The 72,089-nt window shown below is 34.7% G+C and overlaps 2 protein-coding genes across 7 annotated transcripts; one reads left to right on the top strand and one right to left on the bottom strand.

The window, feature by feature from the left end:
- Positions 1-28,772: 28,772 nt before the first annotated feature.
- Positions 28,773-30,832, top strand: LOC101268073 (uncharacterized). Of its 2 annotated transcripts, none has more exons than XM_010319605.4 (2): positions 28,773-30,326; positions 30,421-30,832. In XM_010319605.4, exons 1-2 carry the CDS (start codon positions 29,966-29,968, stop codon positions 30,741-30,743), a joined length of 684 nt encoding a protein of 227 aa, XP_010317907.1. In that variant the 5' UTR covers positions 28,773-29,965; the 3' UTR covers positions 30,744-30,832. The 2 variants fall into 2 exon arrangements, with proteins under 2 accessions (XP_010317907.1, XP_004234822.1); XM_004234774.5 differs by having other exon boundaries at positions 30,415-30,832.
- A 493-nt stretch (positions 30,833-31,325) lies between these two features.
- LOC101267780 (protein EMSY-LIKE 3) lies at positions 31,326-49,551 on the bottom strand. 5 transcript variants are annotated; one of them, XM_069294936.1, is made up of 11 exons: positions 49,303-49,452; positions 48,702-48,778; positions 37,767-37,821; positions 37,269-37,471; positions 36,843-37,175; positions 36,556-36,744; positions 35,770-35,838; positions 32,882-33,100; positions 32,715-32,783; positions 32,578-32,641; positions 31,326-31,677 (listed from the first exon to the last, which is right to left on the bottom strand). In XM_069294936.1, the coding sequence occupies exons 4-11, from the start codon at positions 37,365-37,367 to the stop codon at positions 31,541-31,543; spliced, it is 1,179 nt and encodes a 392-aa protein (XP_069151037.1). In that variant the 5' UTR covers positions 37,368-37,471; positions 37,767-37,821; positions 48,702-48,778; positions 49,303-49,452; the 3' UTR covers positions 31,326-31,540. The 5 variants fall into 5 exon arrangements, with proteins under 5 accessions (XP_069151037.1, XP_025885656.1, XP_069151036.1 ...); XM_026029871.2 differs by lacking the exon at positions 37,767-37,821; XM_069294935.1 differs by lacking the exons at positions 48,702-48,778; positions 49,303-49,452 and adding an exon at positions 48,442-48,519 and having other exon boundaries at positions 32,556-32,641.
- Positions 49,552-72,089: the final 22,538 nt, after the last annotated feature.

The following is a 72,089-nucleotide window of genomic DNA, read 5'->3' as shown; positions in this document are numbered from 1 at the left end:
AAAGACAAGGGTAGTGGTCAAGCTCAAGCAAGTGGTTCAAATGAGGCTCAAAAGAAGAAGCGCTTCTATGCTCTCCGCTCTAGGGGTGAGGAAGAGACTTCTCCTGCTGTGGTGACTAGTATGTTGAAAGTCTTCCTTATTGATGTTTGTGCCTTACTTGATCTAGATGCTACTTTATCATTTGTTACACCTCTACTAGCCAAACAGTTTTATATTTTACTGGATATTTTGCATGAACCTTTTATAGTCTCTACTCCAATGGATGAGACGATTGTTGCAAAAAGGGTGTATGGAAATTGTCCTATAATGTTTCCCAATAGACTTTCTTATATTAATCTAGTAGAACTCTATATGTTTGTTTTAGATGTTAGATTGGGTATGGATTGGTTGCATGCTTGCTTTGCTTCTATTGATTGTAGGACAAGAGTAATACACTTTAACTTTCCAAATAAACCCGTTGTAGAGTGGAAGGGGGGAAGCTCTATTCCTAGAGGTCGTATCATCTGTTCTCTAAAAGCATGCAAAATGATCTCTAAAGGTTGTCTATACCATATTGTAAGAGTCCAAGATCTAGATTCCAAAATTCCTCCCATTGAGTCGGTCCCCATAGTGAGCGAATTTCCTGAGGCTTTTCCTAATGACCTTCCCAGTATTCCTCCCGAATGGGAAACTGATTTTAGTATTTATTTGCAACCGGATACAAATGGAATTTCAATTTCTCCTTATCGGATGGCTCCGTTGGAATTGAAAGAGTTGAAGGCACAACTCAAGGATTTACTACACAAAGGCTTTACAAGACCTAGTATTTCTCCCTGGGGTACTCCGATTTGTTTGTAAAGAAAATGAATGGGTATTTATGAATGTGTATTCATTACCGCCAACTCAATAAGGTCACAATCAAGAACAAGTATCCTGTCACTCGGATTGTCAACTTGTTTAATCAACTCCAAGTGGCAAGCTACTTTTCTAAGATTGAATTGAGGTCGGGGTACCACCAACTTAGGGTGAGAGGTGAGGATATACCAAAGACGGCATTCCGAACTAGATATGGTCATTATGAATTCTTAGTAATATCCTTTGGTCTCACTAATGCTCCGGTGGTGTTTATGGACCTAATGAATAGGGTGTTTTGAAAATACATAGATTTATTTATCATTATCTTCATTGACGACATCTTGGATATTCGAAAAATGAGGGTGATCACATGAACCATTTGAGGGTAGTGTTGCAAGTACTTAAAGAATATGATTTGTTTGCCAAGTATAGAAAATGTGAGTTTTTGTTGAGTTCGGTGACATTTCTTGGTCATATCATCTCTAGTGAGGGAGTTGAGATTGAACCAAAAAAATGGAGGTGGTGAAAAGTTGGCCCCGGCCTTTGACTCCAATCGATATTAGGAGTTTTTTCGGTTTATCGAGTTATTGTCGGAGGTTTGTGGAGGGTTTTGCATCCATTGCATCTCCCTTGAATACTTTAACCCAAAAATGTAAGAAATTTGAGTGGTCGGAAGCATGTGAGAGAAGTTTTCAAATGTTGAAAGACAGGCTTACTTCCGCTCTGGTGTTGACCTTATCGGAGGGTACAAAGGGTTTTGTTGTGTATTGTGATGCATCCTAAGTGGGTTTGGTGTGTGTGATTATTAAACATGGGAAAGTGATAGCCTATGCATCTAGTCGACTTAACGTACATGAGCGAGACTATCCAACTCATGACCTTGAGTAGGTGGTTGTTGTGTTTGCCTTGAAAATATGGAGGCATTACTTGTATGGTTTTCATGTTGATGTATTTACCAACCATAACAGTCTACAATATGTGTTTACCCAAAAGGAGTTGAATCTCCAACAAAAAGGTGGTAAGAATTGTTGAAAGATTATGACATGAGTATCCTCTATCACCCCGACAAGGCCAATATTGTTCTGGATGCCCTAAGTTGTATGACTATGGGTAGTGTATCTCACATAGAGGAAGGCAAGAAAAACATAGTGAAAGATGTCCATAGGTTGGCTAAGTTGGGTGTGAGGTTGGAAGATTGTTCAAATGGTGGTTTCATTGTTCAGAACACCTCCGAGTCATCATTAGTAGTTGAGGTGAAGTCCAAACAACACCTTGACAAATCATTGATGGAGTTCAAGAACCAGTCCTTGGCAAGCTTAATGAGGCATTCTCCCTAGGGGGGGATGGTATTTTAAGGTTGCACGGGAGATTACGTGTTCCCAAGGTAGATGGGTTGAGGGACCGAATCCTTGAAGAAGCCCATGGGTCCTGCTACTTTATTCATCCAGGTTCGACAAAAATGTACCATGACCTTAGGGAAGTATATTGGTAGGAATGTATGAAGAAGGACATAGCAGATTTTGTCGCTAAGTGTCCAAATTGCCAACAAGTAAAAGTCGAACATCAAAAGTCGGGTGGCTTACTACAAGAAATCCAAGTTCCTACTTAGAAGTGGGAAGACATCAATATGGATTTTGTAGCGGGTTTACCTCTGACTAAAAAGCAATATGACTCTATATGGGTGGTTGTGGATAGGTTGAACAAGTCCACTCACTTTATTCCCATCATGTCTACTTATTTGGTGGAAGATTATGTTAGGATCTTTATAGATGAGATTGTGTGTCGCCATGGAATTCGTTATCCGTCATATAGGATCACAGTGCATAATTCACATCTAGGTTTTGGAGGTCATTCCAAAAAGGGTTGGGTACTAAGGTGAAGTTGAGTACCGCTTTTCATCCCCAAACGGATGGTCAAGCGGAGCAAACTATTCAAACCCTTGAGGATATGCTTAGGTCTTGTATAATTGATTTCAAGGTGAATTGGGATAAACATTTGGCTTTGGTAGAGTTTGCATATAATAATAGTTTTCATTCATCCATTTGCATGGCTCCCTATGAAGCCTTGTATGGTAGGAGATGTAGGTCTCTTATTGGATGGTTTGAAGTGGGAGAGCCTTTGCTTCTTAGTCCCAATTTGGTTTATAAGACTTTGGAGAAAGTTCATATCATAAGGAATCGGTTGCAAACGTCCTATGGTCGGCAAAAGTCTTATGTCGATCATAGGAGAAGGGATTTGGAGTTTGAAGAAGGTGATCATGTGTATTTGAAAATTTTATATATGAAAGGGATGGTTAGATTTGGCAAGAAAGGGTAGTTGAGTCCTCATTATGTGGGTCCCAATGATATATTGCAAAGAGTTGGTATGTTTGCTTATGAATTGAAACTTCCTATTGAATTAACTTCAATAAATCTGGTTTTCCATGTTTACATGCTTAAAAAGTGTATTGGTGATCCCGAGTCTATTCTTCCTATTGAGGGTCTTGCTGTCAAGGATAACCTCTCAAATGAGAAAGTTCTAGTTCAAATTCTTGATAGGCAAGTCAAGAAGTTATGGAATAAAGAGGTTGCTTCCGTAAAGGTGTTATGGAAGAATCACCTAGTTGAGGGTGCTACAGGGAAGATCGAGGCCGACATGAAGTCTTGTTACCCTCATATATTTGATAACCAAAGTCAGTAGTTCTTAGTAATTATGAATATAATGACTAAAAATTGAAGTTGTTTTGATTTTAGTGAAGTGTTGCAAAATGAGCATTTTTTATTTTTGCTTTACATTGATTACAGTGAACTAAGCATTTGAACTTGAAATTTTGCTCTTTGACTTGTTTTGAGTTATGTCGTGCATTTTGATATAATGAGTCTTTATGAAATGATATTTAGCATGTTGATAAGTTAGACTTTGCCATATTGACTCAAGTAAATCATGTTTAGATTATGTTGTTTTTGTGAGAAGGATATTCCTCATAATGTAATGTTGAACCTAATATGTGGTAATTGAAGTTTTGAATTGACTTGTATAAGTAATATGATTGATATTGTTATGTATGGTTGTCGGTTCGGCTGCAAGTCTCGAGCCTATTCCTTCCTTTCAAGATGTTTAGTGTCATTCAGGGACGAATGTTCCTAAGGGGAGGATAATGTAACATTTCAAAAATCCAAGGCGAGTCTTAAAGATTAACATAGGTGCCATGAGGTCTAAACAATTTTTCATGACCTATTTTAATTAATATAGGTCATTTAGGAAGTTTAGGAACCAAAATGTCCATGACATTCGAAAACTAGTTCTAAGAGGTCTAGCATGCCTAAGACTATTTTACGAGCTCTTAGATGTCAAAAATCCATAAAAATTGGTGGAAGGGTAGTTAATAGGTGTTTAAGATGATTCCTGGTTGAAACGTTTGGGTACGACTCCACAAGGACCAACAAAGGGACCTTGAGGAGGACCTTAGCATGTAGGAGGCAACACTGGCTGGCAAGTATGCACCAACGTGACACGAAAGACAGCTCCTGTGTGAATCGAGGCGTCGATGCCCACCGTCGACCCACACTTAGACGTTCCACTAGTGGGGTTCGTCTGCACACTCTCTGAACTCATCGACGAACGTGCAACATGAAAGGGGGGCTGGTCCGTCGATTGAGCCATGGGGCGTCGATGGGGTTCAATCTATAGGGGTTTATTTTCCTGCATTTTTTAAGTTAAGTCCTAATTAATTAATAGGGTTTATTTAGGGATTAAAGAAAGATTAATTAACTAATTTAACTCCCCATATAAATAACTCAACCCTCATTAGATTAATCATAACTCACAAAACAAATCATCTTCCTTCTCTCTTCTTTCTCTCTCTAATTGGTAGACACCATTGAAGACTAGCTACGGAAAGGTTTTGGGGGCTGTAAATGGACGAATTCACCATCAAATTATAATTAAATGTTGAGGTATGAGATCTAATTCACCTTTGAGACCTCTTTCCTCAAAGGGTTCCTTAAAAATATTTTCAAAGGTTAGTTTTTCATGGGGGGTTCTTCTCGATCTGGAAAATTAGGTTATGAATTGAAATGTTTATGTTTTATATTGGATAATATGAATATATTAATATATATTCTAACTTGATTATAGTATATGTTGATGATTTGGTATAGGTTGTAGATGATGATCCTTAACCCTTAACCCTAGGTTGGATATTGACATGAATTAGGTTGAAATTGATTCAAGTGACTTGCTTATCGGTTGAATTGCTATTAATTGATGTTGTTAAATTATTTATGAAAAATTAGAGTGAAGTGTAGTATTTCATGCTAATTCTTGAGATGATGATCGAGGTTAGACAGTGAATTGACCTAAGTATCTTGTCATAAGCTATGATCTAGTATTGAATTGTGATGTGGTGATTCTCCTAGACTTAATATCATGTTGATTATTGAATTATGATGTTTTACATCTAAATTGGATTGAATTTAGGATTCATGGTATGATATTGATGATGAACTATGAAGGAGAATTGGTGAGTCTTCTGATCTCTATCCTTTACTTCCAAATGTGGTTAATTCTTATTGAGTCATGATGTTATATAGGAGTAATCCATGGATTAGGATTGATAGGGTGGTTTTATGTTGAATTAAAATGCCTTGACTATGTTGTGAGGTTGATTAAGGTGTATGTGTTATAAGAATGGTGATAACTATAAATGTTCATTATTATGATATGAAATGGTAATGTGCTAACCTCACTTATATGAATTGTAATGAAAGAGCTTATAGTCATGCAATTCTTATTGAGATATTGATGATGATGATGATGATTATACAAGTTTTAGTCCCTATGACCTAAAATAACCTATGATTGATAATTAAAGGCTTAAAGACATTTCAAAAAAGGACTCTAGATAAGCACCGAGTGAACTAGAGTGAGAGTGTCCCTTCCCACATTTGAAAGATAGGAGCACTAAAGTACTCTTGAGATTGGAGACTACATATGCATTTAGCATGAATTGGGTCCCAACTATATATCTTAGTTCTTGAACTATGTTTCCCCCATAGGAATACTAGCTAATGGATCTACGTAATTGCTATGTTCTATATTTTGGTAGTACCTTGGCAAGTAGTCCACCTTCCTTCTGTATAAGGTTTAATCACACCGAATTCCACACTATCTCATGTAGTCTATGTTGGTTAGAGAAAGATGTTCCCAAAAATTTAAAATTAATTAAAGGATTGAAGTCTAACTAGGATAACCTAAAGGGTCTAGCTTAGTCTAGGTAGGGGTATGGGACTCTACCTAAGCATTGCACTAGTTAGCCTTGAGGGTGTCTTAAGAGGATGTTCGTATATATGTCTATGTTTATAATGATATATGATATATATATGATAAACTTACACATTGTTGATACTATATGTTTATTAGTTCACTTATGAATACGTTTTGGTCTATTGTTAAAGTAAGATGAAATGTATATCTAAATGTCATGTTATGTGAAGTAGGGTGTTAGTCATGATTCTTGCCGGCTTACTTGATTGAGTAAGGTTATGGAGCTTTTCTTGGTCATTGAACTTGTTGACTTGATAGGGATACATGGGTAATTTTCTTGCTTTGTTTTAATGAAAGGTACTCTTATTCATGCTTATTGTTAAATATAACTTGATAACGGAGTTACTTGGGTATGTATCTACTTACATGTTATATATGGTTGACTTGACTAGACTTGATGTTGTAGTATTGTGATGAATATGCCTATGACTTAATAAATGTGAAATATTTATTGGTATGGATTTGTTATATATGCATGAAGGTTTTAAATGAATAATGCATACTTGTTAAAATGTCCTTTTTCTTAGAATATTTCATAAGTATATGTGCATATGGTCTCATACTTAGTACAAGTGGTGTATTAACACTATTTCTTCCTTGTTTGCCCAACATTTTAGGTTTCGGTCGTTGAAGGATCATTCAAGACGACTTGAAGAAGACTTGGATATTCTCTACCATCCAAGTGGGTAGGTCCTCACTTTTCAAGGGCGATGCAATGTCTAGCTTATGGGGTTGCTTTGTTTTCTAAGACTCTTATGTTCATTCGATTTTCATTTGAGTACAATTTTTTCAAGCCTATAATGGCTTCTTAACATTGATGTAGGGGTATACCTAAATTGCTTTGATCTTTTAGATGGTATGAGATGAGAAAATCTTTAGGACTATGTTCTATCTTATATATATGTGTGCAATAATAGGAGAAGTCTATGTAACCTTCCTATTCGAAGGGTCAATGTATACTCGATATGTATATTATGTGCATGTAGAGGTCTATGTAAACCACCAAGTAGAAGAAATAAAATATTTTTTAAATTCCTCTAAATTCAACTTATGAATGTGATGATGTAATCTAAAAGGCTAGTCTTTGTCGTCAAAGAGGACGACGACGCCGGTTACATCTAGGGGGTAAACCCTGATGTGATAAACCTGGTATCAGAGCATGAGGTTGAATTATCTTAGAGTCAATATCTCTTTCAACCACGTCTATATAAGTTCGCAACATGTGGGGATCACACGTGTGATGCACAAAATGTATCTGTGCAACATGGAATACACATGTGACACACACAAATTAGTATCTACCATCTTTCCACATGTGAATTGTCAAGATTACTTTTGATATTCAAGGCACGGGATGCGTACATGTGATGTACAAGAGCTGCTATGATATGGATTTAGATTAATGTGGTGGAAAAAACTTATTAAATTGAAATCAAAGAATAGATAAGGATAATTAAGTCATAATATCATTGATGTTATTATTTTTCTAAGGAGTGTAGAAAAGTAACAAACATGACAAGTAAAATGGACCAGAGAAATAATCAAATTGGTGGTGCGGGGATGGAATATCTAATCAATCTAAAATGTTGTTAAAAGTAAATGGAATGGTCAAGATTATAAGATTCGAGACATAGTTTTATAACATTATTAAATTTCTAATTTAATATTACAATACTCCAAAGTCCTCTACATCTATCTGTCAAAATCTCTCCATCAAACAAAGTGTTGTCTGTACATGACTGATTGAATTTGGTTTAAGAAAATATTATTTGACATTCTATTGAAAATGTAATTGTTTATATTTTATTTTTTTCTTTTTTTTTGTTTCGTTATTGGATATAGTAGGAGGAAGGTAACATAGGTTTTATTTTTATAATTTCAAGAATATATTTATTCTTTATAGAGAATAATTGCACTTTGTGTTCTTTAATCAATCATCATAATTCTTTGATTCAATTTTCACAAAGATATTTTTACATATCACAAATTTTAATTTCCTACACAAAGAATTTCATCATAAAGACTTTTTTTATGTTTCTTGAAAATAATTAAATTCTTAAACAATGCATATGATTTTCTAAACAAGCTACATAGTTAAATTGATAATCGTCATGATTGACTCTCTTAAATATATGTTTTTAAAAAAATATTTAGAAGAATATCATATATGATATTTAATAAGATTTTCATTACAATATTTTTTCCACTATATGCACTTAAGTTATAAATGATATGATTAAGATTATGCTCTTAGAGGGACAATTATCATATATATATATATATATATATATATGTATGTATGTATATTTATTTACTTATTTACATATATATATATATATATATATATATATGTAAATAAGTAAATAAATATACATACATACATATATATATATATATATATATATATACATGTATATATATTTATATATGTATCTATAAATATATATATATATATATACATGTATACACACACACACACACACACACACACACACACATATATATACACATGTGTGTGTGTGTGTGTGTTTGTGTGTGTGTATGTATGTGTAGATATATATAAAGAAAACCTTAGACCGACCTATGTGGTTCAGCCACAAACTATAATTTCTTTTTAAATTTATTTATTTCCAGAACTAGTTTTTTCCTTACATGAAAAATTGTGACTTTATGAAGAGTTGCGACTTTAATGAAGAGTTGTGACTTTTACAAAAATTTGTGAATTTTATGAAAGGTTATGACCTTTCCGAAAGGTTGTAACTTTTTCTAATAGTTGTAATATTTTTTATAATGCACAACAAATATTTGTGTACTAGCCCTTTGTTGTTTATAAATAGAGAGATTTCTTCTCATTTTAAAACAATGAATTCTAAACCTCTTCTTCTTCTTCACAACTAATTTTTTTTGTATTTTATTCCTATTGAGTGGCTCACTGACATTATTTCTTATATTACAGATCTTGATATGTTTTTTTATGGTCATTAGTTTATGCTTATGTTATAAAGGATAAATGATATGATTTAATAAATGTCATTTTCCTTCACAGTATTAATGTTTGTTACCACGTAATCTCGTATGTGAGATAATATAGTGTTTTAGTTTTAATAACTGAAACATTTAAAATATTATTTTATTAATTTTTTTATATTAAATTCTCGCACGAAGTGAGGATAATTTTACTAGTTAAAATTTAATTTAAGATCATCATGTATATCAAATTATTTTGCATTGACTACTGAAACTAAATTGTTATTTTCACACGATTAGACAGAGACTTGGAAAAAAGTTGATCTTCTTAAGTTAAGATATATTTCATGTCTTTCAATTCATTTAGTCTAATTTGACTTGGTACAGAATTTAAATAAATAAATTAAATCTTTTTGTATTATATTAAAGATATGTAAAAAAATATTATAGAATTTTGTTGTTTTAAACATTTCAGGTGAAAATTGAAATAAAAAAGATTGCTAAAATGGAAAGTGGTAATTCTTTTAATGGGAAAAAATAAAAACTAGGTCAAAAAAATTGAACTGGTGGGAGTATATATAGCTACTTAGTACCTTGAACATAGACTTCATTATTATTATCGCTGCCCAGTTGAAATAAATTTCTGAAATTAAAACTCTCGATCCACCATGGACATAACTTTGAAGACGCCGGAAAGAGAAATTGTCATTGCTCTTCCCGCCGCCAACACTTCTTTATCACGTTTGGCCTTTAAGGAGAATGAAACATCCATGCCGAATGAAAAACATCAACTTGTGGAGATTGTTTCTTCTACCTCTGCTGAGATTTCGGGCTATGGATTGGAGAAAAACCCAACACTAGGGCCATTTTCCCCACCCAACATACAACATCAAGCACAGAATCAAGAACCATCTGGTAAGAAACCCCTGTTCCAACATTTTAAAAGTTTAAAGGTTTTATGTATTTAAATTTAGTAGATAGAGTTACCTAGACTTGAGATGAATTAGGAATCTCGAGGTTTTAGATTCAAATCTCTTATATGTCTAAACATTGGATGAAAAAAAATACCTGATACTTGTGTTTAGGGGTGCTCATAGAAAATAAACAAAATTGAATCAAGTTTAGTTTAGTTTATTTTCGTTTTTATTTTTAATTTTAAAAATCAAATAATTAGATTGAAAAATCCATGAGATTATCCCTTCATTCTCATGCCAAAAGTGATTTAGATTCAAATGTTTTTGTGAAACTATATGAAGAAAAGTTAATGTTTTCATTTGAACTAAGATTTTACTCATATGTTTATGTTTCATTTAAGTTACTTTAGCCTGTAAAACTGCATACTGATTTAGCATGATTTCCTTCAAACCTTTATGACTTTCATGTATAAAAATCTGCATTATGTAAAAATTTTATATCCATACAGAATATTTCAAATATGACTTTTAATCTAGTCTTATATATGATACAGATAGATCTTTATTCTTATGAGAATTAATTTGTATGTAAGTTATTTTGGAATGACCATTTAGTACCTAGAGGATGAGGGTTTAGAAACATAAGTTACATAACAATGTCACTCTTGGTTTTGAGTATACGTCTTTGTCAAACTACTCTATGTGACCTGAAACACTCAGATTATTCAATCAACATAGATATGATATGATTATATACTCTTTTAAGGTTTAAGGAATCATTCCTGACTAGTTTAGCTATTGAATATCATGAGTTCACATGGTGCATTGCAATAGTAGAAAACTCCCTAATTTATTCACCTTTTGATGATGTGCTTTGATTTTTATTTGATTAATTTTAAGTATGTCGTTTACAATTATGATTATGCAAGATTTCTCCAATCGACTTATCTCAATATATGCTTTTGAAAGAACATCGTGAATGATAATTAGACATGAAAACCAACAATTTTCTCCTCAATTAAATCCTAGATCATACTTAAAATAAGATGCCTAGGTCAACTCACCGTCTAACCTAGATCATCTTCTCAAGACTAGCATGAAATACTACAATTCACTCCAATTAATACTTATTGTAACTACATCATTTAATAGTGATATAACCCATAAGAAATACAATTTAATCAATCACAACCTAATTTACATCAAGACCAAACATAGAGTTAAGGGTTAAAGATCATATTCTTCAATATTTACCAAACCATGACAATTAATCATAATCAAGGTCAATTATATGTTAATATATCCATTATATCCTGAATAAACTCTAAAAAAACTCAATTCACAACATCAATTTCGTAATTGGATAAAACCCACATGGAAACTCAACTTTTGAAATCCATTTTTAAGGAACTCTTTGAGGAAAGAGTCTAAAAGGTTAAAAAGATCTCATAGCTTAATGTCTGATGAAGAATTTATGGTGAATTCATCCCTTTTCCAGCCTTCAACCCCTTTCCTTGCAAGTCTTCAATGGTGAGTTCAAGTAGAGAGAGAAAGAAGAGAGGAGAAAGAGAGTGTATTTGTGGTTGTGTTTCGATTAATAAGGGTTGGGGGTATTTATATTGGGACTTAATAAAATTAATTAGACTCCCTTAAACCCCGAATTAACTTTTCAAACCTCTAACTGATTACATGAAACTAACTTAAATTGTGCTAAAAATTTGACCCTCACAGACGAGACCCTGAATGACGGGTTGTATCTGCGTCGCGGGCTAGCCTCCCCTCCATCCTTAACTCCGTAGGTAAAATCATAGACTGTGAAGGAGAGGATCTTCCTCCATTTGTCTAAGTAAGTTATGAAGGTGGCATCGACGCCCCGTCGATCCACACACTGGCCATCCCTTTTACCGTCAATGCACACTACCAGGCAGTGTTGCCTCAAACTGCAGGGGTCCTCCTAAAGGGCCCTTGCTTGGTCCTTGGGGAGTTTTACAAGGAATTTTCGACCATGAAACAATTTAAACACCTATTAGCTACCCTTTCACCACTTTTCATAAATTTCCGATTCCTAAAAGCTAGTCAAATAGGCTAAGGCACGCTATTACCTCTTTGAACCAACTTCTTGACGTCATGGACATTTTGGTTCTTAAACTTCCTAAATGACCTATATTCATTAAAATGGACTTAAAACGGTACTTAAACCTCATGACACCTATGTTAGGATTTACGACACGTCTTGTTCTTGACAATGTTACAAGTAGAATCGTGATTATTATCTTTTCTCTTTTATTCAACTCAATCTTGAGAGTTAGAAAGTCATAGTAGCATGTTGCACGAGCATTGTGTCTAGGAGTCTTGTTGAATTAAATTTCATTGATTCCTTGCATTGTGCATTAATGGAGTTATATTCATGTTGTAAACTGAATTTATATGGTTTCATCTGTCATATTTTCATTTTTTCATAATCAATTGCTTAAAAGATGCATTTTTTAATTTTGAGAATAGTTCAATGTAATGCCCGACAGCTTATTGCGAATTTTATGGAAAATTGACTAAATTGTGTTTTGGGGGAATAGGTTGTAATGTGTATAGAATTGATGTATTTGAGTATGATAATGAATGGATAAGGATTTCCTCCTAATTGAAATGAAAAATGTGAGTCTTATGGCATGATGAGTCGTAGATTTTGTTGTATTTTGAGTGTCAAAAGTATGTGAAATTGGTGTTTCTCATAAATTTTATATTGTGTATGGTGTTATATGGTCATGTTTTTTTAGTCTTGAGTTTTTTATCTCTTGATAGTGTCTAAAATGAAGCAAGTGTCATTCGAGGACGAATATTGTCCAAGTAGGGGAGAATGTAAAATCCCTAAACTAACTTGGATAAAATTAGAGCCTAACTCTTGTGTGTTGATGTTTTAAATAAATAAATTGGTTTATAATGGTATTATGAGTCAGCGTTTAAAGTTTCATGAATTTTGGAGATCAAACGTCCAAGAACGTCCATGACTTTCGAAAGATTTGCCTTGAAACGTCCTAGTGTGCCTTAGCATGTTTCGTCGAGTTTAACGTGTTCATTTTGGATGAAATTGATGTGAGAGGTCCTTAACAAGTGTATGAAGATATTTGATTTGGAAATCTCTGGGAAACTCTCCGCAAGGACCAACCAAGGGGTCCTTGAGGAGGACCCATCTTAATTGACATAACTGCCTAAGATAGTCTCTCCTACAGAGGGCAATCAAACGCCCAGTAGGCTGGTTGACGCCATGTAGGTGGTGGCGTCAATGAGAACTTAGCCTAGGGAGATGAATATCCTTAATTCAAATCTCTGAACCCATCAAGGGTCAGTTAGGACGGCCCGTCAAAGGACCTACACCCCGTTGATTAGCAGCCGTCAATTGGGTCTGCAACTGTTCGCATCTCACCGTTAAGTGTAGGGGTGAATTGGTAAATTCACCCAAGGTCCAAATAAATGCATGGGCGTTTTCCTAAGGTAATTTTGGGTATTATAAATAGTTTTATAAGTCTTAAATACCTAGATGAATTTATTATTCCAAATCAAAACCCAAAACCTCTAAGAAACTCTCTAGAACTCCATTGGATCCAAACTTAAAATAGAGCTTGGATTGAAGATTCTATGGTGATATATCCATCATGTATTCATAAAATTTGTGGTCTATCATCGATTGAGGTATGGTTTTCATCGTTGAAACTCTTTTCTTCAAGGAGCCAAGCTTCAAAGTGATTTTCTAAGGCTTTCTCAAAAGATAGATTTCTAACTTGTGATCTATCCATGTGTTCTTGCATAATACATTTTAAATCATTGAATGTTGATTTAATTGATGTTACTTTTATTATTTTGGCCTAAAACCTTTATGAACCCATGCAAAACATAAACTCCTAGATTTGACTATATTTTGGGTAAAGTGATCATGTCTCTATTCTATGGTTTTCTTGTGTAGTTTACATTGGGCTATTGAAATATGAAAGAAATACATTAGAATCATGTATAGGAGTATTTATTATATTTATAAATCTATATTTAATTTCTTTGAATTCATTGAGTATTCTGACGTTTGAATTGAATTGGTGATCATGGCCATGGGTAAGGGCCTTTAAGTATTGTGTTGGATGATTTGACAATAGATTGAAATAGTGAGGATGGATTGATGGTATGCTTCCCTAAATCTCTTCATATCATATTATATAATACTTGGGTTATGATTATTATTGGCATGGAACACTTATGGTAGTAATTTTTATGTGTTATACTTGTGAATTATGTGGCCTCGTTAGCATTACTTTTTGAATTATGAAACAATGTGGCCTCGTCGGCATTACTTTATCTATTATTTTATTGTCATGTTATAACTTAACTATTTTAGTAACATGAATATCTTGATGGTTTATGTGTTATGTGAAGTCAAAACATGATATCTTCTAGTTGATGATAGGCGTTACCAGTAGGCTATAGTGAAGTCTTTATTTCAATTACTTGATTATGATGTATGATGCTTGTTGATGACTCACATAAGACTTGTGATGGTAACATTGATGATTCTTTAGAAGTGAATAGGGTGACTTGCAAGTATGTCTAGTTATCTCTATGTGCTTTTGAATAAGATGTTATATGTGATAAGGTAAAGCGATATGTGTCTTGTTTATGTAAACCTATTTCCCTTACTTGATACATGAATGAATATGAACCCTTGAATTAGTAGGTTAGAACGCCCTTAGTCTTGAATGTACATGTATGAATGGATCATGACCTTGAATATAGTAAAGAGGGTCATTTATGTGGAACCTTTTAGATTAAAGGTTATGATATCCTTGAAGTCGAAAGTCGTAATGTATCCTTCTTGTGTGAATGATGGACTTAAGGTTGATTGGCTGGAAAGGCATGAGATCATCCTAAGAAAAATCATTGAGCTATACTCTTAACCATTTAAAGGCAACCCTAGGGGACCTCTTTGATAAGGTGTTGTGGTTTGGTTGTGAACTACACATGGAACCTTTTCGTATACTCATTTATCTATGAGAATAAGGGCTAGCACTGAGCAAGTACGCTTGGGAAGTTGCTCTAAAATAAGATGACATTAGAGAACAAAGAAACCCTTGGTATTCCTTAACCATGTGCCTACATTGGTTGTGTCCTAGTTCTACCATTGGCAAGTAGAACACCCTCCATCGGACTAGGTTCATGACTCCGGATTCCATGTATAGTTAACATGGTCTATGTAGGTTATTTTCTATCTCATAATATGTGATACGTACTAGTGTTTGACAAGTTCTAAGAAGTTTAGGTAGTGGTATGGGACGCTATCGAGACATTGCATGATTAGGCTTTTGAGATGTTAGTGTGTGAGTCCCTAGTTCTTACCCAAGACCATTGTTTGAGTGTCCTTATCTGTTGAATATTTTATAAATGTATTAATTAACTAAATGACTTAAGTAAAGGTGTGTTAATGGAAAAGGCATGTACTTAGAGTAGCTTTGAGGATTGCTTAGGTAGTCTTGGAGGGGATGTATGTGCGTTCTCTTCTTGTTTTACTTAGGTGAGTCTTAGAGTAATTCTAAGTAATGAGTTTGTAATAATCTTGTCCTAAGTAGTCGTAAGGATCACTTAGGTAAGCTTGAAGAGGTTGTATCATTAGATTCCCTTATTCATGTACTGTAATAGACTAGTTTCTATATTCGATTGAATGAGTCGTGTGCCAAGTATTCATGTGTATCAGATGGTGACTTTAGACTTGGTGATACTCCTTATGTTTTAATGAAATATGTTTGAAGTTCTATTTCTTGTTAAAAGTTTTGATTCCGCACTAACTTTCATACATGTATGTAATGAATGATGCGAACGGGCTGGCACAAGACCTCTGAGAGGTCAAGTAACTTCTACAAGGTCAAGTAACTTCTACGGTGTACTTGTGAGTCATTACATTAATCTTGTTCATTCATTTATTCTTCCATCCATGAATCCCCCGTAGTTTCCCTTCAATTGTGAATCCAAAGAACAGAGGGGGTTGTGATTGCATTGTGGGTAAGGCTTGATTGTGATCACAATATAGTGGGTAGAATTCAATGATGTTTACATGATAATTATATATTGTTCTTATGTAGTTTTCATGGTGAAATATAGTAATTGAATTTGAAGGTGATCATGGTGATCTTAGGCCATTTAGATACTAGATGAAGGTTTTGTGTTGATTCTTCTTAAAATGATTGTATTCTATGTTAATTGATCATGATTTAATCACCTAGGTATGAATTGAACTAGACCTGATTGATTACGATTGGTCTTGGTTTAATTGAACCGTAAAGAATGAGTTGTGGCTATATTCACCAAGTACTGAAGAATGTGAGAGAAAAAATAAGGCTAGAAGATCCTATAATCTACCTATGAATGAAGATAGAATGAATTGATGAATAATGAAACTTAGGATGGTTGTCTTGGCTGTAGATTTAGGATAATTGAATGAAAGTGATAGAACTCACTTGAGCATGGAGAGATTGTCAAGTACATCCCTCCATGAGAGAAAAGGTTGACCAAGGCTTGACAAGAAAACCTTGGAGTATATACTTTGCTCCAAGGGGATATCCAAAGTGAGAAAGATAGTCTAGCAAGGGTACGGACTCCAAGTATAAAAGAGAGATACACCTAGTAGTTGTGATGACTATCCCATTAGGTATCATGAGGTGGGAGTCCTTCACGCAATAGAGTCAATGTATCCTAGTAGAGATATCCATATCCTATGAACTTAGATGTGCTTGAGAAGCATCTCGTAGTGTTCAAAGCAATGAATGAACCTAGACATTACCAAGGGATATTTCGTAGTGTTCATAGTGTGTGAATGAATTTAGACATGCCCAAGGCTCTATATCATAGTGTTCATGATTATTAAGGGGATCAAGACATACCTCAAAAAGTATCTTATAAGATCCATATGATTAAGAAACTTAGACATACTTAAAGAAGTATCTCATAATGTTCAAAAGATGAAGATATGGGCTAGGCTCCAAAGTAATAATTAATAAAGAAAGGATCAAAATGTAGTACGTTGTATGAATGGTGTTATGGGGCATCATGAGTGCATTGCACAAGGTGTAACCTAGGGTCATTAATGAATAAGAGATTGAAGATAGGATTGGACTAGAGTTTCTTTTCCTAGTATAGTAGACTAAATATAAGGGAATCTTAATAGATAAAGTTAAGTAATGATGAGGCTATGGACGGTGAACATGTTAAGGATGGTTTTGAAGATAGGCTTAGTATGTAGGGTAGTATGGGCTGCCTTATGTACATTGCACAAACATATTTTGAGATGACCATAAGAGAATAGTACTCTTTAGTATGAAGAAGATAGGTCTTAATTATGGTAGTGGATTATGCTCAAGAATGGACAAAGAGAGGTACTTAGATTTGGTATAGTATGTGATGCTACCTTAGCCTTACACAAGTATACTTGGAGGTAGAATGTGGTGCAGTTCACTTGAATAAGAAGGAAAAGTAAGTAAGTAAGTAAGTAAGAACTCATATGTGTGTTATGGTGATTTATTATGTTATGATATTCATGATATGCTTATGTCTTTATCTCATATAATTATGTCTATTATTGGCTAACCCCTTGAGATATCTTATGTTTGGTATGATAGTTTCCATACTTAGTACATATCTTACTAACGCATATTGCCTACATGTTGTCCATGCAAGGTCTTGAGGAGATTGAGTTGCTTGAAGAGTAGAGTTCCAAGATTTCCAAGAAGAGAAGAAGTGGTGAGTCCTCAGCTTCAAGGACGAACCTTTATGTTCCTTTATGTCTTTCTTATACTTTAGACTTTATGTGGGATGCCTCCCAAGATGTTTCATTCATGTCAAAGTTATATGGTTTTTGAGACAATGTTATTAGAGATTCTTCTGCTTTTATGAAGTACCTTTGGTCAAAGAAATTTTAAATTCCCTCCATTAATGCATGATGTTATATAATGAAGTCAAGTGGTTTGCACAAGACCTCTGAGAGTTCGAGTACGCCGTGTTTACGACCCAAGGGTTTCCCTAACTTTTAGGGTGTATTTGCAGGTCGTGACGGGTTAGTTCTGGCACCATTTCTTGGAAAGTTGTGTTTTTCTATCTTTTTGAATTCGAGGTGTTACAAACCATGAGCGGGAGGAGAGGAAGCATCGAACCCTACATATGAGACAATGTAGGCACAAGTATATGTTCGTACATTGAATGCACTAAGTATGGAAAAATGCATAAAAACATGATTATAAGAGAGAATAAGAAAAACATGATATGCATGACTAAGTTAAAACATATTGGAAAACCTTCAAGGAAGAATCATAAATATGAACACGGTAAACACTTCTTACATCATAATAAAACTTCATAAAACCTTGAAAGTAACTTAGTTCATTTTTGTGGGACATTTAATGTTAACCAACATAGACAGTGTGATATATAACATGGAATTCAGCATCTTGAATCTACACCAAAAAGAGATGTCACGAATCCCAAGTTAAGGACCATGAATTTCTAGATTAGGTGGATCCACTAGATATGTCTTTCCAAAACAAATTATACGGGGACACATAGTTAAGGACAACGAGATAGCTACTAGGCGCCCGACCTCTACCAATGGGAAAGCCTTCCTCTCAACATCTTCCGGTGCTAAGTAAACGAAATTAGTCATAGTCATATTAATATTATCATACTTGAAAAGAGATAATTCAAACTACCAATATAATCCACCATAGATTTTACAACCTAAAAGTACCTTGTAGAAGGAGGGAGCCCCCATAGGTCTGAACAATTGCGTACTTGACCTTTCGGAAGTCTTGTACAAGCCTTAGATATCATTCATTACATAAGACATGAAAAGTGTGGAATAAAAATTTTTCACGAATAAATTAATAACGAAAATATATTTCATAAAAGATAAGGATTTGATCTCGTCTACACAAGCCAACTTAAAGACATGATATAAATATCTTAAGGACACGGCCGTTTACATTAAATGAAAAATACATAATAAGTCTTTAGAATAGAAATTAAGAAATACGGCTATGCCTCGAATAAATGAGGACATACTTAGTCTTGAAAGAATCTTTCCCAAGCTTGTCTTCTAGTCTTAAAACGCCTCCAACCTATACTTATTAAGTATAGAAAAGTATGAGGTTAGTACAAGACAATGTACTAAGTATGACATATGCAAAAACATGAAAAAAGAGACATTTTAGTTAAATAAGCTTTCATGCCGAATCGATAAAACCTTAGTTTTAACATACTTCCTTAACATTATATCATAAGTTATGTAACTTCATTTACAACACATGATAGAACCCACCAAAACTTCCCTTTCAGAAGGTCTACTTAGTGCAATGGATTGATAGCGTCCCATACCACCACCTATCCTAAGTCGTACGTTCTTTTAGGATACTTAGTTCATACATTTCATATAAAACACACCAAGACTCCCCTTTCGAAAGGTCTACTTAGTGCAATGGTTAGATAGCGTCACATACCACAACCTACCCTAAGTGGTACGTTCTTTTAGGAGACTTAGTTCTTTCATTCTTTTGTGGGGGATTATCTTTAACCGACATAGACCATGAGATCTAGACATGAAATCTCGATACTAACCTTATTGGATGAAGGTTCCCCACTTGCCTAGGGTGGGGTCTTTCTCTTAGCTTTTACATGGATTCTTCCAATAGCTACACCTATGTGGGCGCATAGTTAATGGATAAGGAGATTGCTACTAAGTAATTTACTCTCTACTAACAAGGAGTACTCATCTAAAGAGGTACATTGGGTACGAAATCTCTACTCACAATGTGCAGCCACCCTTTCTTCATATCCTCATGGTGCTTAGCATAACTCCCCCATGGAGTCTTAAACTTCATTACTAAAAGTCAATGATAAGTTTTGGATATCCCATATCAACTCACGATGGTTATACATCCTCTAACCTACATTGAAATCTCTTGGTAGGTAGTGAGGTTGCTATTAAGCACTTCATCTCAACTCACAATGAGTGCTAACCCTAAAACTCTCCTTTTTCATTCACAATCTTTAACTTCAATCATTCATTCATTCATTCAATGTGTAAGTGTGTGTGCATGTGAGCACACCTTTCATATAAATCATTACTTTCATAACATTGAATTATAGGCATGTTTACATCTTCATTCATCATTTCAGACACACTAGCATGCTCAACATCTACACTTACTTCATTTAGGCATAATCTAAGCAAGACATACAATTTAAGCTTCATAACACATATCAACAAGAACAATCTTCATTATCACTTCATTTCACAAATTAGGACTTCAAATTCATACTCACAATACATACTAAATATATCCAAATACATCAAGTAAACACCGCCACCAAAAAGATGGACCATACAACTCAAGAGCAATTTATGATAAGAATTATACAATATAAGTAACTCACAAATTAAACCAAGTCAGCCCCACCTACAACCAATTTCACAATATTTCATCATAATAACGCCCTTAGGGAATTATCTAAATCATAATAACAACATAAGGAAACCAAAGTTCATACCCAACAAAAAATGTTCATTAAACCCATTTCTTAAGCTAAAAGTTGGAAATATGCAAAAACGTGAGTTCATTAAGGTTTTGAAAGTAAAATCATCGATTAATACTAGAATAAACACATTTGAATTATTAAAACACTTTTACAAAAGACCCATGCTTGGAATCAAAACTAGAGGAAGATAGAATTTGAAAACCCTTTTTTGAATTCTTTTAGAAATGACTCCTTGAATAGAAGAGGGTTCAAGAATAGATACCAAACATCAATGAGAATTAAAACCACTAATTTTTATGAATAAACACGTCCAACCAGCCCTCTTAGTTCTTCCTCGAGTAATAGCTCCAATTGTGACTTGAGAGAGTTTTTCTTAAGAGTGAGAGTTTGAATATTTGAATTGAGGGGTCTTGTCTAGGTCGAGGACTTAATACTAATATAATATAAATTTAAAACCCTAAAAATATCATCCTAGGGTCATAAAATACTTGGGGTGAATTTACACAAAACACCTCAAGCTGTCATGCGTGTCCCACAGCTTTTGCAGGACACCATCGACGGATGCAACCAACGGACCGTCTGTCCATCAACGGTCTGTTGACGGGGTTTATTGGGTTGATACTTATCTTCATTTGGGGCCTGGATAGACTAAATTTCAGGTCAAAATGACGGGTCAAGTCGACAGGCCGTTGGTTGAACCAGTGGCGTTGGTGGACACTGCCAAGACAGTCTTGGGTCCTTGTCTTGGGCCCTTCTCTAGGTCCCCTTGTGGGTCCTAGGTGGGGTCTTACCCGATTGTTAAACCCCTAAAAATATTCTTCTAGGTATTATGAACATCCTACATCAATTTTTATTAAAACGAACATGTAAAACTCACTCAAACACATCAAGACAAATGAACACTTTCTAAGGCACACCTTTCGAACGTCATGGATGTTCTTAGTCGTTTGACCTCCAAACTTAAGCAAACTTCACACTCTATCTAAGGACACTAATACAAATCATTTTTTACAAAATTAACTCAAGTAAGCAATCACGAAGCTCTAGTTCACCTTAGTTCGTTTTAGGGTGTTACAGTAGAGTAGCTCGTATAAGCCATGATTCACGCATATCTCAAAATTCCTTTCACTAATCGTGATTTTGTAATTATGTGAGAAAACCATTCACAATTTTATGATGCTTATCTTATATCCAACCTTAGATCATAAATATTTCCTCATAAAAACATATATAAATTTCATAATTCATATAGATAACTTCATGAACTTCTTCATAAATTCATAGTCAACATCATGAATAATGCATGAGTCTTTTAGATATCAATTGGAAATCATGTATTTTAATCAAAATATGCATAAGTAGATTGAAATTGAAAAATTAAATCTACATCAATTAAGACCCATGTAGATTACGTCAAACCTTAAGTTATTTAGGTGAAATTGAATTGGAAACTTAGAAATATTTTGGGACCCAATTGATTAATGGAATCCATTGGTGAAGTCACACATACTTTGAATATCAAATCCCAAAATTCATAGAGGTATAAGGAGACTTCAATCTTGAACCCTAGATTTTCTTCCTTGAAGCTTGAGAGGATTTGAAGGGGATGAATGTGAATGTAATTTGGGAATCTAAGAGAATAAGAAGGTTTGGGTAGATTTAGGGATTGAAAGTTAGATACGGGCTTGGAATTGGGATAAAAACTACATAGGATAGGTAATAAATATATAGAATGAACACCTAAATACCCCTAATAAATAATTGTCAGAGTGATATATGGTTCGTACCTAGTATCTGAAATATTTTACGGCCCGTACTAATCAATTGTAGAACCAAATTCAAAAACCCAAAAATTTAATCATTTTCATGAGACCTTTTTTACAGTATGTATTTCCATCTATGGTCCATATAACTCTTCGATAGAACCCAATTTCAAGAACAAAATTTTACTAAGTCTAGATCCTTTCTACGAGACCCTTTCTACGACCCATCAAACTCTTGTTATAGACTGAGGTCTCATGTCAACTTCTCTGAATTAATCTATGGATCAACCGTATGATCAGTAGAACTTCCTAAAATGTGCCATGTTCACTCGTAGGTAAAACTTCAAAAGCTTGAAATTCACAAAACAAAACTCTAGTTCTACTGTTTCCTTCCTATGGCCCGTAGGACTTCCGATGGTCCATAGGTGATACGCAAATTACACATCCCTAACGAAGTATAAGTGGTTATTTTTAAAATAAAAAACCGAACAAAGGTTATGGTCGATCCCACGATAAATGAGTTCTAGACTTAGGCTAATTAATTAGTTGATAATTGTACTTTTAGTTTGGTTATTTTCGCAAAAAGAGTGGCTTTTTGTACAACAAAAATTTTAATTGATTAATTTCAGTAACAAGTAACCAAGTAGGATTGAATATTTTGTAGAATGAATAGAAGATAAAACTAGGGTATATGTGTTCCCAACAAGTCCTTAACGCAATAAACATTGTAGTAGTAACATGCAAAGTTGGTAATTAGGTATCTCCTAAGTAGATTGTCACCCAAGAAGGGAATTTCACCACACAACTTGGTCGGTCTACGGGTGTATCTTTTAATAATCCTTACCCTTAATCTCATATTAACTTTCACATTGGGGGTTCGAGCTATTAGATGTCGGTTGTGGTATCCAAATCTCTATTGTTTAATCTATTTTCTCATTTGTTACTTCCTTGGACGTTCAAGTAGGAATAAGGCTGGTCCTAACTCCGCCACCATTAAAAATAAATTAAAATGAAGAGATTAATGATACATGCATAAATATAATTCAAGAATTATTGCTTATTAGGTATACTTTGTTAGTTACTCGTGATTCTTACAACTCTACTTGTGGGTTTAGATACTCATGCTTGAATTATCACAATTCATAATAAAATTGCTAAAATAAATCATGAAATTACCATTAGAGTAGATGAATTCAGGAATCTTGAATAGATGAACCAAAAAGGTATTATAAATAGATGCTTTAAAAATTAAAATGGAAAAATTATTTACCAAAATAATTTACAAAACCAAAAACAAAAAGTGTTCAACTGTCTAACATCCAAAAATGAGAATAAATCAACTATTTATAAACATCTAGTCCTATATTAAACTAGGAAAAGGAAACATAGAAAAGTGGGCTTCGACAAACAAGTCTATGGTTCGTGGTCTAAGTCTCGTAGACCAAGCCAACTTATTCAAAATATATTTGGAATCATCATATGGACATGATCGACGACTCATAAACCTTTGCATGGTCCAGCCTTGCAATGCATCATTCAATGTACTGGACTAATTTTTCTGACTCTTTCTACGACTCAGACCTATGGCTTGTAGATCATTCTACGGCTCATAGTTTGTTTCTGTTGCCCCATAACCATTATCTTCAACCTTCATCTACAAGTCAATTTTATGGCTTGTAGAATGGAATGTGGCTCATAGGTTGACCTGTAGGTCTTCAAAAACTAGTTGATATATTAAGTTCCATCCTCGGATTATTGCAACCTACTTTCTTGTAACCATAGATAAAACTACCATCCGATCTACTAACAAATGATTAAGACGAAAGAAAAACTCCAAATTCAAAAGCATTATAAGTACCTTAAATTTGTGGTAAATTAGTAGGTCAGTCTCACAGACCACCGCCTTAGTGCCCAAAACTGCATTTTCCTTCCCAATTAAACTTTATATTTTCCCAGGTGTTTCAATGAAGGGGTATGAAAAAGATAGGCCAGCAATAATCAGAACATATGGATGTGGTAGACGAATATTGGATGAATGTGTATAAATATGTTCAAAATAAAAAGGAAAAAAAAGTTAAAAGAGAGAAAAGAAGGTGAGTCGCATCCGAAATATAAGGGGTAAAAAGACGAGAAAAGGTTGGCTACGGAAAGAAAAGGAGAGCTAGTTGAAGATGATATCAAAGAGTGAATGGTCACTACTCCCAAATGTATCCCTCCTTCGCCCCAAGCTTATGCTACAAGCTAAAAAAGTCCAATAGTTATCCTAGTCTCATTTTTCTGTAAAATTGGCGTATAATAATAAGTGCAAGTTTATGGGTTGTGCACTCATGGTTTGAATATTATTCTGAGAGTGAGTGTTTTGTATTGTCCTCGTAAACAAACCTAATTCAGGTGTGAGTGATAGGGATTTCTTTGTGGCGCACTATTGATTTCTAATGTTTAAAAATATCACAAATGTTGTATGCCGATAGGCATGTGCATTTCTCGATAAAGTGTTGCTTGATAACTATTTTCATTGTTGTATTTCATGTGATTGTAAATATAGTTTTCTGTGCTACTTGAGGACTAGCAAATATTCTAAGTTAAGGGTGTTAATGTAACGACATAAGATCACATCTTTTGATACTTTTGACTATGAATAAATGTTAATTCTCAAGCAACGATAGTATCGTTTCATGGTTTAACCACTAATTAAATTACACAGAAGATCATAAAAAAGGGGAAAGGAAGCAAAATGATGGCTTCTAATGGTCCTTCTAATAAACCGTCACATGTGCAATGGGATATCAAGCAGATTTTTACTAACCAAGCTACTAATACAAGATGACGACAAGGGTGAACGGGTAATCAAATGTGCTTCAGAGGACAAGCTTTTACATTTTAAGTTTCAAATTTGTTGGAATTATAAGTAGTAGTATATATAAAGATTATTGTTTTTATCAAGAACGAATTAATAGTGTACGCTACGACTGAAGTTTATTGAGAGCTATTTTGGTCCTCAAATCGAAGTTTTGTTAAGTTTTCTTAACTTCCTAAGTAATTTTTTATTCAATGAATAAAATTGAGTATTTGGTTTCAATTATCATCAACAATTAAACCCCACAATCAAGAATTGTGGAATCCATGATGATAAATAAAGGATCTTTGCGGAATAAAATTTATTTTGTGATTGTATGTCTTGTTAGTTCTGTTGTTTTAATTGAATTGTAATAGTTGCAAATATTAGAAAATGCTCTAGGTTTGACTTATTTGAGTAAAATAGGGCAAAACCTAGGAAATGAGTTAATAGAAAGGATTTGAAACTATTAAAACTCGTCTAATGATTGATGTTGTTGAAAAATTAACCAACTCAAAGTAAATATCGATGGTTTAAGGTCAACATTTTTAGTTCAGAAGAATAAGATTGATACATAATTAATTTGGTTGAGAAATAATTAAATATATTATGAAGTTTGATAATTTGGTATATTGGCACTACAAGATTAAATTTCATATTGACCCTAAATAAGTCATACAGTCTTGGTGAACATAATCATGGGTCGTTTCTTTATAAATCTCTTATTTTAAAATAAAAGTTTTGAAGTTACAAGTACTTTTTGATACTAAGAACAATTTCATTTACCCAAACTTTTTCTTTCTCGGAAGTAACTAATAGTAAAGAATCGTATACGGCTTAGTTCTCGCCTTTTCCCATTTGGGATTCGACTCCATGTTCTATATTTGACAACAGTCGCGTTATACATCTTTAATGGAGGTGTAATTTAGGTGTATCAATATAATTGCAAATCATTCACGCATCACTATCACGAGACCCAAAGTGTCGGGGTTGTCATGATTACATAGACCCTTCATCGTGATCGCCAGGGTAAACACCTTGGTCTTCTCTAAAGTGGATACAAGTGCACAGATGCGAAGAATAAAGTTGGGTGCACCAGAAGGGGCTGCACCAGCTCAACTTTGAGTTGGCAAAATGTCTCGGTGAAGGCTTAAGATTCGTACAAAACCTCATGCACGGAAATACACTATATTACCTCACCAAATTTGATGCTTTGAACTCAATGGAGCTGTCAAAACTTTAAAGGAAGGTCATCTCGACAAATAAAGGTTCCCACATCCAAAGCTCTATTTTTGACCATTAGTTATAAGATTGCTTGAAATAAGTTCAGAAGCCTGGGGACATAGGCTAAATGTCCATGTAGAATAACATGTATGTTTCAAAGCTAACAAAACCTTTGAAATTGCGTTCTAAGGTCATTTACCTGAAGTTTTGACCAAAGTCAATTGATTAAACTTCAAAAGATTCAAAATAGAATAAATTGCTTAAAAACCAAATGAACACCCTAATGATTGAACTAGCAGTCCCAATCAGTCAAATTATAGAAAAACATTAAATACCGAAAATACCCCAAACAAAGATTATAAGTTTATTAAATTCAAATACATATTATATGACTTGGTGAATATATAACTAAAATATATTTAATACGAATGTATTATAAGTATTATGACTAAATTTCAAATGTTCCAGTACTATTTGTTGTAAATTCTTACCAAAAATACCTTTATCACGAACACTTACCGAATTCACCAAAACTTGTACTTTACCACGAACTCTTGTAGATATTCTTATAGCTTGAGGCGTGTCGAATGACACTGTCCTTAAGGATGAGTGTATCCCCGGAATTCAACAAGCTCTTCTAGTATAAACTAGGAGCCAGAAACTAAGATTTACTAATATAAACCCAGCAGAATAGTATAAGAACAAGAAGGATCACTCGTTGTCTTTTTTAACTTACTCTTCATAAAAACACAAGAGTAAGTTAAACCCTTTATAAACCAAGGATAGTCATCAACAACGGTCAAAAGATTTGAGGGCTACAAGGGTGTGTAATGAAAGATAAATGGCTAAAGAATTGAATGCCAATTAAGAGGAAAAATAGGTTTATATTTAAAAGGACTTTAATTAGTCTATTAATGCTATTAAAAGTGCACAAAAGTTTGATAAGAAAAAACGGTTGTCAACGGGCAGGCAATTCAATTTGCACAAGTTATTAAAAAGTTTTCAAGAATATTATATTTTTGAGATATTAATATTATTTTTCCAACACTATTTAAATTAATTTGCATATTATATAGTGTATTATAATATGCATATCATACTGAAAAATGAATTTGTAATATATTAGTTATATATTCACCACGTTCATTGAAACATGCATATAATATGTATAATATAATGAACTCGAAATGTATTACAATTGTCATTTGTATTTATTTCTTTTATTGATGATGTAAAGAAATTATAATATACAATTTTCCTATAATTTTCATATACTTGGATAAAATTTTGGAAAGATCAATCTTAATGTATTCAAAGAAAATAAATATTATTTCTTCATCAAAATCCTTAAACATTAAAATATAAGTTGAAAGAAATTCTCAATTGTTTTCAATAATACTCAATCTAAAATCAAGTCTAAAGTAAGGATAATTAATTTTTTTTTAAAAAAAAAAAGAGAGAGAGAAAAGACAGAAGAAAAGAGAAGAAGGGGGAGGGAGAGAGAGAGGGGAGGAGGGGGGAAAGGGGCAGTGGGAGACGGAGATAGATTAGTAAAAAAATGATGTTATAGATGGTAAAAGATATTCTACTACTATAAGTGGTAATTATAAGGATAATACTTTGTTTATGTAAAAATATATTTATTGCCTCATCTATATTCTGGCGATTAAAATGAATCCACATTAATATTTAAATATTTACTCTTTTGATTTATCCTTCATTATTTTTATTTCCTTATTCTTGAACATTCTAAAGTCTCCCAAACTGTTAAACCTTTAACATTATGCAAAATCTATTGTTGTTTACTTAATAAAAACAAATTGCTTTTTGGTGCTAATTTCATCAAATTTTCTAGCATTAAAACAAGTTAACATTATATCAACTTTTTAAATTAAGTATAATACTAATTTTGTTGTATAAATTTGAGTGTTAGCCAGTCAAGAACTCTCATATTCAGAAGATGAAAGTGGCAGAACTGAGAATATTGCGATGGATGTGCGAGTATACTAGGAGAGGCAAAATTTAAAATGAAGATATCGAGACAAAGTGAGAGTGACCTCGATGCAAGACAAAATGTAGAAAGTGAGATTGAGATGGTTCGGAAATGTAGCAAGGATAGTGCAATGTGAGAAATTGGCTATGGATGAATTAAAAGAGAAAAGGGTAGACCAAAAAAGTATATCGGAGAAAGAACTATATAAGACATGACACAATTGCATCTTACTGAAAATATACCCTCAGATATGAAGGTATGGAGGAAACAAATTATTAGGGCACATGGTTAGTAGGTAGGAATGCATCTATACAAGAAAATAGGAGTGTCTTGTCTTGTAACCATTGCTAGTCGGCGTAGTACTACTCTTGTAGTTTTATGTTCTTTGGTTTATGTTACTATTTGTTGTTTCATATAGTTCGATTATAGGATTTTTGTTGCAGTATTATTCTGCAACTATTCGTTCTTTTTTTGTTATTTTCTATTGTCATTTGTACTTCAATTATAGTTTCCTAAACTATTTTTTTCTTGAGTCAAAAGGTTATTTCGAAATAGCCTGTCAAAGTCACGTTTAAAATAGAGGTAAAGTTTGTATGCACTTTCTTCCTTGGACTCTACTATGTGGGACTACCCTAGATATGTCGTTGTAGTAATACTAGTTTGTATCACTATATTAGCTTCTCAAATTCTTGAGCTAGGTTTTATTGTTCTCATTTTATATTATATTTTTTCATTGAAAATTTGTATTGTCTACATTCTTACTTTATAAGGTTTGCACATCTTATCCTTTCAAGATCTCACTTATATAACTACATTGAATATGTTATTATTATTCAATTTATATCTGTCAACTAGAAAAAAAATCTCTATTAAATTTAACTCTAGACCCTCAAACTTGTTGAAATTGTTGTGAACTCAAATCCTTAAAATATAGTAAGAAGTTTTTTGTCGAAAAGGAATATAACCACATACCTTTTTTTACTCTTGCATATGATGATTAAAAAAACAAAATTAATCTAATATAAAATAATCTTAATCTGGTAGAATTTGTAATTTAACTATTATACAAATAATTATTGAAAAGAATATTTATAACTTGTAATAGAGAATCTTATATATATATATATATATATGTGTGTGTGTGTGTGTGTGTGTGTGTGTGTGTGGCTTGATTTAACAACAACAATACTCTCCTTGTTCCAGGTTAGATAGATACTTTTTATTTTATACCATGATTTAAAAAAATCATTAATAAATTAATTAATTTTACTATTTTATTTTTTATTTGAATTAATTAGCCTCTTGAAAGGGGAAAAAAAAGAAATTATTGAATCTTCAAAATTTGTTTAAACCTCCAAAGTCATATTAATTATAAGAGTAAAATAAGAAAATTTTAATTAATTTTATCCTAATTTAACAAGTAATTAAATAAAATAATACAAAACAAATATATTTTTGATAAAATGTTCATCTTATATGAAAGGTGAGTAATAATTTTGTTGCATTTATTTCTCCAACCAACAAAATATAGAAACCTACTCCTTTAACGGCCCAATTGCAATTACAAGACGCTATGGCGGAAAAAAGTGGTAGTACCTATAGCAGAAGCAGTTGTAGTATTGAGAGCAGCGACGGTGTAATATTGGACTGCCGTGTTTACCGGCCAACATCGGAGAACAATTCGAGTTATGTTGCAGTATTAGTGCATCCTTATTCTGTGCTTGGTGGATGTCAAGGATTGATGAGAGGCATTGCTAAGGGATTGTCAAGTCGAGGTGTGATTGCTGTTACTTTTGACACTAGAGGTGCTGGGAAATCCAGTGGCCGTGCTTCTCTCACTGGATCTGCTGAAATTAACGATGTTATCTCTGTTTGCAAATGGGTTCACACCAATTTCACAACAAACACAATTATCCTTATTGGTTCATCTGCAGGTCAGGTCAAACTATATTGTGTTGTTTGTTACTAGATCCGTGACTTGAATTATTCTTGTATTTGAATTTTTGATTGATTGATTGATAGTAACAGGAGCAGCGATAGCAGGATCTGCAGTTGATAAAGTAGAGCAAGTGGTTGGGTATGTGAGCGTAGGATATCCTTTTGGTTTCACTGCTTCTATTCTTTTTGGAAGGCATCAAAAATCTATCTTACAATCACCTAAGCCAAAACTATTTGTCATGGGTACTAATGATGGTTTCACTAGCGTTAAACAATTGGAGAACAAGTTGAGGGATGCTGCTGGACATAACACAACTCATCTTATTCAAGGAGCTACCCATTTTCAGATGGAAGGTCATGCTTTTGATGCAGACATGGTCAACCTCATTCTTCAATTCATTACCACATTATGATCTATGAGTGATTTCATGTATTAGTTAGTTATAATAATACATAAATTGTGTTAGTTTTATACATGAATAATGTATTTCATATCTATCAATTATGATGTTCATATCTATCAATTAAACATCATATAAGTTATAGTCAGATAATATCCAACTACCTACCAAAGTTATTTCTGAAACACATCCCTTTCTTATTGCTTTGCGCACTAGCCAAATATTCTATGAGTACCTAAACAAAAACAAAATGTGATTTCTTTTCATGTCTAAAGACTTGACCTAAAGATGAAAGAATATTAGTCTATGAATGTCCTGAGAAGCATAGAGGTGGATTCCTTTCATTTGTATCAAGAATATCTTGTACCTGTATTAATGAGATCATACACACTACCATACCATCACAAATAATAAAAATCTGTTTAGGGAATGAAAACATACTGAAGGTGTAGTAACATCACAACTAAAGAGTAATAGCATAACATACAAAGACATCTCTAAGTTGTCTTGAACGATACATGCAACAAAAAAGTTGGTTTGAGCTGAAATGCGATGTTTGGCAGCTCAGATCCAGAATCTAAAAAGACAAATGTATTGCCAAACTGAAGCAGCTTTATTTAGGGGTTGTAGCATCACAACTAAAGAGTAATAACATTACATACAAAGAAATTGTCTTGCACAACTCATGCGACAGCAAAGTTAGCACAATCATCCATTGAACTGAAATACGATGTTTGGCAGCTAAGCTTCAGAATCTAATTAGACAAAATGTATTTGCCTACAAATGATGATTATAAAAAGGGAAGAAACTAAATAACAATGACATCCTCATCCGGATGATTTTCCGGTGCGCCTTGACCTCTTGCCCTCATCTCAGGCTCCATATCAGCACCATCATGATTGCTCCCCAGCGGATCATTCTTACGCAAGAATGGTGGTTCCTCACCTAATCATATAAATATAAATTATTATAACCATAAAAGAACGGAAGATATAGATGTATGGCTCTCAAAATCAAGTAAATAGTTCGGTTTGCATTCAACAGTTATCAAAAGGAGGGTCAGTCAATCAAAGAACACAATTTCCATTGTAGCATCTTCCAAAATTTACGCAAATCAGCTCATTGGATTCACCACTATGTGAATACGATAGACTGATGGAAAACTCTTTTAAGAACATCACAATGCATGTATTTTTGCTAGACTATTAATAATTCTTACAATGAATTGAATTAGGACATTACGATCCACTTCTCTAGTCATATCACTCATCACTGTCAGAAAAGCCAGATTGACTTTCATAGAGTTTACTGAAGAATTCACTTAGCTTTATTGGAAGCAGCTAAGTGGTAGAAAACATACTCAATTCTAAAAAAACAGTTTGAGAAATTGTAGGGAAAAAAAGGATACAAATAATTTTTGGAAACCATTCCCGAAAAATAAAAATTTGGACTCTCTTCAACAAGTGCTGAAAAATGTTCTCAAACTTGCGCAATTTTAGCAAAATCTGATTTCAAACAAATCATCAAAAATAAAGTTCTCCAATTATTTTGGCAAACAAACTCAAAACCCACATCCTGAGTAGTTTCTTATACTGTTTTTTTTTTTTTGGGGGAGGGGGGGGGGGGGGGGGGGGGCAAAGGCTTTAAAACTTTTCTTCAATGCAGCAACTGAAAAGTGTGGCTTGTTTTTGAGGAATTTTGCTTTAAAACTAGCAGTAGAGAAGCTCTCAAACACAACATAGTAGGACAAAACAACCAAGTGAGACTCAGCTCAATTCGAAACACAAATTTTGGATAAGTTGCACCAATTTTAAAAGAATAACCTTTAACTGTAATTATTCATACCACTTCCACTCTCACAAACATCGGTGAGCTTGGCAATCACATCAATTAAAGCTTGTTCCTGTTCCTGTAATATAATCAGGTTTCAGCCGTCGAAAGAATTCAAATATGAGCTGAAGGAACTGTGGAACTTATTCTACCTTGAGCATTTTCTTTGCCTTTGCAAGCTCAGCCAGATCAGGGTGACTTGCATCAACAACCTTCTCAACCTGATAATCGACAACGCAAAAAATAAAATGACTTAGACATAATGCATTTTATGTATATATGAGTAATTCAGTTGGCCAAGATCAACACAGCATTGTACCTTCTTTATCAGTGTTGCTGTGTGCAGAATCTCAATTTCATCTGATGCCTTCTGTACGATTCTATTCTCTGATGCATTGACATCATTCTCAAATTGTTGCCTAGCAAATCTCCTCCCTCTTCCAGCACTTAGAGTATTAACTCCTCCATAGCCTGGCCCACCATTTCCTCGAGATATTCCAGGATCATCACCTATCCAACGAATGTCCATGGAGCGAATCTGCATTCAGAAAATAACGAAGTGATTTCACTAATGTATTTCCTAATGTCCCTGTTCAATGCAACAATATTGTGCCGATGTCTTTCAGAACTCTTTTCTTTGGGAAGGGATGATGTCCTTTGGGTGCTCATAATCAAGAAATGTATGTCGCAGCAAGTCTGAAGCAGAAAAGAATCCAGAATTTTTAGCCACCACAAGAGAAATGAAGAATTTTAGAAACATGTAATGGTCCTGATATATCTAGAAATACATTGGTGAAATAATCACGATGCAGAAATACATACGGATTTATCCAAAAGGGGGCTAAAAGTGGGGAATATACATAAACAGCTCAAAGAACGCACAAATGGCACTTGTATATACAAGGCCAAAAGCCACTGAAGAAGAACAAGTTTTAGTTTCTCTAGGTCAATTCACTGATTAGAACCATTATATTGTGGAAGAAACTATGATACAACAGTTGGATCTTCACAAGTTAAAAAGAGAAAGGTGAAAGACAAAGGAAATCATTTTTTCAACCCAAAAATATAGATTGACATCCATGCAAGAATTTGACCAATTTCCCACCAAAATGATACAAACTTATTTGGACATTTTTCAGATCAGAAGAATAAAAGAAAATGACCATGGTTTAACTTTGGCATTCTCCCAGACATGTCCTATGCACAGTAGAAGGTGAGGTTAGGGAGACCATGGAGGAATTTCATGCGGGGGAGAATTTGAAGGGGGAAAAAACTCAGCAGATCTTTCACTGTCATCGTCCCAAAAAAGGAAGGAGCAACAAGCATCAAAGACTATAGACCTATTAGTTTAGTCAGAAGCATCTAGAGATTATTTCTCAATATCCAACATATACTTTATATTCCTTTATTTGGAGGGTCTTTTACTTGGAGAAGAGGAGAGAACCATACAAAAGCATCAAGGATTGACAGAATAATGTATTCTGTTCAATGGGAGGAACTCATCACCCTCATTACACAATCAACTCTTCCAAAGTTGGTATCTGATCACAACCCAGTTCTACTGACTTGTGGAGACATGAATTTCAAGAAGTCATACTTCAAATCTGAGAACTGGTGGATGGGGGTTGAAGGCTTCAAGGAGAAAGTGAGTTTCTGGTGGTCATCATTTGTAGTTACTGGTACAGCAGGTTTTGTCTTAGCTGAAAAAAACTCCTAAACAGGAAATTGAAGGAATGGAGCAAGAATAACAGGAGCAACTGGAAACAATAAAAAGAAGCAATACTTTAAAAATTGGCCAAACGGGAGATCCTTCAGGAGCAAAGAGCACTTACTGATGATAAATTAATGCAAAAAGAAAAAACAAAAAACAAATTTGGCAACGTTTTTTGAAGAAGTTGCCAAAAATGAAGAGATAAAGTGGAGACAAAGATCCAGAATACAATGGTTAAAGCAGGGGGATAAGAACACAGTTTTTTCATAGAATAGCTACATGTCGCAGAAGATACAACACCATAGAATCTATAAAGGTAGATGGTATTGCAAATCAGAATTAAAAATAGAGCACGGAGAAAGATGTACAAATCAGAAAAAAAAAACAGATCAACAGAGAAGAAGAGAAGAGAAGAAGTAGAAAATTACGTTGCATTGCAGCTGCCTCATGAGTCGCCGCAGCAGTCACACAATGGAGGGAAATGTTTAAAAAAGCTTAAGAGTAAGTATTTTTACAGAAAAAAAAACCCTAGTTAGCACTTAAGTGAGCTTCTCACTTTAAATAAAAGCACGCTTCTCCCACATCGCTATAAGGCATTTAAGTGACAGGCTGTCGCTTCACGCTTAAAGCGAGCACTTCATTGCTTTTAATAACACTGGGTTTTCCATGTTCTCGGTTGAGATTCATTGTCACGAGAAGCTTCCTGAAGGACAAAACGTATCCACTTCATAATCTTGCCATTGAAAGTGGCTCAACGCATCAAACGACTGCTTCATTTTAACCAATCAAACCATAGTTCAAACCTTGAAAAGTACATTCAATTCTCCCCCATTGTAAGAGTCTGAATATCCACCAAAAATATGATATGAAAAAAGAGACGAAGTGGAGAAAGAGGAAAGAAAATACTTGCGCTGATCATAGTGGGTGAAAATGTGCTACCAGGCAGGTCAAACTCCGGCAAGAGTGCCAACAAATTTACAATCCTAGGAAGTAGGAAAGAGAAAACTCAGGAAATATGCTGGGAGCATTTCTGAGTTACATTTCTTAGAGGCATTAAGTTCCCCCATACTTCCTTTTGGTGTACCATTCCTCCTTGTATAAAATATTAGGTTACCCATATATTTTTGTTGGTTCTCTTTTTTTGGTATACCACTTGTATACATGTTTTATTCCCCTAACATTCAATAAGATGTTGTGCCCCTTGTCCCAATTTAAAGTATCTTAATTTGACTAGGCAACGGAAAAATAAGAATCTAGTGCTCTTAAACTGAAGATATTTGTAGTGTACCAAAATGCCCTTTGAATCATGTGGTCTTAAACAACCTATGCAGAATGCTGGAATCTGAGAGTTACCAAATATAGAAAGAGACGTTCCTTTGAAACAAACTAAAACTGAAATGGAGGGATTATTACTTTTATCAGAATAAAGCACCAAATTCATATGTACAACAAATGAAGCAGGAATGTGTAGCCAATTGAATAACAAAAGAGAGTACCTCTTTGAGATCAACCCATTCCCAAGTTTCATTTGGTGTATTCATATCATACACCAAAGCATGCCGACCCTACACGAAAAAAAATGCAAGTCATAAAAGTTTGAAATTCAGAGCACAAGCAAAGTAAAAGAAATGTGAAACCTAAAGGTCCCCAATTTATAAATAGCATGTATTTAGTTCACGGAACAGCATATCCACTACTACATTAGTTTTAAAACAACCATCAATTAAAGAAACTTCTGATTTAAGAGAAATATTAAAAACTAAAAGCGACATAGTCAAGTTTAGGATTACACTGAAAAGTTTTAACTCAACAAGCTCTGGCCTCAACCCCCTATGCCCAAAAAAAAGAAGGTTAAGCCAATAGCAAAAAAATCTTAGGTGTGATACGTTCCATCAAAGTAGAAAAAGTTCTATTTAGAAGAACCAAATTAAGAAGGAAGAATAAAACATTCCAAATAAAAAATTTAGCACATAGGGGAATCCTGAGAACTCATTGACTCTTGCACTCACTCCCCCTTTCTCTAAATCTTGAGGCTGAAAGAATAGGTAATTCATCTCGCTCTCTTGCGTTGTGTCTGAGTTCAACCTTAAACTACACTCCCTTCCAAAAAAAGGACAGTTTTGGCATGCAAAGAGAGCTATAATGGTAGGCTAGTAACACTCGGAAATCATGATAGTTTCTGATGACCATTTTGCACATCGGTATGGTGACAGATAATGCACACTTTCCCTATTTATGCACGTTGAATAACCTCCAACATACTAATTAAATCTAGAACATACATCAACAGCGCTGTAGTCAGTTATAATGGCCTCGTAGAAGTTGTTGTCATCTGGCCACCTAGTCATCACTCTTCTCCCAATCAAGGGGTCGCGCGGTCTTTCAGCAAGTTCACCAGAACGAAGAACACTTGAAGAACCAGGACCAGCCTGCTGATAATGAACAGGCCTTGAAGAGAACACTTGCTGGCCCTATTGAGAAGATAGAATGTATAACAAGTTAAAAGATACATCTATATCTATACCTTTGATAATAAGAAGATAGCTCCATTAGTTATCAAAAAACTTACAGGTCTAGACCTAAATCCTCCATTTCCTGGTGCTGCTCCCCATTTTGCACCTGGAGTAGTAGGTTGCGTGTTTGCTGCAATTGTCTGATGGTGCAAGGACTCCAACGGGGCACCAAGTGGCATTATCACAGATTGTGACTTTGCCCTCTTTCTTGACCCAGAAACTGTTGGACTGGGGAGTTGATCATGAATAGGTTGGTTTCCATTGGTCTTTCTCCACTCCCTGATACTATGAATACGGTTATCGGCATTCACCTTGGTCAGTAGGTCTCTGTGCTCATCATCTGACACTCTCAGCTCTTTCCTGAGTTCTGTTATCAAGCTTTCCTTTTCCTGAATATTACAGATTCAGTAAAGCATGGTGCCTTTCAAAAGAATGTCATATAGTTATAGACAACGAGAACACTGAATGTAAATGTTTTATACCCATGTAAGAGCATCAGACTGTGCTTTGAACGCTCGAAGGATTGCACCATATGCATCCTGCTCAAGGTTGTGAATTTCGACTTCCATATCAACATACATCCTTTGGTATGGGGCTGAACTTATATTAAACCGTCTGTTTCCACCTATAATACTTCTTGCAGGGGCTCGATTATATTGTGATTGAGGCCGATCATCATCAGTACCTACATTAAATGCAAAACAGGTAGCTTTCATTAAGCAAAAAACGAATCTGTAAAATAAGTTACTTAAAAAGAATGCTTAGCAGCCCTTCCTTCTCCACAGGCACAGTAAAAAGGTTGGTTAACATATTTGGTCTTTACACTAAAACATTACCTAACCAAATGCTTAATTTGTCATTATGGTAAGACATTAGCTAAATAAATGCTAACTGCACAATTTACTTTAGTGATATCTACATGGAGAGGGAGGGAGAAAATTTAGATGTGTGCAGCGCAAAGAGTTGGTTACAATCCTCACCTAGATTTATATTCAAGATGCTAATAGTGCATCGGTTGATTGGCCCAGGCAGACACTGTAAACAACACAATAAGCATATACGAAATATACAACTCATTCTTCTGTAAGAATGTGAAAAGAGACATTAAAGGGCAACAAAGGTGTCTTATATTGCACGTCACAATGGAAAAAAGTTCGTCAAATAGTCGAAAACATAATATGGAAAGACACATTTTATATAGAAAAGGAAACTCCAAATGATTTTTGTAATCATAATCGTATACAAGAGATAAGCAGTAAAAAGTCCACGATTGAAAATATTGTTCATAAAAAAAATAGAGTAAGACACCAAATATAACAAGATAAGTCACAAGTGCCCACACCCACAAGTCAATTTACATTTAGCGTCTTCTCAGCTTTCTAATTTCGATGATAACAGATTAACAGTAAGATTTTTTTTTACATCTTCATTGCAAGTGTTTCTATATTTTTGAAGGTGACAAAACTACAAACACAAAACTTCCAAACTCCATTGCTACACCGACCACAACATGATCGGTGGAAAAACTCCACTATGCAAGAAAGCATCAAATTTAGTTCGCAAGCTTTATATTCAACCTCCTCCACCCAAGGCCCTTCCCCAACAATTACTCAATATTTCATGAGTTAGCTACCTAAGTTGCGCAAACTATTCATTTTGTTGTCGACCACGCGTCAACACAACACGGGTGTAGGTGAATGATTCGTGTGAGATTCAGTCAACCAACATCAGATGCTTTGACCATAGTCCATGGACATATTTGGGGAGGAAATTGAGATATTGATTTCTAAAAATAAAAAATAACAACAGATTTAGACCTGGGAAATGACATAGCTTCAATCCTTTTTAGTTTTTCTCTTGGTCAGTTATGCTATTTATAGTGTTTTCTTTCTCATAGAAAAGAGGGATGATTTCTAAATTAATTATTAGGATATTGCTTTTTGACAATTAATTTATGTTTTTTAACACTCATCTTGGAGAACGAAAAATTTAATTCTACAACATCAATGTAAGTTTTCCACAAAAGATCTTTATAGTTCTATTTTAATAATTTCGCGTTTTTTTAGCCCAATCTCAGTGCACTCACATTAGTGTTGTCGAAGTCGCGATTAACCCTGAACCGAGGCCGAAAAAATGTTGAGAGCTTCATGTTACTTTATGTACACTTCATGCCGTCATAAAGGTCCAAAGACATATTTTTCCTTGTCAATGAAACTCTTCTGAAGAAGTGACACTAAACAATTGATATTTCACTATATCTTAATCTTTTTTCAATTTCTTTGTACATATATTTTTCATTCATGTTTATAATTATTAATCTTAAACTAAGCATATATATTTGTATTTTTTTTCTCCCTTTGCGCCTTTTTCCATTGAAGTCCATATTTTATTTACATTTTGCGCTTAAAGTCCTAATAGACCTTAGAGTTTTTTTGCACTTTTCACCTTTGATAACACTGACTCATATCCCTACTAGATCCGTACCTCAAAATCTAAAACTTAAATTTTTCCAAATCCAATCCTTTGATCCGCATCATGTCGGATTTATGCACCCGGTTCCAAGCAACTTAGCATATAAGCAGGAGATTTGGAGCCTAAAAAATGGGTGGGCAATTACAGACGGCATTTATTACATATTTCCTTAAATCCAATATTTTTTAAAAGCAAATAAACCAAAATAATGACAAGGTTCATGGGACTTGAAGGAGAAGTGAAGTGCACAATTTATGTCAAATTAAAAATATCAAACACATAAAGATTTAGTAATAACCATAACACCCAGAAGAAATCTCAATGATTGGGAAGTCGAGGACTACATGCAATTGATCCTTCTAGTGAGTAATTTCATTCTTGAAACATATCTACCCGGTTGCATTTTCGGAAACCACACACTAAAGGGCTGAAGGGCACTTCTCTGTAAATAGCTGTTACAACACCCTCACGGTTTCAAACCCTAGTTTAGTTCCTTGGCCATGAAAACCAATTTGGAAGAGCAACTTCCCTTCAAGGGTCAAATATTCCCCTTGGATTTGTTATCATTAAGCCTTATTTTGATGATGACAATACTGATTAATGTAAATTATTCCTATCCAGGGCCATTTTGTAGAAAAATGGTAAAGTAAATTAGATAAGAAGAAGTCGGCTCAAGATAAAGGTACTCAAAACAAATAAGGGAACTTTGATGAAATCCAGAAGCTAGAGGACCAAGTGAAGACCACTAAAGGCCCAAACTAAGCAAAAGAAGGAAAAATTACCTATATACACAACTTATTTTACTATTTCTCTAAAATTATACCATTTCAAAAAATTTAAAAAATCCCTACTCCCGGATACATCACTCTTACGTGATGTACTAGGACAGGTGTGTCTTGTATCATCAGAGGTAAAGTATCGAGACGTTGAGCGATTAGAAGTAATGGAGCTTAATGATTTTTAGGCCCATAAGCCTTGTGGGAGGAGTATATAAACTTAGACTTCCTAATGAACATGCTACAGCGGACCGGTTTTGGTTCAAGGTGGCTTAATGGATCAAACAATGTATCAGCACAATAAAGTTTTCGATTTTGATAAACATAATACGATGTGGCTTTTTCTCCTGTTATAGGGGTGGCAAGAGGATCCACTATCCCCTTTCCTTTCCATCCTTGCCATGGAGGGACTAAGCAACCTCATTCAACCAGGAAAAAGTAGAGGACGGGTCAGAGGTTTTCAAATGGGAGACCTAGAGGTAAAAGATCGGCAATATGCAAATGACACTCGAGTGTTTTGTGGTGCCACAAGGGAACAAATGTTAATTCTCAAAGTTATTTTCAACATCAGAAAAATTGGGGGAAAGTGGGTGAACTCCCAACCACATACATGAGAATGCCCTTAAAGCCAAGAGCAAGTCCAAGAACATATGGAGTGGTGTGATAGAGAGAAGTGAAGAAAGATTGGCAAGTTGGAAAAGCCAATGCCTATCCTAGCAGACTCACATTGGTAACCAGCGTAATGGACTCTATTCCTTCATATACGATATCACTCTTTCCTACCCAACAGTGCTACTAACAGACGGGATGTTGTTAGGCGAAACTTCATATAAAGGCAATGTAGACAAGAAGAAATATAGTCTAGTAAAATCGGAGGAGATACTTCTTGGAAAGTAAGAAATGAGGGGGCTTAATCCCAGGGAGCTAACCAGATATAACAAAAGTCTGATATGAAGTGGTTAGGGAAGTTTGCATCCAAGAAGAAGCTCTATGGAAAGAAGTGACCAAATCAAAATATGGCATGCAGGATAGATGGATGACAGAGGAGGTGACAACTTCTTATAAGTGTAGTGTCTATGGCAACAAGAACAAGCTGCAAGGTTGGAAATGGAGAGAATGTGGCTTTCTAGAAGGATATAAGGCAGTGTTGTGAAAAGCGCGCTACAAAGCGAGGCAACCCTTGTGCGCTTCTCTCTCTTTAGGCGAGGCGATCTAAAAAAAGCGCTCGCTTTAGATAAAGAAGCGAGAAGTGACCCTAAGGCAAAAGTGCAATAAAGCGTGCTTTTTATAAAAAAGCGACAATTAGGGTTTTTTAAAAAAATAGGTTTTTTTTTTTAAAAAAAATCTGAAATATACAATATAACTTGATTTTTCTTTCATGATTCTTCTTTCGCTTCTTTCTCTCCTTACGACGGCGACTGAGGTTGCCTCTCTCTTCACACCTCGACCGCGACTGCAGGTAAGTTTTAGTTCATCTCTTCTTTAGCCGATGTTTATTGGTTCATCTCTGTGAGTTTCTTTTCTCCTGAAATATACAATCTTCGCCTATGCTTCATCTCTTCATCTCTGTGAGTTTCGACTGCTCTAGTTTTTTCTTCTTCTCTTCTTCTCTTCATCTCTGCTGCAATCTGCTCTGTTTCTAATTACTGACTGCTGCCTCCTTTGTTTTTTTTCAATTCTTTTGCTTTTTTTTCGTTTTTATTTTGTGATCAGTGTGTATGCCAGCAGCTTTTTCTTATTAGTTGTTGACACTTATTTTTTATTTGTAGTATTTAGTGAACTTTTATCTCATTCAAGATGTCACAAAAGAGGGATCCGGCTTGGGCATATGGAACTCCTATGGGTAGTAACACAAAAGTCAAATGTATCTTTTGTGATGTGACATACAATGGCGGAATCTTTCGTCACAAAAGGCATCTCATGGGTGGCTATAGAGATGTAAAAGTATGTCTGAAAGTCCCGGATAAAGTGCGGGAAGAAATCAAAGAATATATGTTGAAGAAAAATGAGTTTAAAACCCAAATGAACAATGAAGCATCCATGGATAATCTTGTTGATAATGATGAAATGGATGATGATGAATTGGAAGTGAATATCAATGCCAATGGGGCCTCCCTCAAAGCATCAAAGGATGCCTTCAAGTAGTGGGAGTGGCTCTTCCATCAATAGCACCGTCAAGGGTCCTTTGAATCTCTATTTCTCGCAATAATCAAACGAAAAGAGAAAAGGTGGACCTATTGGCTTAGAATCTTCTAGAAAAATTTTGAGGGATCGTGTTGTATCTGCTTTTGCTAGGTGGATGTATGATGCAGGACTTCCTTTCGATTGTGTTAACTACACAGATAGTTTTGGTGAATTCATTGAGGCAGTCGGCCAATATAGCCCTGGAATGAAGCCTCCCACCTATCATGAGGTAAGAATTCCTTTTCTAAAAAAGGAGGTGGAGAATACAAACAAGATAGTAGAAGAACATTAGATTCAAGGAAAACGTATGGTTGTTCCATTATGATGCATAAATGGACAACAAGGAATGGAAAAATGGCCATTAATGATTTAGTGAACTCTCCAAGAGGGAGTGTATTCCTTGAATCTTATGATGCTAGTAACTCTTCTATCGACTCTAATAAGATGTTTAATTTGTTTGAGAAGACTATCATGAAGGTAGGGCAAAATGTGTCAGAAGTTGTGACTGATAATGCAAGTGAGAACAAAAAAGCAGATAACATGTTGAAGGGATCCCCACATATTTTCTGGACTCCTTGTGCTGCTCAGTGTATCAACTTGATGTTTGGTGATATTTTCAAACAAGCCCCGTATTCTACAGGTGAACTTGAGTCTTGATATCTAATTTGCTTTTTTAAACTTCATGTTAGATTTCTTTACATTTTAACTGTCATTTTTTTGCAAGTTCTTAGCAAGGCTGTTAAGGTACATGTTCAATCAAAGGGCATTGTTATTGAATATGATGAGGAGATACACAAAGCAAAGAAATTTGGTAAAACCCGCCAAGACAAGATTCGCAACAGCTTTTTTGACTTTGTATAGTTTTTATAAGCAAAAGAAAATTTTGAGAAATTTGTTTATGTCAACTGAATGGAATGAGAGTATTTATTCAAAGGAACCTCTTGGTAAAGAAGTTGTGAGACATATCATTTGTCCATTTTTTTGGAATGACGTTGTTCAAGCACTCAGAGTTGGTGGTCCTTTAATTCATGTACTTCGTATGGTAGATGGGGAGAAAAAACCACCAAATGAATTACAGTTATGAAGCCATGGATAGGGCTAAAGAAAGTATTGAAAGGCATTCAATTATGATACAAGGAAGTATCAAAGTGTTTTTGAAATCATTTATGCAAGGTGGACAGATCAACTTCATTAGCCTTTGCATGCAGCGAGACACATTTTGAACCCAGGGCTCTATTACAAAAATAATGACATGAAGACTTTAACTGAAGAAGTGTGGCAGGGATATCATAAATGTGTTGAGAGGATGATCCCAAATAAAAGTTTGCAAGACAAAATACGGGAGGAGCTTGGTGTGTACATGAAATCGGATGGCCTACTTGGAATTAAATCAGCCATTAAAGCAAGAACCTTGAGGTCACCAGGTGAGAATTTCATCTTTTAATTGTTTACAACTTCAACTTTTAAGTTATTACACATCTTTTAAAATAACTCTTCTACAGTTGAATGGTGGATGCAATATGGTCATGATGTCCCAAAGTTGCAACAATTTGCTATAAGAGTACAAAGTTTAACTTGTAGCGCATCCGGTTGTGAGAGAAATTGGAGCGTGTATGAACATGTGAGAAACTACATTATATTAATACATTATTACTAATTTAATTGATATCTTAATCATTCCAAGCGCTCCTATTAATTACTTTCTACTATGTGCAAATTCATAGTAAAAAGAGAAATAGGCTTGAGTTGACACGCCTCAATGATCTAGTGTTCATCAAATATAATAGAATATTGGCGCGTCGTTACAAGGCTCGTAATACCATTGATCCAATTTTGTTGGATAGTATTGATGAGGCAAATGAATGGTTAATTGGAGCACCACAAGATCACCAATATGAAGAAGTGTACGAAGAAGAAAGTCTAACTTATGGTGATGTTTCTTTGGCAAGTGGTGTTGAGGAGAATATTTATAGTTTTAGGGGGAGTACATTAAGGGGCAAGGAAAAAGAAATTGGAGGTTCTAGTTCAAGTCAAAACCTTGTTGATGAGCCTTCTGATGATGAAGAAGATGATGACCAAGTAGAACCCTTGGTTATGGCACTTGAAGAGTTTGAGGATCGTGTTGAAGAATAGGAGTTTGAGTCTTTGTGATTTAATTATGTTTTTGATTTTTTGCTTTATATGTTATGACTTATGAGTATTATTGACTGTATTTTCTTTTAATCTAAGACTATATTACCTCTATTTAGTCATTTAATATTTTTTATTTTTATACTAAATATTGCTTTTTTTTAAAAAGTGTCCGCTTCGCTTCATGCTTCTCGCTTCTGTGAAGCAAGCCCTCGTCACTTTTTTCCGCTTCTCGCTTCCCAAAACACTGATACAAGGAGTGGGCATTGGCCTCTGAAGCAAACTTTCCCTGAGCTTTACAACTTATGCTAGGCCAGGATGCCACTGTGGCTGAATTATGGACAGGACAAAGTTGGAATCTTTATCTAAGAAGGAATTTAAATGACTGGAAGGTGACCTTTATAGCAACTTTTAAGAATACAGTCCCTCAAGATCTCAACCTCACCGAAGAAAAGGGCAGTCTAGTGTGAAAGGTGGATATAAAAGGTATTTTCACTGTCAGGTCTGCTTACAAAGATCTGACACAAACAAATACTCAAGAGATAGGATGGCCATGGAGAATGATCTGGAAGACCAAAGTGTTTTATAAGGTAAACTGATTTACATGATTATTGGCAAAATAAGCAGTCCTCACTCATGAAAACCTCAACAAGAGTAAACACAACCTATGCTCTAGATGTTATCTATGTGAAGAACAAATAGAGTCAGTCAACCATTTCTTTTTGCATTGTAAATGGACAAACCAGTCATGTCAGATGTTCATCAAGAAAGCAAGATCAAGTGGGTGAAACCTAGGAGAATCGAAGTGCTAAGAAGTTGGAACACTGATGGTAATGCAAGAAAAGAGGAGAGAAGGAAGATGGATCCCTCATATATTTGGTGGACCATATTGAAAGAGAGAATCAGAGATTTTCTCAAGGCAAAAAGAGAGACATACAGAAGATCAAGACAGACCGCTTAGGCCTTTACTATTTGGGTAAAAACAAGTAGTTATAGACCGTACAGATAACCAGATTTATTAGGAACTTGAGACAACTTTTGTGATGGGGGACTACACTTTATTGTATCACACATGTGCATATATAGAAGTAAAGTTTACCATTAGAAAAAAAAAACAAATAAAAAAATGTGAAGCAATCTTTCCTTATCTAGAAAAAAAATATGAAGCAATCTTTCTTAAGTTGTAAAAAAATGTGAAGCAATCTTCACTATCCTACATCACCTAACCAGGAAGAAAATAACCTCAACATTGTGAACTCATGTTCACGTGGTACAAATAATACTCTGTTCAGAGTTACACGACACTTCCTATTTCGGGATCTTACAAAAAAAATTGACACCATTCACTAATAATAATACAATAGTTTTCTGTATGGCGCTCACAATTTTCAAGATTCAAATTTACTTGATTACTAAATTTTTAACTTTCATGTCTTTATTTCTCGGGCATTACTTTAATACTTCCTTTTACAAAAACTTAAGCAATATGTAGGTTAATTAAAATCTTAAAACTCGATGTCTAGTAAATCACCATAACCTGAAATAATATAGAAGAGGTACATGGTTTGCTATAGACTTAAGCGTATTCACACATAGAGCTTATGAAAAACCCGTAATTTTGTCTTATAAAATATAAAAAATAGGATGGTATGTTTAAATATTACATTCACTTTTTTCTTAGTAAAAATTGCATCAAGTGCAAAGAAGAAACAAGTCTAATTGCCAAAACAACAAATAGCAAATTGGATAACAATTAGTTTGATGATAAATAAGATCTCATGGCCATCATGCCATTTCAGTTTAGAGAAGTCATGACCAAATTACAGCCACTTGCACTTAAAATAAAGACAGAAAGTAGAACCTCTAGATTGCAATAAGAGAGGAGACCTAACATGACAAATTGTGGAAGATGCTTTCACATCTAAAGAAAATTATAAAATGAGCACCCATCAAAAACTATGCTTAAAAAATTACAAATTTATTCCTTATCAAAACAAAGAAAAAGAGCAGGGGATTTGTCTCCAAACCAATTAAAACATGTTGTGAGGAACATTTTTCCAACTTGGCTTAGAAATATGTGTTCATTGCCCTTCTAAAAAAAGAAATACAATCATTGTTCCTAGGTTATATTATTAGGTGCGTTTCTATTAAGGAGAGAAACTCAAACCTCAATATCAAATGGCAACATGGAAGTCACTATTGGTTTTTAGATCAACCTTGGTGCCAAAGGAGTCTCAGGTTTGCATATCAATTGGAGAAAAAGTCAGTGGTATGTCTCTAATATGGAGGAACTGTCTTGGGATTTATTATTTACTTGTGGGTAGGGAGGTGAAGGGGCGGGGGTTACCCTACCATTTATCTGGGCATGCCCTTAGGTGCCAAATCAAAGGCTATGAACACCTGGAATCTGTGATTGTGAGTGTGAGAAGAAGCTTGCCAGATGAAAATCTCAATATATGTTCCGGAGAGGCAGTCACTCTAATTTATTTTGTTTTAGATGCCTTTCTTACTTAAACGATTTTCTATCTTCCCATTCTTGATGGAGTGATACAAAGACGGGATAAAATTAGGAGGGATTTCTTATGGAAAGGGACAAAGGGCAATGATTACACTATCCAACATTCAATCAAGTGGAACAAGGTTCATTGGGGAAGAAATCCAGTGTATCTGAAAAAGCAAAGCAAAGCCCTTAGACTAAAGTGGCTATGGAGGTATTCTCAAGAACACCAACCATACTGGGAAAAGTAATTCAAGAAGAATATAAAGACGAGAACAAGTGGATGACAAAGGAGGTTCTTACACCATGGAAGTCCATAAATCTTGTGGCCTCTCTGAAAGAGCAATACAACCATCAGGGTAGGAAATGGCAATAAGATTTCATTTTGGGAGGATAAATGGTTGGGCACTTCTTGTCTAAAAAGTATCTTTTCTAGAGATGCATGACTTGGAAGTGAATAAATAAGTGAGTTTAGCTAAGGTTAGGACACACCATGGATGGAATTTCCAATTTAGAAGGAATTTCAATGAATGTGATATCACGGTTGTGACTGACAATTTTGTTAGGTTGGAAGTTTTTATGGGAAAATAGAAGGAACGCGATAGCTTATATTTGGTGCAGAAATAACAAAGGCACATTCAAGGTAAACACTGCATATAAGTTGCTAAATCAAGGTGGACGACAATCTTCTCTTTTGCCTTGGAAGCAGATTTGGAAACCTAAGTTCCCTTTCAAGGTGTCATGTTTCACTTGGCTTCTAGCAAGAGAAGTATTTTTAACACATAGAAAAGGAAGTTCTCCATGTGTTATGGATGTTATTTATGTGGGGAAGAGGTTGAGACAGTCAACCATCTATTTCTCTCGTGCAGAATAACATCCTAGCTATGGAGGATTTTCATTAGTCTCAAGAGTTTTGCCTGGGCTATGCCTAACATAATCACACATATTCTTCACACTTGGGGAGAAGTAGGGGTGGGAGCTGCATATAGAGATAGATGGAGGATTGTCCCATCCTATATTTGGTGGACTATTTGAAAAGAAAGAAATGCTAGATGTTTCGAGAGCACGAGCTATGATCTTCAAAAGATCAAACTAACCTGTATCAGGCTTCCTTGCTTCTGGCACAAACAGAGGACACTGAATCCATAATAGATATCCTACGTTCCTGTTAGGATTCAGATTCAGTTTTCTTACTCTTTTGACAAGTTCCGTATATGATTTCAGTGCAACCCATGCACTCGTTCAATGAATATACACAAGTTCCGTCTATGATTTTCAGTGCAACCCATGCACTCGTTCAATGAATATACACAAATTCTAGTCTATATCAACAACAAAGATTGTCACTAACCAGTAATATCGCAGATTTTTACTAGTTAAAGCATTTGTTCCATTAAGATGAATGTCCACGATTAATTAGGCGCATATTACACGTTTGCACCCTATTGTAGACAAAAAAAATTGATATTTGAATAGAGAAGGGTAGAGGAGCGGGTCAATTGTCCAATATTTAAGAAGATTAGACCTTTGTCCTACTTTATGCCTTATGTGTAAAAGAACAACACCTTCTTCATAATGAGGGGATGACATCCTCACCTCAAACCTCATCCATCGTTCCTTTTCTTGAATAGGGTGAAACCTCATCATCTTGAGATCCATGTGGTTTACAAGAGGACCCTATTCCTCTAATTATCCTATAGAAACTCCTTGACAGCTTGGGTGTGGTAGCTTTCTTATGGTACTCCAGGATAATACATACACAAAAAGAAATCCTAATTCCTAGGCAGCGTCTGTCTATGCAGGGAAACCCTATCTTAGGATTGTGATACTATGTAATCCACTGTGTTTAAAGCGACCTTTTCAAAAAAGAGTGGCACCAACTCTAACGGGAAGGCGAGCTGGAGTGACAACTTGAAAATCAGGGTTCAAATTCCTGCAGAGATTACACTAGGTTAATTCTTCTAATGTGCCTATCATTGAAGATTAAAGAGTTAATAGAGTACATGTGGTAGCTAGAGACAACAACTGGATTAATTGACGTGTGTTTAAGCTGCCCAGACACTATCATAGTTACCCAAAAAAAAATGAGGGCCAGAAATTTGTGACAACTCATAGTTTTTACTCGCATGACTTAGCCACAACCCTTTACACAAGGCAGATCAAAGTTTTCACAAAAACATAGTCTTTTTCTTGACACTGAGAGCAGAAAGATCTTTTACTTTCTTCCTTGACTTCCCATACAAATGTTCCATATAGGAGTTCCAATGCAAGATAAAAGCTCCAAAAAGAAAGCGAAAAAAAGATAATCACAGAAAAAAAAAGTCCAAGCTTTAGAATCAAACGTACACATGCAAAGTAGAAATTTTTGAAACGAAAAAAATGCAAAAGATAAAGACTTCCCGTCGGACGGGGAGCGAAGGGTTAAGGGAGAAGAGACAATGAAGTTTCCTCGCTAACCTTTTCTGGTAAAGAAGAAGAACTAGCCGGATAAGGTGAGCGAAGAGCACCGATGGAAAGCAATCTCGGCAGCAACGGCAGGGCGGCAGCGGCAGCGGCGTAGTGAGAAAATTTCGCGACGGAGGTTCGAATAAAGGGAAAGTTGGGAATGAGACTGAAACCAGATTTAACCCCGTGTATTTATATGTGGGACATTTCATTTAAATAAAATAGCATTCTAGTAAAATAGAAAATATCTTCTCCAAGCACAATTTATTTTATCATCTACTTTCTAATTATAGAGAGTGGATTGGAGAACTATTCATATGCTATATTTCACTTTTTAAATATTATATTATTTTTTTTATTTTTTTTAATTAACATATTAATTTTTATATAAGGCTATTAGTTAAATATTTAATATATGCAATTTTTTAAAAATTTAATATAACATTTTAAAATATATTTTATTTTATATATATTACTTTCATCTCAAATTAATAATGTTTTAAATATTTTTTTAATTTTTGTAATATAATTTGATGTTATATTAATTTCCATTATAAAGAATGCACAAAATTTAGATAATAAGATTAAAAAAATAATTTTAAAATATAATACATAACATAATAAATTAAATTTAAGATGACAATAGATGCAACGCATAACATAATAATTATAAAAATCACAACAATAATTTAGTAATCCGATAAGTTGTTTCTAGATTTAACAATATTCGAAAAAAGGAATTAGTGTATGATTTAAAGAAGTTGTTATTGTGATTGCGGTTGTGCTTGTTGATTTATTTTTTCAATTATCTATAGTTGTTCTATAGAAATTTAAAATAATATATAATTTAAAATTGAATTAAAAAAATTCAAAAAATTAAAATTTTATATTACATGAAATTATATAGGATGATTATTCATAAAAATAAAAGGAAAGAAAATATTTATATTATGGATTAAGAAAACAAAGTAGGAAATAGAAATAATAATATAATATTGAGGAGAGAAAAAAATTTATACAGTAAAATAGAGAATTGGGTTGGAATTGATTGTCTGAAAAAATAGAGAACTCTATATTTGAAATCGAAGATGCTCTTATTCTTCCAAAAACAAAATAAAAATACATTACATTAAATTTAAATAAATAAAATGTGGCTTGATTTAATTTTTAATTTTTTAAAACTATGTAATATTAATTTTTTACTTTAATAAGAAGTTGAATTGAATCAGTGATTATGTATATAATTTTTATAACTAATTTAATATTGATTGATTATTTTTGTACGTATGTATCACGTTAGTTAATGATAAATGTGTATAAGAAAAATTATTGTGTGAATATTAATTATTAAGCACTAATATTTTTTTTTTAAATAGCGTAATTTTTTTCAAATAAAGGTATTTAAATATGTGTTCCTCTTTAATTGTATGTATGTTCCTTTTTAAGATAAATAGGTTTTGTCTTACACTAAAAAGAACGTAAAAGTTTGCTTTGAAAATATTCAAAAATTCTATTGATAATTATTAGTTCAAAATTACAATAGAGAATTAGTTCAAAATTACAATAGAGATCTTGTACTTCAAAAGATATATAGGAGAATTATACAGTAATCAATATATGATTAGAAATAATACCTATCTATAAAATTACATATTACATACACAATAACACAAAAAAAATGGATATACAATAAATGAAGAGAATTTTATTTTATTATTTACATATTGCATAACCTATATCTGAAGATAGGTAGTAAATTAATAATCTAAAGTAAATTTGGGTAGAGCTACACAATGCTCTCTTGTTCACATTTTCTTCTTTTTCGAGTATACTCTTGTTCATCTCTTTTGAATCTCCAAAAGAATCACATGGATGTTGTCACGCATTGAACTTACATCATAGACGTGGCCGACACTTAATGTCATTGCTCGCTCGAACATTTTCATAACATGAGCATATGTTTAGACATTAGTAAAAACAAGTTTAAAAGCACTTGAAGAGACGAGACTTGTAAAAGAAATACTTATCATAAATGGTTTTGATTTTAATGAGAAAGTCCAATCGAATTAGTGATTATGTATATGATTTTTATAACTAGTTTAATGTATGTATTTTGGATGTATATATCACATTATTCTTTTTATATTATTAAAAGCATGAATGTCCTGAATATTGTTGTTTAAACTTCTTACCCTTCATTGAAAGACTTTATTTTAGATAAAATTGTCTTTCACTATTTATTTTATTTATTTATAACAAAACTTACAAGGTTTGTAATTTTGGTTGTGCCCATAATGAAGGAATTCAATTGGCAAGTGAATCCATGATAGTGTATTGTCCCCCTAACATAATTAAAGTGCTCTTGAGCTTAAGGATTGAGAAGGACATTATACCACTAGCTTTTGTAATGAACCCTTCTGGGGACAAAGCGAAACCCTCCAAGTGGAGAAAGGGAAGACCCTGACAACTACTCCACCAACACAATCACGAATGATGAACTACATAATTTGGAACTTTAGAAGCCCCAATATTAGATGTCACTGCGAAGCATGGTTAAATTGCAAGAGCCTACTATGTCAGCCCTTCTAGAGACTAAACTAGGAGCGCATAAGCATTTCATTGAAGTCCTAAAGTTCGACTCCCAGATCCAATCTGCTGCTACCGGCCTATCCGATATCATAGTGATTATGTGGAAAAAAGACGTGTTAAAGCTCAGCGACATCTTCATCACTTAACAAAGCATTCATGTCATGGTCCATGTATTATTTAAACCTCTCCCGTGGTTTTATCATGCTATCTATGCTAGTAATGATTATGCCACTTTAACTAGTCTTTGGGAAGAATCATCAACATCTCTAATGTTGTTCATGGGGATTGGCTGATTGGAAAGGGGAGGGGTTAATGAAATCTTAAGAGCCACCAATAAGTATGGGTGACTGAGTATTAATAACGGCAGAGCCAATGTTATTAAGAATTGCCAGGACCACTGTAATTTAGTAGACCTAGGATTTAAAGGTTGTAAATACACCTAGACTAATAAGAGGTACAAACACAAATCCGACCTTATCCTCGAAAGGTTGGATAGATGTCTAGCCAATAACTCCTGGATTACTAGATTCCCCTATGTATCTGTTACCCACTTACCTAGGACCAAGTCTAACCATTTGCCCTTCATGTCAGACTTTATTTTATTGGCCACTTAGGCAATAAGAAACCTTTCAGAATGGGACCCCACATTTAGAGAGCTTGATAAAAATTATTTTGATGCCCCCTAAGTCTCTCTAAGTCCATTAACCGCCTCCAATAGGATGCCATTGAATGAAACAAGATTACTTTTGGTATCATTTTCCATAAAATCAAAAGATTCTTGCTAGGCTAAAAGGAATTCAAAATTCACCCTCCCTCCATCATAGCCACTTCCTATGGGATCTTGAGACCATCCTCCTAAAAGACTATGAATATCTCCTTCAAGTGGAGGAAGAATTCTAGAGAACCAAATCCAGAATAGACTGGCTTAGCCTGGGAGATGCCAATACTAGCTTCTTCCACACATCCATCATCAATAAACGGAGGAGGACCAAAATCCTTAGCCTCCAAGATGACATAGGTAACAACATCACTAACCAAGCCCATCTTACCTCTCATATTTTCTCCCATTTTGTTAACCCCTTCACGACTGGGCACTCTCGCTCAAACCTCATCCATCACGAGGCCAGAATAAGGCAGCTATACAAGCCTCCTTTGAGTGAGATTGACTACCCCCTTATATATGTTGAAATCACTCATGCAATTAACTTCTTCATGGCTATCAATGCCCCTAGCCTTGATGGCATTCACCCCCTCAGGTGTAAAACCCCCAAAACGAGTTAGGGTTTCTAGAGCCTCACATGTGCCTATAAGCTTTTTAACATGTTAATCAAAGTGTTTTAAAGTATACAAGATTGATTTGAGTTGATTTGGAAGTCAAACGTCAAGGGACGACTAAGATGTTCGATGACTAGTCACCAAAGGGACCTTATGTGTTTTTTATGTGCTTATGTGTGTGTCATGATCTTTTAAAGTCCTTATATGAGTAATAATGATGTTTATAGTCAGTGTGGTGAGTTTCATTAAGTTTATAGGTCAAACATACAAGAGCGTTCGAGATGTTTGAAAGTTTGCCCTTGAGACGTACATGTGTGTGTCTTGAGTGAGCCTAACATGTTTGGACGTGTTGCGTGTAATTGTTTTGGGTGAAACTGATGTCAAAGGTCCTTGAAGTGTTAAAGTATATAATTACGTTGTAAACTTCCAAGTACGACCCCCCAGGGGCCCCGCAAGAAGCCCTCAAGGAGAACCCAAAGGCTGTCGAGACACTGCCTTGGCAGTGTCAATCGATGAAGCCAAGGAACGGTCCGGCAGTCCACCAACACCCTGTTGATGGTGAGGCATTCATGTACACTTATCCTGGTGAAGTCTTAAGGCAGTTGTCCATCCTCAAACCCAAATGACGGCCTACAGTATGGTCCATCGATGGACCTACTGGGCGTCGATGGGTCCGTCAATACAGGCTGTATAAAACTGTCGTGCATGCTGTCTAACTAAGGGGTGAACGGGAAATTTATCCCACGTGCTAAACTGACCCTACATGATTTATTTGGTTATTTTTGGGTGTATTTAGGAGATCAAAAAAGTGATAACCCCATTTCCGATTTAATTCACATAAATTAGATATCCCTCCCAAACCAAACTCTCTCTAGGACCTCCATTGAAGGTCAAGATCAAGAATGCTTGAAGCTTGTATTCATATGGTTTCTTCATCAATTTTTAGAGGTTTTATTCTACATTAAGCTATGGTGATCCTTTATCTCTAGTTATCCTTCCATCTAGAGAGTTAATCACAAAGTTTTCAAAGAAGTTTCATGATCAAATCTCTTCTTCTTCAATCTAGCCATGGGTTCTTTCTCAAAACATTTTCAAAAGCTTAATCATGATAAATTGATGTTAATATGATGATCGTAACGTGGATTTCAATCCAATTGCATGATGAACCCACGTCCCCTTCAACTCTCGTTTTAGCCTATGTATGGGCATTATGATCGTGGCTTTGTATTGTTTGAATTGTGGTTCTAGTACGTTGAATTGCTAATACCTACTGCCTAGTATGTGTATTGATGGTTAATTGTTGATGAGTGACCCATGAACATGAAGGTTTGAATAAGGCTAGTCTATAATGTAGTATATTGTGATCTTGATGCTAGCATGCTTATTATGAGATTCAATTATGTTAAAGTGATGGTTAGTCACTGCCTATGATATAATGTGATTATGTATTATATATAATATATCCAATGTGTATCAAGTCTTGATAGTTTGAATAAAATTAGCCTATGTTATTTTATCTTCCATGAATTCCTAATATGTAGCATGCTTACAGTGATCTCGAGTTTACTGTCAATTTTAGTAGGATTTCATTCAGGTTGTGATTTCTTTATATACTGCCCTACGTGTATATTGTTGATGAACTATTATTGATGATTAATGCAAGGGAAAGTGGTGAGGGACCTATATTACTCTACTTACTAATGATTGTTGAATGTAGTGTATTCACTGTAACCTCGACTTTATAGTACATGAATGTAGTATTTCATTTGTGTAAAGATACATGTATCTACGCCTTATATTGTATTGATTGATCAAAAGGGGTTATTGATCAATGACAATCAAAGGAAGAGGAATTGGTAATATTGTCTGTTTCCCTCTACTTTTATATAGAATTGTTAGTTGATGAAGCCTTGTATGGCATTGTGTGCATGGTCCACTTATGGTGGCGGTGTTTACTTTATTGCCAATATGTATATGTGATGTGAAAATGTCCTTGAAGGCAATTATACAATGAATGTGTGTTGATGATTAATCACCCTATGTGAAGCATATGCCTAATTTACTATTCTAGCTATGATCTAGGTTGTATGGCTAATGTTATGAGCATGTAAATGGTCATGTTAACCTTATATATATGTGCTGCCTATGATGAGGTCCTATAATGCTACATGTGAAGTAAAGTTAATATAGGTGCGTAATGACTAGAGCTTACTGTAAAGATGTCGTAAGTCTTGAATAAATGAATCTTGTTCTATGCTATCCATTCTATGATGTTGTGTGATGTATCATTCATTAGGATGACTTGGTAGGTGTACTAGTATGGGCAAGGGTATGGGACCTTGTCTATGCATTGCACATGTGTACCTTAATAGAATAGTTCTGAGGTTGGTCTTCTAAGTACATGCATAGGATTGTATGAACATGTTATGAATATGACTTATATTCTATGATGTTAACTATATGATATGATGAAGTATGAATGTGCATAGTTTCTTGGTGTGTTTATATGAAAGAATTGCTCATAAGTTATATTTCTAAACTTGTGCATTGATATATGAACATGTGTGAAATTTATGTGTTATGTGAGAGGTTTGTTCACATAAATGTATGATAATCTAGTCAATGGAGGGGCCTTGAAAGGTTTGCTCATGTGTACCCTAAACTAGATAGGTGCTTACATATGCTATGTCCATGTGAAAGGGTTTCTCACATGATATAGGTTGATGAATTCTCATCTATGACTTATGAGCTAAGCATATGAGGAGATGACTCTCCTAAAGCCTACATTTATAATTAATGTTAATAAAAAACTTTTCAATAAGGGAACTTATCTTAGCACCGAGTGAACTTGAGAGTGTTGGCTTCCCTTGGAGGAGGATTCACCATTGGGTTCTAATAAGGTGTTGACTTCCCTTGGAGGAACATTCACCTATGGTTCCACATGAGCTGTTGACTTTCCTTGAGGAAGATCCACCCATGGTTTCTCATGAGATGAGGCTCCAATGGTAATAAGCATGTAGAGGGTTATGTCTATATCTTAGTTCCGTAAACTATGCTTGCCACATAGGATCTAGCAAGTGAATTCACTTAGTATGCCAGCATGTGTTAATGTTCTACCTTGGCTAGGTAAGAACACCTTCCCTTGGTGTAAGGCTCTATAACACCAAATTCCAGGTTTAGCACCCATGGTCTTAAAGTTTGTTAAGGCTATAGTTTCCCTAAAGTAAAATGGACAATGTAAGTACAGTAAGGACCCTAACTAAGATAACCTAAGGGTAGTTGCTTAGTGTAGGTGGGGGTATGCGACTTCACCTATGCATTGCACAAGTGGCTCTTGAGGGAAGTCCTAGGAAGGTGTTCTAATGCATGTGTCTATGTATATGTTCCTTATGCATGACTTTTGAGTAATTGTCTACTTATTGTGATGAAGTGCATGGTATGAGTCCTAATGGATCTATGTGATGTGATCTTATTCTTATATGCACTATATCGGTCTTAATGACTATATGATGAAGGTCTTGCTTGACATGAATGAAGTTGTCTTCACTTACTATGTGATGTATGAATTGGATGTTAAGGCTTGTGGTCTCATGATAGGTTTACTAAGTATGTGTGAGGTTATGTGGCTTCACATGTACATTGCACTAGTAGACTTAGATTGGGATTATGAGTAAGGTTTTATAAGGTTCTAGGAAGTGAAATTAGTATATGTGCAAAGTAAATAGAGTTCACTATAATGTCTTTATGGTCTTGGCTTGAAAGTGTCTTGTGTGCTGTGCTATATTTCTATGATGATATGTGTTAGCTTATGTAGGTTGTATATATGACTTCTTTGTGGTTTTAAGGTGATGCATTGCACCAACTATCACTAGAGGGTAACTTGGGGGAATAAGAAGGTAAGAAGAAAATGATTTACTATAAAACGAGATAGTTCATTGTAATGAAGAAAATAGCTTACTATTATGTGGTTCTAAAATGCGTTAAATGCAATGTGTGATTCTATATGATTGATGACCATTGAATATTCTTATATGAAGTATGTAAATGATATAATGCTTATTGTATACAGGTTTTACGAAGATTTTATAAAAAAGGCATGAAGTATTGTTTCAAGTAAAATGTCATTTTTTGTCACATCTAGGATTATTGCACATAATATATATAGAACATAACATAGTCTCAAAATAGTCGGCTCATCTCATAACCATCTAATACGAGTACATAAAATTTGGTCTAGCCCATACATAAATGAAACGAAGACCACGTATAGGTCATACAACGTTTAATATCTAAATGAAAAAGGAAAGAACATAAGAGTCTTGAACACTAAGAAATATCATAGGCTTGATAGTGGCATCGCCCTCGGAAAATGAGGACCTACCTTACTTGGGTGACTGAGAAATCCAAGTCTTTTTCAAGTCGTTTCTAAAATCCCTTCAACGACCGGAATCTAAAATGTTGGGGAAAAGGAAGAAATGGGGTTATTACACCACTTATACTAAGTATGAGACCATATGCACACCTATCATTAAAACATGCTAAAAGGGGCATTTCATTCAGTATACAATTTACTTTGAGAACCTTTATGCATATTCAACAAGACCATACCAAATCAATAAGACATATTCATGAAGTCATATGCATGTACATTACAAAATCAATAACATCAAAACTAGTCAAGTCAACATGCATATCATGTAATTGAATAAATAGTCAAGTAACTCTATCATCAAGTCATAAATAACCACAAGCATGAATAAGAGTTTATTATAACATAATCAAAGACAAATAATTATCTATGAACCTCCTATCAAGTCAACAAGTGCAATGACCAAGCAAAGCCCCATAACCTTACTCAATAAAGTAACTCAACAAGAATCATGACCAACCTCATACTTCACATAGAATAACATTTAATAGTACATATATTAATACTTTAACAACGTAGACCAACACAAATTCATAAGTAAGACCAATCAATGTATAAGATCAACAATGTGTAAGTCCATCATATACATATGATGTACCATTATAAGCATATTCATACATAATAACATCCTCCTTAGACTTCCTTCAAGGCTAACTAGTGCAATGTTTAGGTAGAGACCATACCCCTACCTATACTAAGTTAAACCCCTTAAGTTATCCTAGTTAGAGTTCATTCCTTTAATTCATCTTACTTTTTTGGGAACATCTTGCCCTAATTGACATACACCACATGAGATAATGTGGAATCTGGTGTCATGGAACCTTACACCGAAAGAAGGCGGAGTACTTGCCAAGGTAGTAGCAAAACATGAATATAGCAACTACGTGGATCCACTAGCTAGTATTCTTATGGGGGAAACATAGTTCAAGAACTAGGAGATATAATTGTGACCCTCTTTATGCTACATGCATTATAGTCTCCAATCTCAAGAGTACATTAGTGATCCTACCTTCCTTATGTGGGAAGGTACACTCGTGACTCTAGTTCACTTGGTGCTAAGCTAGATTCCATTTTGAAATTTCTTTAATGTCTTTATTGTTCATCATAGCTTATTGCAGGTCATAGGATCTAACCCTTGTATAAACACAATTATCATATCTCAATAAGAATTGCATGAGTATATTCCTTTCCTCATAATTTATTTAAGTGAAGTTAGCATATTTTCATATCACTTCATAATAAGGCACATTGGTAACTCATTCACCATCCTTATAATATTTACATCTTAGACAACACCTCATAAACCATAGTAAAGACATATAAATTCAACATCATACCACCCTATCAATCCTAATACAAGGCATACTCCAATACAACATCATGACTTAATCACAATTAACCATAATTTGAAGTAAAGGATAGGGATCACAAGACTTACCAAGTCTCCTTCATAATTAATCATCAAGGTCTTACCATCAACAATTAATTCAAACCAATTAGGGTATAACATCATCATACTTCAATGACCAACATGATAACAAGGCTAAAAGAATCACTACATCATAATTCAATTCTAGTTCATAGCTTAAGGCAAGAGATATAGATTAAAGTCATAATCTAATTCAATTACTCAAGAACTAGAATAAGAGGACTATAATTCACCCTAATTTATTCATTATTGCTACAATACTATCATCTAGTAGTGATTTAACCAATAACCAAGTCAATTGAATCAACATTACACAATTCATATCAAGATCATCATCACCAAGGGTTAAGGAGTAAGGGTCATCTTCTACAAACTAGACCAATCCATTAAGATATATCATAATTAAGTTAGAATATATGTTAATATATTCATAATATCCAAAATAAACCATAAACAAATCAATTCATAACATAATTTTTGAGATTGGAAAGACCCATTTGAAAACCAAACTTTGGAAATCAATTTGATGGAACCCTTTGAGGAAAAAGGTCTCAAAGGTGAAATAGATTCCATACCTTGCTAATTGATGAAGATTAATGGTGAAACTTGACTCTTTGAAGCCCTTAAAACCTCCCCTTGATTGGTATTCAATGGATTTCTTCACTAGAGAGAGAAAGAAGAGAGAAGAAAGAGAGTTTGGGTTTGTGAGTTATGAGAGCTTAGATTAGTTTAATGGGGTTGGGGTCTTTATATGGGGTTTTAGTTAACTTAATTAGACTTTACTTAACCCCCAAGTTACGAACTAACCCCTTAATTAAATAATTGTAACTAACTAAAAACGTGCAAAAAAGTCAGGCCCTCACAGACGAGACCTGGACCGACAGTCCGTCTATGAGTCGACGACTCCTGCCCCCTTTCGTGCTGCACTTCGTCGATGAGTTCGTAGAGTGGTCCAAATGTGCCATTAGAAAAAATGGCTAAGTGTTGGTCTAAGGATTGCATTTACACCCCGTCGATCCACACATGCTCCGTCGACTCCCCTCGTGGGTACAGACTGCCCATGTAGTGCTTTTGACACCCAAAACGAAAGGGTCCTCCTCAAGGGCGCTTGGTTGGTCCTTGGGGAGTCGTACCCAGAAGTTTCGACTATGAATCAACTTAAACATATGTTAGAAACCCTTCCACCAATTTTCATCATTTTCTGACTTCTAACAACTAGTCAAATAGGCTAAGGCACGCTAGCACCTCCTTGAACTAGTTTTCGGACGTCATGGACATTCTTGGACGTTTTGGTTTCTAGACTTCCTAAATGACTTATATTCATTAAAATAGACCTTAAAAAAGAGTCTAGTCCTTTTTAAACTTATGTTAGGCTCTAGAACACGTCTTGGATTTTCGAAGTGTTACATTATCCCCCCTAGGAACATCGTCCCCGAATGATACTAAAAATCTTCTGAAGGAAGGAATAGACTCAAGACTAAAAGCCCAACTAATAGCCCAACCAAAAAAAATACATTAAAAACATCAATCATATTATTTACACAAGGCAATCCAAAACTTCAATTATCACACATAAGGCTCAACATTACATTATGAGGAATATCCATCTCATAACAACAAAGGCTCAACATAGCATTTATGAGTCAATTATGCCATATCTTAACCTATCAACATGCTACACATCATTTCATAAAGACTCACCATATCAAAATGCACAACATAACTCAAACAATCAAAATTACATATTATTTGCATAATTCACTGTAAGTCACTGTAACATCATCAAAAATGCACCTTTTGCAAAACTTCACTAAAAGTTTAAGCAACTTTAATTTTAGTCATTATTTTAATTATTAATAGAAATAACTAACCTTAATTATCAAATAGATGAGGGTAACGATATTTCATGTCGGCCTTGACTCCCATATTGCACCCTCAACTAGATGATTATTTCATAACAACTGTACGAAAGCCACCTCCTTATTCCTTAACTTCGTTACTTGACTATCATGGATTTGAGTCGAAACCTCCTCATAAGAGAGGTAATATTTCACACCAAGACCCTCAATAGGAATAATAGACTCGGGATCACCGATACACTTTTTATGCATAGAAATATGGAAAACCGGATGAATCAAAGCCAATTCACTAGGAAACCTTAGTTCATAAGAAACCTTGCCAATCCTTTACAAGATTTCTTATGGGACCCATATAACGAGGACTCAACTTCCCTTTTTTTCCAAATCTAACCACCCCTTTCATGGGAAAAATTTTCAAATACACTTTATCACCTTCTTAAAACTCTAAGTCCCTTCTCCTATGATCAGCATAAGACTTTTGCGACTATAGGACGATTACAACCGGTTCTGTATGATATGAACCTTCTCCAAAGTCTTATAAATCAAATCAGGACCCAAAAGTGAAGACTCACCCACTTCAAACTATCCAATTGGGTATCTACATCTCCTACATACAAGGCTTCATAAGGATCCAGAAATATAGTTGAATGGTAGTTATTATTGTAAGCAAACTCCACCAAAGGCAAATGCTTATTTCAATTTCCCTTGAAATCAATAATACAAGATCTAAGCATATCCTCAAGGGTATGAATAGTACGCTCCGCTTGACCATCCGTTTGGGGATGAAAAGCGGTGCTTAGCTTCACCTTGGTACCCAACCCTTCTTGGAATGACCTCCAAAACCTAGATGTGAATTGTGCACCCCAATTCGATATTATGGATGACAGAATATCATGGTGACATACATTCTCATATATGAGGATCCTTGTATAATATTCCGCCAAATAAGTACACTAAACGGGAAATAAATGAGCAGACTTGGTCAACCTATCCACAATCACCCATATAGAGTCATATTGCTTTTGTGTTCGAGGCAAACCTACCACAAAATCCATATTGATGTCTTCCCACTTCCAAATAGGAACTTGGATTTCTTTTAGTAAACCACCTAGATTTTGATGTTCGGCTTTCACTTGTTGGCATTTGGACACTTAGTAACATACTCTTTTTCAAACCATCCCACCAAAACACTTTCCTAAGGTCATGGTACATCTTTGTCGAACCCGGATGAATGAAGTAACGGGACCCATGAACTTCCTCAAGAACTTGGTTCCTCAAACCATCTACATTGGGAACACACAACCTTCCTTGATACCTCATGACACCATCCCTTCTAAGGATAATAACTCATTAAGCTTGCCAAGAACCGATTCCTTCAACTCCATCAATTATTGATCAAGGTGTTGTTTGGACTTCACCTCAACAAACAAAGATGACTCGGAGTTATGATGGACCATAAAACCACCATTCGGAGAATCTTCCAACATCACATCCAATATAGCCAACCTATGAACATCTTTCACTAGGTCTTTCTTGGTTTCATCTACATGAGACACACTACCCAAGGATAAACGACTTAGAGCATCCGCTAGGGCTGTTCATCAATTCGGTTTTGAAGTTTATTGGGTTGGCTTACTGATTATCGGTTTGTAGAGATACCAAACGATTAAAAAACCATTAAGATATTGGCTTATCGGTTTTTGATCATTATTGGTTTGATTATCGGTTTAACCATTAAGATTTGATACAAAAGAAAAAACATTAAAAATCACTTAGAAATAAGGTGAAAAAACTAAATAAACCATGCACTTGAGTTCACAAGTTACATCTTGCTCAAAGACAAACACTTTTACATTGTAGAATAATTAAGTGTTTGAGACAACCAAAAATAATTGTAGGAAATTAAACTCCTAGTCGAGGACTTTATATATTAAATGGTATAAATATAATTATTTAATTTACTATCAGGTTATCGGTTAAACCATTAAAAAAAACTTTAAACCGTTAAGAACCAATAACCCGATAACAAAATAAATCAAAACCGTTATCAAAACCACTAAACCAATAACCCAATACTATAAACCAATAACTTTTTTATCGGTTCGACCTATCGGTTTCGGTTCGGTTTTGAACAGCCCTAGCATCCGCAACCACATTGGCCTTGCCGGGGTGACAGAGAACACTCATGTTGTAATCTTTCAACAATTCCAACCACCTTTTTTGTCGGAGATTCAACTTGTTTTGAGTAAAAACATATTGGACACTCTTGTGGTCGGTATACACATCAACATGGACACCATGCAAGTAATGCCTCAATATTTTCAAGACAAATTCTACGGCCGCTAACTCAAGATCATGAGTTGAATAGTTTCTCTCATGCACCTTAAGTTATCTGAAAGCATAGGCTACTATATTCCCATGTTGCATAAGCACACAACCTAAACCCTTGGGATGCATCACAATATACAACGAAACCCTTTGTACCCTCTGATAAAGTTAACACCGTAGCGGAAGTAAGCCTGTCTTTCAAATTTTAGAAGCTTCTCTCACATGCCTCCAACCACTCAAATTTCTTACTCTTTTGGGTCAAAGTAGTCAAGTGAGATGTGATGGATGGAGAAACATCCACAAACCTCTGATAATAACCCGCTAAGCCCAAGAAACTCCCAATGTCAGTTGGAGTCAATGGTCTAAGACAATTCTTGACGGCCTCGATTTTCCTTGGGTCAACCTCAACTCCATCACTAGAGATGATATGACCAAGAAAAACCACCGACCTTAACCAAAACTCACATTTTCTATACTTGACAAATAATTGGTTCTCCTTAAGAACTTGTAACACCACCCTCAAATGGTTCATGTGGTGACCCTCATTTTTCGAATATACCAAGATGTCGTCAGTGAGGACAATGACAAATGAATCTAAGTAACTTCGAAACACCCTATTCATTAGATCTATAAACGCCGACGGGGCATTAGTGAGACCAAAGGACATTACTAAGAACTCATAGTAACCATATCTAGTCCAAAATGCCATTTTTGGTATATCCTCACCTCTCTCCCTAAGTTGGTGATACCCCGACCTCAAGTCAATCTTAAAAAAGTAGTTGCCCCTTGGAGTTGATCAAACAAGTCGTCAATTCGAGGGAAAGGATACTTGTTCTTAATAGTGAATTTATTGAGTTGGCGGTAATCAATGCACATCCTAAGGAACCATCCTTCTTCATCACAAATAATACCGGAGCACCCCATAGATAAATACTAAGCCTCATGAAGCTTTTGTCTAGTAAATCTTTGAGTTGAGCCTTCAAATCTTTCAATTTGGACGAAGCCATACAATAAGGGAGAATTTAAATGAGATTTGTATCCGGTAACAAGTCGATACCAAAATCAATTTCCCGTTCGGGAGGAATACCGAGAAGGTCATTAGGAAACACCACCAAAAAGTTTCTCACTACTAGGACCGACTCAATGGGAGGATTTTCAGAGTCTAAATCTCGGACTCTTACTATATGGTATAAACACCCTTTAGAGATCATTTTACAATATTTTAAACAAGATATGATGTTACCTTTAGGAATAGAATTTCCCCCCTTCCACTTCAAAACGGGTTCATTTGGAAAGTTAAACTCCACCACCCTTGTTCTAAAATCTATAGAGGCAAAGCAAGCATGCAACCAATCCATACCCAAAAGGACATCAAAATCAAGAATATAAAGTTCTACTAGCTCAACATAAGAAACTCTATTGGGCAACATTATAGGACAATTTCTATACACCCTTTTTGCAACAACTGACTCACCCACTAGGGTAGAAACTATAAAGGGTTCATGCAATATATTGGGCAAAATGTAAATTTTTTTTAACTATTAGAGGAGTAACAAATGATAAGGCAGCATCCGGATCAAGTAATGCATATACATCAATAGAGAAGACTTTTAACATACCAATCACCACGTGGGGAGAAGTCTCTTGCTCACCCCTAGAGTAGAGAGCATTAAAGCGATTCTTCTTCAGAGCCTCATTTGAACCACTTGCATGAGCTTGAACACTACCCTTGTATTGAACCCTCACATTAGGTCAATCCCTAACTTTGTGCCCACTTTTACCACAGCCAAATAAATTATCCGTTTTCGTAAGACAATCACCATTATGCTTTTTGCAACACTTTCCACAAGTTGACTTCTTGGTTGGTGAACTAGTATCCCTTCCTCTTTTAGGATTACGGTTAGACACCCTATCATCCCTAGCCTTAGGGAACTTGGAATAAACTTGACTTGAAAATTTCTTCTTGAACCCAGGCTTGTCTTAAATCTCAAGCCTACCCTTTGAGGAACCACCATCAAAAGATCTTGTGTCTTACACTTGTTGAGCATGAAACATGAGACGAGAAATGTTAAAATTTTATGTAGCATAGCCAAATGACACTCCTCTTGCAAGTCATCCGATAGTCCCATCACAAAATGATTCATTTTATCCATACGGTCGGAAACCAAAGAAGGAGCATATTTTTACAATTGAGTGAATTTTAAGGAGTATTCAAACACATTCATACATCCTTGACGAAGGTTGATGAAATCTACCACTTTATGTTCCCTCTTCTCTCTAGGAAAGAACCTATCAAGAAAAGCTTTTTTGAAATGTCTTTATTGTTCATCATAGCCTATTGTAGGTCATAGAATCTAACCCCTGTATAAACATCATCATCATAGCTCAATAAGAATTTCATGAGTATATTCATTTCCTCTCAATTCATATAAGTGAAGTTAGCATATTTTCATATCACTTTATAATAAGGCACATTGGTAACTCATTCACCATCCTTATAATATTTACATCTTAGACAACACCTCACAAACCATAGTCAAGATATTTAAATTCAAAATCATACCTCCCTATCAATCCTAATACAAGGCATACTCTAATACAACATCATGACTTAATCAAAATTAACCACAATTTGAAGTAAAGGATAGGGATAACAAGACTTACCAAGTCTCCTTCATAATTAATCATCAAGGTATTACCATCAACTCTTAATTCACCCCAATTAGGGTATAAAGTAATCAATACTTCAATTACCAACATTATAACAAGGCTAAAAGAATCTCTGCATCATAATTCAATACTACTTAATAGTTTAAGGCAAGAGACATAGATCAAAGTCATAATCTAATTCAATTACTTAAGAACTATCATGATAGGACTATAATTAACCCTAATCTATTCATTATTGATACAATAACATCATCTAGTAGTGATTTAACCAATAATAAAGTCAATTGAATCAAAATTTCACAATTCATATCAAGATCATCATCACCTCGGGTTAAGGGGTAAGGGTCATCTTCTACAAACTAGAACAATCCATAAAGATATATCATAATTGAGTTAGATTAATGTTAATATATTCATAATATCCAAAATAAACAATAAAAAAATTAATTCAGAACATAATTTTTGAGATTGGAAAAGACCCACTTGAAAACCCAACTGTGGAAAACAATTTGATGGAACCCTTTGAGGAAAGAGGTCTCAAAGGTGAAAAAGATACGATATCTTGCTAATTGATGGTGAAACTTGACTCTTTGAAGCCCTTAAAACCTCCTTTATATTGGTCTTCAATGGAGTTCTTCACTAGAGAGAGAAAGAAAAGAGAATGAAGAGAGTTTGGGTTTGTGAGTTATGAGAGCTTAGATTAGTTTAATGGGGTTGGGGTCTTTATATGGGGTTTTAGTTAACTTAATTAGACTTTCCTTGACCCCCAAGTTACGAACTAACACCTTAATTAAATAATTGGAACTAACTAAAAATGTGCAAAAAAGTCAGGCCCTCAAAGACGAGACTTGGACCGACAGTCTGTCTGTGAGTCGACGACTCCTGCCCCCTTTCGTGCTGCACTTCGTCGATGAGTTCATAGAGTGGTCCAAATGTACCATTAGAAAAAATGGATAAGTTTTGGTATAAGGATTGCATTGACACCCCGTTGATCCAAACACGCTCCATCGACTCCCTTCGTGGGTCCACACTGCCCAGGCAGTGCTTTTGACCCTAAAACAAAAGGGCCTCCTCAAGGGCACTTGGTTGGTCCTTGGGGAGTCGTACCCAGAAGTTTCGACTATGAATCAATGTAATATACACCCTTCCACCAATTTTCATCATTTTACGACTTTTTAAAGCTAGTCAAATAGGCTAAGGCATGCTAGCACCTCCTTGAATAGTTTCCGAACGTCATGGACATTCTTAGACATTTTGGTTACTAGACTCACTAAATGACTTATATTCATTAAAATAGACCTTAAAACAGTGTCTAAACCTTTTGACACTTATGTTAGGCTCTAGAACACGTCTTAGATTTTCAAAGTGTTACACTTTTAAATGCATGTTTTTGCATGGTTTCCATACTTAGTGCATTCTTGTTCTAACTCCATTCTTCTCTAATTTTTACAAAAAGTGTAGGTTATGTTTGCTTAAAAGGATGTCTCTATGATTAGGATCTTATTGTATCCCAAGCTCAAGCAAAAGGAATCCTTAAGATTCAAGGATGTCCTATGTCAAGTTATGTTTAAAGTCTTGTAATTATATACTTATGATTATGTTGTAAGGGCCATATCCTAATGTACTCTTATGATGATGGGAAAAAGAAACTAGATTCTAATTATGTACTTATGTTATTATATATATGAAGTGAAGTTTCTAGCATATGATCTCCTAAGAAAAGTTTCCAATTTGCCGCTAATTTACCTATGACAATGCAATGAATGATAACTATGGGATTGTATAAGATCCCCGAGAGGTCAAGTACGCCATGTTACTTCTAGGTGGTGATCCCCGGTTGTTACAAACATGGTATCAGAGCATGAGGTTTATGAAAGTTGTTTTAGGTTCCAAAGTCTCATATTTCCAATTCTAGTATAGTCTCGATTATCGGTGGTGAATCGCGACACATTTATGAGTGAGAGGCTATAGGATGATAGAGTTTCCTTCTTCATCATTCTCATGTCGTTCCATAGAACTTAACTCTATAAGATGTCTCTCTTATGTTTTCTTATTCGGTGGTCTTTTAAATGTGATTGCTTGGAAGATATGGTTTCTCTATGCTTGAGGGAGAAAAGGTGAGTTGCTTATGTTCGTTTTATGGTTTTATGAGTATGTGTGAAGGTTAACTTTTGTATGCTTTGATAATATACTGTCCTTTCTAGCTATATATATATATATATATATATATATATATATATATATATATGAGACCTATGTGAAATGTCATATTTTGTTGACAATTATGTGTCATGATATAGTTAAAGCATGTTAGAAATTATTATGGTTAAAATGATTTGAATGATATGCTACTATATGGTTTTGCATGATGGTAGTCTAATGTATGATTTGAGTTTGAAATGCTTAGTGACTAGATATGGAATCATGTTGCCTAAGTATATGTATAATGGTTTAAATGTTGCCTTTGTTTATATGTGTGAACCTTCTTGATTTTTTTGTATGGATTGGAGTCCTTTGTATAGAATTTATCCTAGGTGTGAGGGTAGTATGTTTATCTTGGTACGGTGATGATGTGAGTTTGATTTACCTAGAAGTTACCTTACTGTAAATATTGAAAGAAAAGAAAGAGACCTTATGGATAAGTCTACTCTATTATTTCCCCTAATGTTGTATGACCTTGGTTTCTATTGTATTGCATACAAACCTTATGTGGTTGAATAGTATGACCTAACTTAATAATCAGGGGATAATTTGCCTAAGATGATAAGGTTTAAAATGCCAATGGTGTTCCTATGTTGACTTACTGTAATTCCTTCTAAAGTGGTAATCACTTTTAAGCGATGAAAATGAAATTTGATAAATTAAGATCCTCTTGAGGTTGGATTAAGTTGCTCTTAATTGGGTTTACCCTAAGTGGGGGTAGTGATGTGAGTAGTAAGGCTGTAGATATTTCTACCTTGTCCTTCTATTCTTACTTGAGCTTGAAAATAAAGAGTTTCTAGAAGCTTGTTCATGATAGGAGTCTTGTCTAAAGTATGAATTGCATGACTTCTATATGTTTGATATGTCTTGATTGAAACTATATTAAGAGTATTTTGAAGATTCTAAAGTACTTAAAAGGAAATTTTGATTAAATTCATGGTTTTCTCATCTTGATTGTGCATCTTGAAAGACTAGTTGTGCATTTGACTTCATGAGATAATGTAAGAAGCATGTTTGAAGTTACTTATTATGTGTGGTGTTTAAGCCATTAATGAAAAATTTGTGTCTGATAATATGAACATGATGAGTCTCTTGAAAACTATGTGACTTTTATGATTTGGAAAGCATGATTATAGGCTCACTTTTGAAAAGTGAAGGCATGTTTAGCTATTGTCCTTGTCTGTGCCTATAAATTTTAAGACTTTCCCTAAATGATGCATGTTTATAAAGGTTAGTGATAAGCTAGAAATTAAAACTTTGTGAAATGTCTTCCTATTGTTGTGATGTGTGTGGTATAATTTACCATTTTGGCTTCACTAGGATGGATGTTTGAGCATGCCATGATTAAAAGTTGAGAAATTCTCATGTTATAGTAAAGTTGACCTTTGTGCATTTGCTTGGGTATGAACTCATGAGACATGTAAGTGTGTTGAGGAGAAGGAAATTCCTCCATGGACACAACTAAACATGGTATGGTTGAGTATCACCCTCATGGCACTAGGTCCAACTAATAAAGATCCTTGTTAATTCAATTGACTCAAGTCTATGTGCATTGAAGTATGAGGGCCTACTTGTTCTTTAGTGTTGTTGAAATTGCCTGAGTGTGACTTAAAGATGGTTGCATGATAAAATCTTAATAAAATGAAATGTAATAAGGATGTTCCTCCTATGTACATGATAAGAGCCTATGTGTTTGATGCATTAAAGAGTGGGTGAATAAAGGTTTTGCTTGCTTATGTTGTATTGAGTGCTAAATACTTTGAAGTTGTGTTCCTTGTAATTTTGGAGCACTAAATTCTATATGATGATTTTATGAATGTTGTGATCTTCTCTATGATTCATTGAAGTCCTTGTTGTGATTGAAGTGTTCCAAGTGTCATTTGAGGACGAATTTTCCCAAGTGGGGGATATTGTAAGACCCCCAAAATGAGTTAGGGTGTCTAGAGATTCATATGTGCCTATAAGTTTTTTAACATTTTAATTGTATTGTTTTAAAGTAAACATGATTGATTTGAATTGATTTAAAAGTCAAACATCAAGGGATGACCAAGATGTTGGACGACCAGTCACCAAAGGGGCCCTATGTGTTTTTATGTGCTTATGTGTGTGTAATGACATTATGAAGTCCTTATATGAGTAAAACTTATGTTTATATTCACTATGGTGAGTTTAATGAAGTTTAGAGTTCAAACGTCCAAGAACGTTTGAAAGTTAGCCCTTGAGACGTGCATGTGTATGTATTGAGTGTGCCTAGCATATTGTGGCGTGTTACATGTAATTTTTTTGGGTGAAACTAATGTGTAAGGTCCTTGACATGTTAAATTATATATTTATATTGTAAACATCTGAGTACGACTCCCCAAGGGCCTCGCAAGAAGACCTAAAGAAGGACCCAAAGGCAGTCGCAATGTCAATCGATGAAGCCAAGGACCCCGTCCAGCAGTGCACCAACGCCCCGTTGATGGTGAGTCGTCGATGAACACTAAGAGTGGTGAAGTCTCAAGGCATTTTTCTAGCCTCAGACCCAAACGACGGCCTGCAGTACGGTTCGTCGCTGGACCTACTAGGCGTCGATGGGTCCATCAATGCATGTTGTGTAAACTGCCATGCACACTTTCTAATTAAGGGGTGAATAGGAAATTCACCCCACATTATTTTTTGGTGTATTTTGATAAAAAAATGTGACAACCCCATTTCCGATTCGATTCACACAAATTAGATTTCCCTCCTAAACCAAACACTCTCTAGAACCTCCATTGAAGGTGAAGCTCTAGAACAACTTGGATCATGGATTTCTACGGGTTCTTCATAAAGTTTTAGAGGTTTTCTTCTACATTAAGGTACAGTGATCTTTCATCTCTAGTTATCCTTCCATCTAGAGGGTTAATATCAGGGTTTTCAAGGGAGTTTCATGATCAAATCTCTTCTTCTTCAATCTAGCCATGAGTTCTTTCTCAAAACGTTTTCAAAATTTAGATCATTATAAGTTGATGTTATATGATGATTGTAACGTGAATTTCAATCCAATTGCATGATGAACCCATGCCCCCTTCAACTTTCCTATGTATGGGCATTGTGATCGTGGATTTATATTGATTGAATTATAATTCTACTACATTGAATTGCTTATATATATTGCCTAGTATGTGTATTTATTGTGAATTCTTGATGAGTAACCCATGAACATGAAGGTTTTAATAAGTCTAGTCTATAATGTAGTATTTTGTGATCTTGATGCTATCATACTTATTATGAGATTCAATTATGTTAAAGTGATGGTTAGTAACTGCCTATTATATAATGTGCTTATGAATTATATGTAATGCATCCAATTCGGATCAAGGATTGATAGTTTGAATAATATTAGGCTATCTTCCATGAATTCCTAATATGTAGCATGCTTACAGTAATCTCGAGTTTAGTGTCAATTGTAGTGGGATTTTGTTTATGTTTGTGATTTCTTTAGCTACTGCCCTACATGTATATTGTTGATGAAATATTATTGATGATCAATGCAAGGGAAAGTGGTGAGTGACCTATGTTACTCTACTTCTTAATGATTGATGAATGTAGTGTATTCACTATAACATTGAATTTATAGTACATGAATGTAGTATTTTGTTCATGTAAAGATAATTGTAGCTACTGCCTTACATTGTATTGATTAATGAAAAATAGGGTTATGATCAATGATAATCAAAGGATGAGGAATTGGTTAGATTATCTATTTCCCTCTACTTTTATATAGAATTGTTAGTTGATGAAGCCTTGTATTGCATTGTGTGGCATGGTCCACTTATGGTGGCAGTGTTTACTTTATTGCCAATTTGTATATGTGATGTGAACATAGACTTGAAGGCAATATAATATGAATGTGTATTGGTGATGATTCACCCTGTGTGAAGTTTATGCCTAGTTTACTAGATCCACTTGTTCGGGTGGGCCACTTATTTCTAATTGTGAAAATGGGCCACTTATTTCTAATTGTTCAGGTGGGCCACTTTTACTATTCTAGCTA

The sequence above is a fragment of the Solanum lycopersicum genome, chromosome 3 (assembly GCF_036512215.1).
Source record: "Solanum lycopersicum chromosome 3, SLM_r2.1".
NCBI lineage: Eukaryota > Viridiplantae > Streptophyta > Magnoliopsida > Solanales > Solanaceae > Solanum > Solanum lycopersicum.
Note: the sequence above shows the minus strand (reverse complement) of the source record. Positions and strands in the feature narration are given on the sequence as shown.

Bases quoted from the DNA above. Each gene is read 5' to 3' on its own strand.
- LOC101268073 (XM_004234774.5), top strand. From the start codon at position 29,966: ATGGCGGAAAAAAGTGGTAGTACCTATAGCAGAAGCAGTTGTAGTATT. The intron at 30,327-30,414 runs GTCAGGTCAAAC...ATTGATTGATAG, and splicing joins CCTTATTGGTTCATCTGCAG to TAACAGGAGCAGCGATAGCA.
- LOC101267780 (XM_069294934.1), bottom strand. From the start codon at position 48,504: ATGGATCTCAAGATGATGAGGTTTCACCCTATTCAAGAAAAGGAACGA. The intron at 32,784-32,881 runs GTACAATGCTGT...GTCGATTATCAG, and splicing joins CAGCAACACTGATAAAGAAG to GTTGAGAAGGTTGTTGATGC. The intron at 31,678-32,577 runs GTATGAATAATT...TTATATGATTAG, and splicing joins TGTTTGTGAGAGTGGAAGTG to GTGAGGAACCACCATTCTTG.